The sequence below is a fragment of the Lygodium microphyllum genome, chromosome 13, assembly GCF_053477565.2.
Source record: "Lygodium microphyllum isolate KBCC chromosome 13, Lygodium_microphyllum_v1.1.10, whole genome shotgun sequence".
Taxonomy (NCBI): domain Eukaryota; kingdom Viridiplantae; phylum Streptophyta; class Polypodiopsida; order Schizaeales; family Lygodiaceae; genus Lygodium; species Lygodium microphyllum.
Genome location: NC_141147.1, coordinates 81,177,470 through 81,249,558, shown reverse-complemented (window position 1 = coordinate 81,249,558; position 72,089 = coordinate 81,177,470). Strand labels below are relative to the sequence as shown.

At 42.1% G+C, this 72,089-nt stretch overlaps 1 protein-coding gene and 1 pseudogene across 5 annotated transcripts; one reads left to right on the top strand and one right to left on the bottom strand.

Annotated features, from left to right (window-relative positions):
* Positions 1–33,927: 33,927 nt before the first annotated feature.
* Positions 33,928–69,293, bottom strand: LOC148026833 (uncharacterized). Of its 5 annotated transcripts, none has more exons than XM_087691366.1 (7): positions 68,803–69,292; positions 36,817–36,921; positions 36,507–36,665; positions 35,236–35,403; positions 35,039–35,155; positions 34,844–34,940; positions 33,928–34,557 (listed from the first exon to the last, which is right to left on the bottom strand). In XM_087691366.1, the coding sequence occupies exons 1-7, from the start codon at positions 69,187–69,189 to the stop codon at positions 34,553–34,555; spliced, it is 1,038 nt and encodes a 345-aa protein (XP_087547492.1). In that variant the 5' UTR covers positions 69,190–69,292; the 3' UTR covers positions 33,928–34,552. The 5 variants fall into 5 exon arrangements, with proteins under 5 accessions (XP_087547492.1, XP_087547494.1, XP_087547495.1 ...); XM_087691368.1 differs by having other exon boundaries at positions 34,844–34,959; positions 68,803–69,290; XM_087691369.1 differs by having other exon boundaries at positions 33,928–34,940; positions 68,803–68,946; positions 69,060–69,198.
* On the top strand, positions 48,822–58,725 carry LOC148026834 (uncharacterized; annotated as a pseudogene).
* Positions 69,294–72,089: the final 2,796 nt, after the last annotated feature.

The window sequence follows — 72,089 nt, the reverse complement described above, 5'->3', positions numbered from 1 at the left end:
ATTATGCAAGAGTGGGGACTTGACTTTAGCTAGACAATGTAAATCATCTAGGTCTTCCTACATTGTGTCTAAGAAGCTAGGTTTGAATGAGGTAATAAATTTTCCTTTGAGAGATTGTTCTCTTATTACTTGCATAACTATCAATTCCTATACAATGCTAGGATTCTTGGTGAAGATGAACTTAAAATCCTCCTATGGACATGGAAGTGATCTAATAGCTACAACTATGCCATCATCTAGAAGGCCTAGATCTAAGCATTCATAGCTTTGAGAATATGGAGTGAAAGCATTACGAAGGTGTTTGATGCTAGTGATGATGCTCTCACGTGCATCAATAGCCATGTTTGCAAATAATGCTAAGATTTAGGGTCTTTTATAATATGAATGAAATCTTAGAGGTGGGTCTAGTTTAGTACTACATACCTAGTGGTTACAATTACCAAACCTTGGAAGAGGTTTTTCTTGTAATTCAACTTTCAATTCCTCCAAGGTGGATGTGATATTTGTCTGCTTAGATTGTTGTTGTTCATGGTTAGTCCTAGTGGGGGAAGTGGTAGACTTTGGCAGTTGCAACTTTGGTGGAATCTAGCTTCAAAAAGGTGTAGTCATTGGAAATTGAGGAAGAGTAAAGGGAAGTAGCAGTCATTATTGATCCCTCATGACTCTTTGCTTGGTAATATTTTGATACAGTAACACATTTTGCATTATACTACATGAACTTAATACAAAAAGGTGTACACTAGAAGTGAGACTGATTACCACCTATACACTAGGAAGGCTCAAGATTGTAGTCTTATGATCTTGATTCTTTATGTGGATGACATATAATATTTGGAAAGTCAATCATGGATGTGGATACATTAAAGAAAAGGTTGCATGAAATCTTTCACATGAAGGACTTGGGAAATGTTAGTCACATTCTTGGTATGTGCATTATGCAAGATGTGGATACCTTTAGAGAAAAGGTTGTATGGAACCTTTGACATAAAGGACTTGGGGAATGCTTGTCTATATCCTGGGAGTAGTTAGCACTACATATATCGTGGGAGTAGTTAGCACTGTCTATATACATCTAGACATTGTCTATATTGTGGGAGTAGTTAGCACTGTATATGGAAAACCTTGGGAAAAGGCATTGGGAGGCAGTAAAGAGTATCATGCATAATTGAATGGCACTCCATCTTTGTGTATATTCTTTAAAAGGAAGGATGCATTTGTTCTTAGATATGTAGATCTTGATTTTGCATGTAGTGTGGACTTTAGCGGGTTTACTACAAGTTTTTTCCTCACTTTCACATATGATATAGAGGTCTTACGATTTCAATTATGTATGATTTTATCTATTACTAAGGTAAACTACATTGCAACCACTAAGTCCTACAAGGAAACTATATGTCTTACTCATCTAGTAGGAGACTTGGGCATTGTAGCCTACATTGTATGTGATAGTCCATTTAGGTGGCATAGAACCTTGTCTTTCATGCAAAGGCAAAGCACATTGAGGTGAAGCATTACTTCAAAGAGGTTCTTAAGGACAAGAATATTGAGCTTATCAAGATCCATATGGATGATAACCTTGTAAATCTTCTTAATGAGAGTTTACCTTCTAAGTGCTTTTTTACATACTACAAAGTGCTAATGGGCATTGAATAATGTCTTCACTTTCTTCCTATACTCCCATAAAGGTATATTTGCCTTTATGTAGGTTATTGTTGGGATAAAGACCAATGGCCTATAATCAGGCGAGCACCCTTTGTATAAGTGCATATTGTATAGTCATATATAAGTGAATGTAACAAAGAATAAGGATATTATCATTCATTTTGTACCCACTAAAATCTCTTGTGTTCTTCTTTCTCAACCCTCTTGCACTCCATAGCTTCTATCTTGCATTCCACCATTGCTTTCCTCTCACTCACTCTACCTACTAAATATCCAATTTGGATGTCATGATCAAAGCATATTGACCCACCTACCCATAGGATACAACTCTGGTTCCCCTAAAATGGCATTGATCGGGCTCTAATGATAATATGATAAGATAGCCAACATTCAACCCTTCCTATGGACTTGCCTAATCTAACATTTGAATTGTGATGGAAGCCTCTCAATAGTGAACCAAGACCATATCACATGAATCAAAACATTTGTAGTCAAGGGGTAGAAGATACTGCAAATGAGAAAGCATTTTCATTCCTTTTAAGGACATGTCTCCAAGGTGACAATGCTATAAATATACATGTGGCATATCAGCCACAACCAAAACATGATCAATAGATCTAGATATAAGCAAGGAATAGAGGTTGCCAACCTTGGCACCTTAAGTAAAGACAAGATTCCCACATGTAATCTTCCACACAAAATCACCAAAAGATACATGATATCCTACATCATCCAACAATCATGCTTTTAGTCAAAGCCAGAACATGGCATACATCATGCAAAACAAAAGTGCTACATGGAGCAACTATTGTCTAATATCATCAATGCCAAGTCATTTCCTAGGCTCACAAAACTTGTCATGCTATGATAGGAATGAAACCAATCCTAATGCAAGGTAACATGAAAAGAAGCCCCCAAATCAAGTAGCCAATACTAAGAAAAAGTGGATGAGGGACCAATCAACTGATTAGCATCAAGAGGAGAAGCTGCCAAGATGTAATCATCATCACACTCAAGCTCCAAGGCATTGATCTCCTTTATTTTCATGTTGAACTTATTACAAGGAACAATGCTACGATCATTAAAATTGTCTTGCCCTTTTCCCTTGCCTTTCTCCTTGCGCTTATCATTGCATATCTTATGGCACTGTGGCCTAATATGACCCTACTTCCCACAATAATGATATGTAAGAGAGGCCTTATGACCACAGGACTTACTATGAGATTGCTCGTGAGACTGAGACTGAGACCTTTGTGATGCTCTACCATGGTCGCCATTACTATTCTTACCATCATGTATGCCCCTAACAATAAATGCATGAGAAGTATGGGCTGCATCTACATTCTTTTTATTTATCTTCTCTGTGAGTAAGGCACCCTTAACATCTTGGAGTTTCAAACCATCTGTAGGCATATTGGGAGGGAGATTATCCTTGAACTCAATGCTTTGCAAAGTCAACTAGTTGAAAATCCACTAAAACTCATTAAATGCAAGATAGACTAGTCCCTTCCTTCATGCAAAGGTCCATGAGTTGTTTCAATTAATACATATGTGAAGTAGGACTTTGCTTATTGTCATAAAGATTACACATCTTTTCCCATAACTATTAAGCATTATCCTCAGGTACCACAACATTAAAATAAACTTGTTTAGATAATAGCAATATAAGAGTGGATTTATATAGCTCATCCAACTCATCCCAAGTATCCTAATCAATGCCTTCACACTTGACACTCTTGGTTTTCAAAGGCCTAATCTACTTCTTTGGAACCAATACCTACCATATTTGCATCTTCCAATAGGTAAAGTTTATGCCATCAAGCTTTTCAATATTAAAAATAACACTATCATTCAAAGAACTAGCCATAATGATAGAATACCAATATAAAATCCAATAGAATGGGCTACTATGATAAATGACTGCAAATTATCCCCCAAAACTCAGCCAAAACAAAGGCAAAACATGAGATTACAATGTCTACTCTCTAAACAATACTAAAAACTATAATTACAACAATGCTAAAATAAAGATAACAATATATACCAATCCAGCTATGGGAAAATAGCCAAGAAAGCAAGCTCCCATTGCTAGGGATATCCGAGTAGCAACCCAGATACAAAGAATGCAACTAGCAGTGACTAAGCATAGACCATCGGTGCCAAAGATACATGAACTCAAATTGTCAGTAAGCCATACATCCCATAAGCATATATATCATTGAAAAACTATTAACAAAGGTAATTTTTGATGTCCAAAGCATATAAAATCAAATCAACCCACAAGTAGAGGTAATTGCATCCAATAATCTACAAGAGAGCATATATATAGAGCAAGAGTTGCACTATCTCAAAGAACCAAGCTATGCTAAGTAAGTACAAGTGTCTTCCACTAGAAGCAAGACTGGAATGCAAAGTGAGAAAGCAAAGCTCAAGACATATACATCAAAGCATCCAGGAAGTCCAAGCGCATCACAAATATATTTGGAAGCATAAGTGTCAAATGAAGCTTTAATATATGTAAGTAAGTAAGCATAAAAGCTCAAACAACTGACCAAACCCCAAGTACATTAAATGTAATTCAAATTCAAATGCCCAAACCATTTCATAACCATATCTGAGCTCATACATCAATGGTAGACATCATCATAGACACATAGCATGCCTAAAATACTATGTAGGCACAATAGACATTCAAAGCATGAAATTCATTGTTGTATGCTTGCTATCGAAACTTTATGATAGTGATAAATCTCTATTAAATTGAGCTAATCTATCTCTAAAAAATCCAAATAGCATCCCAAAAGCATAGGCATACCATTCGTGTACCAAAATAGCATCCCTGAAGCATCAAACATGGATTATGGAATTTATTGTTTGTTATCCAAACTAGAACTACTTTGTTCTGTGTAAAACAAAGAAAAAAAACTACACATAATCAACTCTGTGAGTGATAGGTGTGTGCCACTTACAATGTACAGGTGTGTGGTCATGGTGTGTAAAGTAAATAAAGGGTGATGTAGCCATAGGCATCTTTACCCCTAACAATGATATACTTTATCTTCACATGGCTATTGTTGGGCTTTTATGGAAGCCTATAATGCTAAGATTTTGGCTGCCCATCTTTATGATGAAATCTCTAGTTGATATATAGATGAACTTCATTGACCTAATATGTGGTAATTTCAAAGAAATACCTCCCCCCCATCATGTTATCCTTATAGGGATCAATTTCTTCCTATGAGAACCATGTCTTATAAAACAAAGCTAAGTAGTTTTTCTCAAACCATAATGATATTAAATTCCTCAATTCTTTTTACACTACTAAGCTACAAGTCATAAGGTTAGCTACTTCTATTTAGTCCCTTTGAGCAATATCTCCACCATGCTATCTTATACTTAACAAACCTTGTACAAACAGCCCTAAGTGACCTACCTGGACTTTCTAGTTACCCTAACTAGACTCCTTGTACCCCTATTGTTGATAATTCTTATCTCTTCATCTCTATTTAAGGGTAACCTTCTCATCTTGCTATAATGTATTTTCATTTCAACTTTCTCTAAACTATTGGTGTGTGCATCACTTGCCTTGGTCATAGCTATGGAATCAAGTGAGGTAACATTTGCTATAATGTATTTTCATTTCAATTTTCTCTAAACTATTGGTGTGTGCATCACTTGCCTTGGTCATAGCTATGGAATCAAGTGAGGTAACATTTGCTTGTGACGGTGACCAAGATGGAAATATGACATTTTTGATGACATGTACAATTATGACATGTACAATGTAGATTGCATCTCTTAGTTCTTACTAATGATCTACCTCTTCAATTTTTCATGCATCATATGGTGCCCTTCCCATCCAAGAATTGTGTTGTTTTGCTTTGTATACATAGGTATAAAATCTTATAGCAATGTTATTGTTTAATTTGTAACTTGGAAATTTTATGAGAAAACTCCTTTAATTTTTATATTTTTAAATTAAATAATTCACCAACTTTTTAAATCCTTGTTGCAACACTTCCTACATAGATATCACTATTAGGACTAATACAAAGTTCATCAGGATACTATATGTACTAACACACATCTACTCAAGTGCTCATGTAGACATCTTCTTTTGTCTTACTGTAATGTGTCCAAGCACGTTTTAGTAGTCCATCGAGAAACGAATCTAAGCGTCACTGCCCGACACTCCCATGGAATATTCCGGTGTCGCAGGGGTTTTTGTCGAAAGGTTGAACCACCAGGGATCAGAGGTAGAAGGAAGTAGAGATAGGAGATGGAAGAGAAGAAAGAGAATAGACAAGAGGTAAACACGACACAGACAAAGCACAATGAATTGAATCAATATGTATTGAAAGAACCTAGAATCTTTGCACTACTCAGAAGCAATCTCCAGGCATTAGATCTCCTGGAACTTCTTCGTAGAACAAAACGTGCATCAAAATTATAGCTCCTTCTTTGCTTCTCGGAACCCAAATCTGATGGCTCTGTTGGCTTCGAAAGGGGGGTAAAACCCCAGCACGCCTAGTCACAGATCTCCCAGATCACTTCTTCTTCTTCTTTTCGTTCAAAGTGCAGTTTTCATCCTGTTTACAACGATTGTGACGTGCAAAAATTTGTCCATCTGTCCTTCTTATGAAAATCCCATAATTGACTGAAAAAGCAACTAGCTTTTTGCATGCCATCCTAATCTAGAAGCTTTTCTAAAATTTTCATATTTTTACAATAAATAATATAAAAAATAGGCTAAAATTATCCAAAAATCTAGTATTTTTGGATAATCCATGCAACTCACACTAGTACTAATGACTCAGATCACATTGATTCTCTAGATCAATAAAGAAGTCGGATAATGATGCATTCCATGCTTTTTCACATGGCGTCTACATAGCGTCACGACATCCACCCCCTCTGAACCTGCACATCCTTTGGTATGTGCCACCAATGCACCACCCGGATCAAACACCCATAACATCAACTTGTTGCTTATCATGCATATGAGAAAGCATCCCCCTGGATCATAGATCAAAATACTCGGTATTTGTACAAATCTTGAGCCATACCTAGTTTCCCCTCTAGGGTCATAAGGCCTTGGGTGCATATCATACACTACATGCGTTGAACATGGCACTCACCGTCGTAGGTAGCAGGCTGTAGCATGCACCGAAGACGTGGGTGACAGGGACTCTTGCGGTTTTCGTGGAGGAGCGTTGGTGGTGGTGTGAAAGCAAGTCCTGGGGGCCTGTTGGTGGCTGGTGGAAGGTTGTTGGAGGTGGTGGTAGGGCTATTCTGTGTTGGGGATTGCGTTGATGGCCAGCACAAGTGTTGGTTTGTTAGGGATTCTGCACGTGACGAGTCTTGGCAGGCTTACAGGGTGATAAGGATAGGAATTGAAAGTTGAGTGTTGATGAAGAGCGAGCAACACTGTCGTGTGAGTCTTCAATACCTGCAATTGGAAAACCTCTCATGTGGTCTCTCCCTAAGGGTAGTGCTAGTCTTCTCTATTGTGCACAAGACATAGTGGATTAGTTTGGGAGACATGTCGAACTCTAAGTAAGCTGAGAGTATTGTCCTGCACTTGAGGACCCAAACTGTGTATATATTTCGGTGCAGATAAGTGCTCGTGCATACTTAGATATTATGTAGTTAGAAGACCGTGGGCTAGTTTCTCATAACAATGTGTGGATGAAGCAAAGTTGTCCATGTTGAGGAGAAGTACACGTGAAGGTATAGGAGACATCCTTTGCATTGTGACTGCACGATGGAGCAGAATTGAATACAGGGACACCGCACTTTCGGTAGCTGGAAGCTATTTGACTTGCTTGATGAGGACGGTGTACATTTCATGGCCAATCATGTGGTGCATACCAGAATGGATTGCAATGGTATTAAGGCAAAGTGCAAGAGGAAATTGTGCAAGTGGGTCAGGGTGACAGGTCTAACCATAGGCAAGACAAGCCCCCTAGGTATGTCCTGCCCTTGATGTGCCCTGAACAGTTATGGGTGATGCTAAAGGGCTAGGGGACTAGGGACAACACCGGTCGATCAAGGTCACCGGACGTGCCTAATTTGAGGGCCCCTAGGTGCTGTGTTGTGATCGTGGGTCTTCTTATCTTTTTTTTTTGTGGACTTGCCTGAGTACAACCATTACAATATGTTGAGGCTATCAGCCTTTCAATGGGTTGGAAAATGTCAAGTTTCGAAGGCTCAGAAAATTGATATTATAGTGATGAGTGTGTCAGCCTCGTTGTTAGAGAAGCAGTTGACGAAATGGGGAGATACACTTGAGATATTGCAAACCTCCTTGCGACACATGCGATGTTGGTACAATTGAGGTAACGACTGCCGTGAGCCCACTATAGAGCTTGACCCAAAAAGAGAGCATAGCCCATGAATATGCTTTGGGCTATGCGATGTGGGCGGTCGGCAGCGTGGCTTTGTCGCGGCTCTCTGTGGGGTCGATGGTTTTGCGGTGATAGGGCATTGAACACTTTTGCCCAAATACCTGTCTCCTCCTGTACCCACTTGTCGCTTCATGAGAGTACATGCATGGTACATGCCGCAACTTTAATAAACCAGTGCAATGCAAGGAGACATCACTTATCTGAATTCTATGGTGTTGACTTAGATATTTATCACCTGCGCTTGATTAGCTTTTTCTTTTGCTAAAGACGTGAAATATGTTAAACACAGATATGAAAAGTTCGTACAATTCGGGAACATGTCAACACTTAACCATCTGAAGACAAAAAGTCATGGCCAGGTAGTATTGCTAAGCCCTTTATACAACATGGACCTACTCTATTTGTATGAGGCAGGGCGAGTCTGGGTGGCCGGGTGATTGGGGCTTTGCTGGTGTGGGGCTCTCGTGGGGTTTAGTAGGGAACATGTCGGCCGGGACATGAATGGTGTAGTCCCGGGCCGCTACCGTTTCCAGAATGTCCTTAAACAATTCATTAAATTCTGCCCTATCCCTGGCCGCCTTTTCTGTTCTTGAGCATCTGGTGCCCGAGTGTAAGTTGGGGGTTTGTGCCACTAGTGTTGCCACCTGTTGCGCATTTTGAGTCTAGACTTTCTTGACGCAAGGATTCTTCGGCCTTCGTCCGGGATGGTGTCGCTTAGGGCCTCGCTTCTTGGCATACCTTTTGAGGGTGGGCACATAGCGCTTCGATGGAGGGGCGCGTGCCACATGCTCCCGTCGTCTGTGAAGAGCATCTTTGCATGCCAGATGTCCATGGTTCTCCATGTGTTCCGTCAAAAAAGGAAGCCTGCAAGATGCAATCCAAGGGTTAGACCTGGATATAGGATACAACTGTTTGCAGGGAAGGGATTTAGTATGGTTCATTAAGCGCACATGACACGAAGGGGCAGGGTGAGGCACACAATGTTTGTTGTATAGGGACGGCCCCCATGATGATGTTCGCCTTGTCTCTAGTCATTAGCAGATATTGGCTTATGCTAATTTGTGTGGACTGGTTGTCATGGAGTGGGACAGGGCACATCCTCGGAAGGATAGACCAAAAAAAGGGAAGAAGGTGTATAGAAAGGGACTACACCCTGTCTACACCATCAGAGTTGTTGGTCAAGGCTCCCTATGGCGGTAATGTGGGTTGCATGCCCTTCACTTGGAGGTGGGGATGGTCACACGGCTTTTAAATGCGTGATGAGATGAGGACTTAAGGAGCTTAGTTTGTCAGACCCAACTCTTCTCCCTGCGCTTGACTATCATTGCTTGTGTGTGTTGACATTGTTTATATAAAAATCAATGTTTATTTATATACATATTTATGAATCCATGTCACTTCACGAGGATAAGAACCAAGTGTAGAACTCGGGTTGTACCGGAGCGTGGCACACGCATCTAGTATTCGTGGCTGCTTACTTAATACTGATAGATATTTTGCCACATCGAGTAGCATGGAACCTTGTCCGAGTCTACTGGCTATATGTAACTCCTCCTCAGTGAGAACCTTATCAAACAGAGCGTTCTCTTGGCTAGTTCCAGCTAAGTCCATACCCCAAATGGCAGTCAGCACTCGAAGGGAAGTTGGTGCCACATAGGTTGGGTCTCTTTGAGACTGCCATTTGGCCAATCACTCCTCTGAGACTGTCATGATCTGAGCCCCTAATTTGGCCATTACAACGCGGCTTTCGCACCAACGCTGCTCAAATTGACTCTGGCCTGCTGACAGTCGCTTCAGTTGCTCTATGTCTACGAGATTCGGTCGGCAAAGCACTTCATTGAATGTGATGGTTAAGCGCAGTTCGTCAGCCTCCTCGTCAGAGATGAGTCGCATGTATTCATGCAGGAGCCTGTCATAGTGCTCGTTAAGATGTTCTTGCTCTTCCCAGGATAGAGGAAAGGGCAAGTAATCTCCAAGCTGCTCCTTGGGGATTGTGCCCATGTCCGCAAGGATGTAGACACGTGCGACCACTTTGAGCTTAGCATCCATCTTAGTTAAGCATTCTGTGACACTTCTATGTTCAATGAGGGCTTGCTCGGTTGCTATCTCATGCAAAGTTCTAGGAGTTTGCCTAGGCTTTAGCATAGCTGGGGGTTCGGGCCTAAATGAGCAAGATTGGTCAACGCTAGGATTTCTTATGCTCTTGGGGTTCTCACGTTTCTCCTTAGGTTTTGCTGCTATTTTGTCATGGTTCTTCTCGGATGTGACTGGTATAGATTTGTCACCCTGTTGTGACGACGTTGTATCCACTCTTGATTGGTCGATGTGAGTACTATTGTTGGTGGATTGAGTGTTGAAAGCAACTATTGATGGCAACGACTGCTTTGATTTTTCAAAGCACACGGATGTGACTGAGGTTTCACCGCTATTAGGAGAGACATCAATGGGTTCATTGGTGGATGGACTTGATGCTTTATTCTCCAGCTCTCCCTCACTCTTGGTCTCAATGCTCTTGGGGTCCACAACCACCTGTAGTAGCTGCTATTGTTTTCGATGTTTTCTCCTATTTTTCTTGGTCAATGAAGGTGTATCTCTCAACGACTCAGGACCCTGGACTAGGTTGACTGCTGATGTGCTTGGTTGGGCCTCAGCATTTTCCTTCTCTAGTGTATCCTTATGGGACATGGCCGTGGCCTGCTGAATAGCCTTGCTAGGTTGTGAGAGCACAACTGCCTCCCTTTTCGGAGAGTCTAGCTCTTTAGCCAACTCCCTTGTGTGCAACTCCTCCAGCCTAGGCTTTAGGCACTTTGAAAGTGCTGGAGTTGTCGAGGGATTTGGTTGCGACACCTCCTCCACAGGTAAACTACTAAGGACACGTTCCACAAGGGGCATTGTCACAGCCAAGGGTTATGACTGCTGTGATCCCTGATTGGAAGTAGTAGCAGCTAGTTTAGTGGGCTGGCTACCCTTAGTGGATTGCGGTGTCAAGTCCCTAGGGCGGTCGGAAGTGGCCGTGTCTTTTGTTGCCCTTTGAGCACTCATCTGTATAGATCGAGCATGAGTTGATCTAATCACATTAGGTTGCTCATGCATATCCTTGGGCCGAGAGCTACAGATGGCATAATGTCCCACCTCTTGGACATTTGGAAGCTTAGATGGAGATAGAGATTGGGATTGAGCAGTTTCCCTTGACAACCCCGCTGTTGTGCTTCCTGTGTCCGTTTGGAAAAAGAGGATGTAGGAGATCTAGGACTCTTAGGTGGACTTGGCACTGGCTGAATGATTTGCTCGAGGCTATTAGACGATTGTGCCATTTGCTTTGTTGAGCGATCAGCCTTGCCTTGAGCAATGTTGTGCCTGTGGTGCTCATTATCCTTTTGGGCAATCAAAGGCTCCTTGAGCACTAGTGGTCCTTGTGCACGCTCGACAGTTACCTCTGATATCTGCTTGCTAAGCATGCTAGGTTGAGGCTCTTTCTTTCGAACACTCATGTTTGCTTTCTTGCCTCGAGACCTAGAGTTTCTCTTAGATTTCCTCCTGTGCTTCATTGCTTTTGATGCACTCTGGCCTTCAACTGATAGAGGTGGTGTAGCAGGGGATTTTGGTAGCCAAATCCATCGGTTACTTGCGTAGTACCCTTGAGCACGTAGCAACGCTTTGGATATCCATCGCGGCGTTGTGCTGACCCTCCATCGATGCCTGCATCTATAAGGCTTGGGCTACTTTTGGGGTCTTCTACGATATTTGTAAGTCCAAAGCCCATCCTTGGCATTATCTCTTGACCTTCTTTTTTCAATCCTGGCCTCACTCACTGGTTCTCGTTGTTCGACCTGTGCTTGTATTAGTTTTTCTAACAAGTCCTTGCTCTCGTTAGTAGGCTTGATTGTTATGTCAGCACCTTCCTTGCCTTTCCCTCGAGGTTCGATGAGGTCACCTTTGCTAAAGGTTGTGACTATCCTCACACCCAGTAGTGTCAGGTGTATCCGCTGTGCTACATAGTCAGCCTCACATTTGGTCGCCCTTTTGAAGGGTCTTCCTAGGAGGGTTTCTTTCCCGCAGCAAGCACTATTTGGAGGAACATGAAATAGGATAGGCAAGCTTTCCGTTTCAATTATTGCAAGGATTTTGTACTTCCCTATGAGTGCTTGTGGGTGTCCCCCATAAGGGCTGAGAGTTGCACTAGTCGGTGTGAACTCTGGTTGGCCTAGTAGGGTCCATGATTCATAAGTCAAGATGTTAAAATCTGCTCCTTCATCAATCAGAGCATCAATAGTATGCTCTCTTTTCGCGGTGAGTTTGACCCTAAGATAAGCAGGTGGTACTGTGTCTTCATCTTCCGGGTCTTGGCTTGTAAATTTAAGCCTTCTGATAGATGCCCTTGAGTCTCCACATGCATGACTAGACATGGATTCTCCACCAATGTCTTGGGTCGTCTGTGCAGTGTTGCTCAAGGTATATCTCTCATCAAGAGTGTCATGTCTAGTCATCTTGGCATTTGTAGCTTGCTGATGTTGCATTTCGCTTTGACTAGACATGGTATGAACACAATGTCTTTGTGTTCTCGTGGTGTGGCCTTTTTGCCCTTGATAGCTAGATTGGCCCATTGAGGTTCTAGGGTCTCTGTTTGTCTCTATTTGGGCACGGGCTTTTGATTGCCCTTTTGCAAGGGAGAATCCATGCTTGTGTAGAGCCATTGCCACACTAGGGTCCAATTTGGAGGACCTGTCACGGCGCGCGTTTTCCCTCCAACCTACTTGGGGGAGGTGCGGAGGGGGCAGAGCCCCCTCTGCGGGGGTCCGGGGGGGGGGGGGGGGGGCAGTCCCCCTCGCCCCGCAGGGCCGTTACGGTAAAAGCCATGCACAATTTGGAGGACCATTTATAGCCAAATTTTGAACTACTTGCTCTAAGTTTCAGCCCAGTGATCGATCTATGATATGGTTTCGGCTCTGTATGGTTTCTCGGTCTATTTCACTATCTTCAGGTTAAAATTTGAGAAAATCTAAATTCGGCCCAACAGGTCCGAATTGTAGGGTCCGAGTGGGTCACTCGAACGGGCCGAGGCGCATGGGTCGAGGGCCGAATTCGTGACTCGGACAGGCCGAATGGTCAATTCAGACGAGGTCACTCGGACAGGCCGAGGCACTTGGTTCGAGGGCCGAAAATGACACGTGGCCGAGGGCCGAATCCTATGGCTCGGACAGGCCGAGGGCCGAATTAGTCGATGGTCCGAATGGTCTACTCGGACGGGCCGAGTAGGTCTGAGCCGAGTGGTAGTGGTCCGAGGGCCGATTCTGGGACTCGGCCCAGAATCGCCGTCACTCGGACACGTCGAGTGCAGCGCATTTTTTTTCCTGCGCAATGATAAATCGCCCGAATCACACGATTCAGGTCACAGCCTGTCATACACACCTCCAGATCAAAGCTATGGATGGAGGGGAAGAGTTGCATATACCTGGAATAGCCAATAAACTCAAAAATGCAAATCGGCAAACGAATCAAACCCTCATGCCCTGTTATGACAACAGAAACCCTGATGCTTGTTTTTCTTCTTTTTCTTTGTTTTTTCCTACCCTAATGCATCCAAATCACAAAGTAAATATCTAAAATACTCCATCTCACAACATAAATCTCAAAAAAGCAAACACCTACTTGCCAAGGAGATCGAATACCATCTTCAATCCCCTCACTTCCTACTTATCTACCTCAAGCACCGGTTCGGGGGGAAAACCCTTACTTCGATGTTCGATTCGAAGCGCGCAAGCGCTCAAGGCTTGAATCCGTTGGTCCCGGCAACGGAACCAAAATGTGGGAGCTTTCGCTCATCCGCCAAGACCCTCGGACTGCTTATTGTTTCAAGCGTTCCAAGCCGAGCACTAATGGCTACCTCTCACATAACCGACGCGCCATCCATATCTATGGGTGTAGTGAGCTTACCTCCGTGCCGTTCGAGTTACCTCCTCTCCCGCGCACTCCGGTAGCTCCACGATCCAAGTGCAAGCTTCAAGCAAGCTCCATCCTCAAGCTCCACGCTCCAAGCTCCATTGCCGCGAGCAAGAGAAGAGAAGAGAAGAAGAGAGGAGAAGATGGAGAGCTTCTCCTCCTCGGTCCCTCACCCTCACATACTCACTCCCTCACACTCTCACACTCCCTCTCTCAAGCACAAGCTCAAGCAAGCAAGAACAAGAAGAAGAAGAAGAAGAGGAGAGCTACTTTTGGCCACACACAAGAATGAGCTTCTCATTCACTTTTCAACTTTATATACAAAACCCTAAATCCCTTTTGGGCGGTCATCCCCTTTTCCATTTTTTACATGGCCGGCCATAGTCTAGGCCCTTTTTCCCATTGTCCTTCTATCTTCCTAGCTTCCTTTCCATCGCCCATCTATATTTACAAATTGCACGGGTGAGAGCCCGGCACTCTTTTACAAGATTTCAGGGTGCGTCTTTTTATTTTAAAATGCACCTTTTCCCTTTTGTATTTGCCTTGGACTTTTAAGGTTTCCCTTGCGCTTTTGGCCTTTTCTCCTACTCTTTATTCAGGCGGGCTACCTTTTTTCCGCCTTTGCCCTGCATCTTTTTTATTTCCTTTTGCTTTCTTCATGTTGGGGTTAACATCCATATTTTGCCCTTTTTCCAAATATGCATCCACTAAATATGCATCTATCATTGATTTTCACAACCAGTTATGTCACGAATATCTTGCCCTGCATGAGACATTTCACTATTAGTAACCTTTCTCTTTTTAGCTACATATAAAGCATGTGTCCATATTTCATCCTTTAGTCCAACCATCACTTGGCCATGCATTCTTTCCAATTGTAGACCAAAAGTAGAAGCATGTACTATTGCATAAGCATTTCGAACAGCCAAGTCTTCCAACAACTTATGCATACCTCCCTTTCCAAAATTTGAAGCAAGAGGCAATCTCGTTTCTTGTGTATGGATCTTGCCATCTTTCCAAAAGATGAGATGTCGTGCCAAGGCCTCTTGATAGGTAGCACAATCCTTTCTCTCATCGCGCAAACTATCACACCACATACATCTTTTTCCTGGCTTAGGGGCTGCTGCCTGTCCCCTTTCCTCTTGTCTTTTTTCATCCAATTTTGCAACCTTCAATTAAAGATTCCGCATGCCTTTGACCGATTCATCTAAGACATCTTTCCTAATAGAGGGAACAATAGCAGGTACAGCCATAGGGTTAGCCATAGAAGTAGGTGGCTTACTGGATACATCAACTGTCTTGCTTGTAACAGTGGGCAAGCTAGAGACATGCAGTCTTTCTCTTCTTCTATGCTTCTTCACAAGTGCAGTAATAGCTTCCTTGATATGTCTCCACTCTTTTTTCAAACTTGTCTCTGTAGTTTGATCCTCCAGTAAATCATCAAGCTTCTCTTGAAGCTCAGGATCAGCTGCCTGTATAAACAATTCAATTTTCTAGCTTACAAGAGCTTGTTGTTCTACAAGATCCAACTGCTCAAATCGGTTTTCAAATTCTCTTAACAATTCTGTAGTAGCCACAAGACCCTTATTAGATTGTAAAACCCACTCCTGAAAAGTTTTGCATGTAATCAAACTAGTATCTTCAATGTAAAATTCTTCCCTTAGTGTCTTCTTGAAAGCTATCCAGTCAGCATCCTGCAAGTATAATTCATTAATCCGTGCTTTCAGTTCATGTATAGTAACACATACAAAATACCGGCTCCATGCAAGCTGAGCCACCCCAAACAATTCCATCTTTTGAGCATAGGTATGTACATATGTAGATACATTCCTGCCATTGAATAACTTCACCTCACGCTCAACTGCTTGCAAAGCATTCATCACAAAACTTTCTGTTTGAGCAGAAGCTTGCATCACCTGTTGTTGTTGTTGTACCTGCATAAGCATATTCATATTTTGCACCAACTGTTGCAAAACATAACTGGAAATTGTGTTCGAAGGTTCTTCCATCTTGCCTTTCCTTCTTCAGACGACCTTTCACGTCGGGTTCACCAATGTCGGAGGGGTTTTTATCGAAAGGTCGAATCCATCAGGGATCGGAGGTAGAAGGAAGTAGAGATAGGAGATGGAAGAGAAGAAAGAGAATAGACAAGGGGTAAACACGACAAAGACAAAGAACAATGAATTGAATCAATATGTATTGAAAGAACCTGGAATCTTTGCACTACTCAGAAGCAATCTCCAGGTATTTGATCTCCTAGAGCTTCTTCATAGAACAAAACATGCATCAAAATTATAGCTCCTTCTATGCTGCTCGAAACCCAAATTTGATGGCTCCATTAGCTCTAAAAGAAGGGGTACAACCCAGGACACTTGATCATGGATCTCCAAGATCACTCCTTCTTTTTTCCGTTCAAAGCGCAGTTTTTAGCCTATTTACAATGATTGCGACGCGCGCGATTTCGTCCATCTGTTCTTCTTATGAAAATCCCATAATTGACTGAAAAAGCAACTAGCTTTTTGCATGCCATTCTAATCTAGAAGCTTTTTTAACCTTTTCACATTTTTACAATAAATAATATAAAAATATGCTAAAATTATCCAAAAATATAGTATTTTTGGATAATCCATGCAACTCACACTAGTACTAATGACTCAGATCACATTGACTCTCTAGATCAATAAAGAAGTCAGATGATGATGCATTCCATGCTTTTTCATACGATGTCCGCAGGACCACCTTGCTGTAGGATGACAGACCCGTTGGGGGTTCCACCTACCTGCTTCCCTCAATAGCTTTAGTTTTCTAATTAGGTCCTATCACATTTATGAGTGACATTTAAAATCATCTTCCTTAATTAAGCCTTTTAAGAAACATGGTTCGTTCGCGTAACTTATAGCACTGACACGAAGATAGAGCAAACAACGAGTGTTGCAAACAATTGTCCACCATAATGATGCTCTGTCTACTAGATGGTTAGTGACACATTTAAGTTAATCTTTTTCAGCATATTGCTCATCATGAAAATATTCATCAAACTAACTAATGAGAGCAAGAACAATTTTTCCATCATGTTGCCCATTAAAAGTGAGGAATTTAAAATTTCTTTTACTTATCCTGGTCTCTTTTCTAAGAGCCCGTGCATCGAGCGTTGCATAAATAGTGCGTCGAATGACATCTTTAGGTTGCGCTCCATCTTGATCAACACCACGAACTTGCTTTGTTTATTAGTATGCCTTTGCTTTTACGATCTTGCTTTTCTCGGCTACGGAAATTGAAAACGGTCTTCTTCTAAGCAAAATAGCCTTCTACATAGACTACGCGTGATAGCTTACTTACTGTAAATCCGTTTAGCTAAGTTGCAGGTGGAAATAAGAGCTTACTGAAGCTTCAAAACTGGTTCGAGAGTACCACAGTATGAACACCTGCTATGCCAAATAATTGGTGGTTAAGCTTTAAGCTTAGTTAACCTTAATAACTTGAAGCTTTTTAATAAAAGCTTAAGCAATTCATTGATTCAGCGCAAACGGTGGCATAGGTTTGATCAATTTGACACCTATGAGTACATGCCGCATTACTTGTTGGAGGAATTAGAGCTTAAGCTCTCTCTAAGATTAACCAATAAGCTTAACATTGCATTAACATTACTTTCTCCACCTCTTATTTGAAAATCAATGACTTGTAGAAGGGACTTATTGAGTGGTCCTCTGCTGTGAGAGGTCCTTCGCGATCAAAGGGTACATCAGGGGTTCTTCACCGCCAGGAACACACCTGTGTTGTCAGTTCATCACGAGACAACATGTAGAGCCCGTTCGTTCCAGGAGCTTTACCTTCGCGTGAGATAGCAAACGATTGGAAGCTCTTGATCTCAGCTTCACTCTGTTACCATTGGTACATAGATCGAATTATGTATGCGTGCGTGTAGTGAATGCTGGAAGGTCCCCAAGAACAAAGAACTCTATAAACCTTCATAATTTCAAGAACAAAGCAAAAAGGAATTTGCACGACATTAGACAAAAAGATCAATTGGGTGCAATCTCCCCTCATGCCCTATGTGAGCGCTTCACAAGGCATGTATTTATAGATTTATTTATCTTCAAGCCCAAAAATAGCCCACTTTACAAATAGCATGCTTTCGCTTTTGCATTTGCATTTGCCCAAATATAGAGCAAGGTGTTTGGGCATCCAAAAGTCGGGTTGTGCCCAAATACAAATATCAAATAATGAAATATTTAATCGAGCGCCTTCATGCATACAAGATAATAAATATTTTATCAAGTGCTTTAATAAATAAGCGTGCTTAAATAAATATTGGTGTCACACCTATAGTGATAACGCGTGCAGCCATAAAAAATAGTAATTCTTCTAGGCATTTGGATTCACGTCATCGTCCGCCACGCTGCTACCCAACGCCATCGTCGCCTGCTCTACACATCAATTGAAGCATTCAGAATTGTTAGAAAATAATTAGATAAAACCCAACAAAAGTGAATACCTAGCAATCTTCAGCTACAAAATAATTAAATAGGTTGAAACTCTGTTGTCCCGACCTTAATTTAATTCGAGTGTGCACTCTAAACTAATAAACGTCCATTAATTTAATATGTATTTTATGGAATCACCCACACGCACATTAAATTAATTCGAGGCCTGAAAAGGACAACAGGCATTCTCGTCAACTTCTCGCACAAGGAATTCACTTGTGTATGATCCTCGATAAATAAATATGGTCATAGAATCCACCGTGAAATATGCCTCCTGGCATCAATTATAGCCTCAAATCATGCATGCTTTTGATTAATTTATCCACAATATCACTTTTAAGATCCGAACCAACAGGTATAACTGGTTGTTCCGCCATAGCTACAGACGCCATAGCTACAAGTGTCTTAGCTGCAATTTCAGCCCCCTTCTGAGCACTAGCAGGTGTGGTGCTTATACCCCATCTTAATTTCATCCGCTTTCTCTTTACCAACATATGCACTGCCTCAGTTACATTAGCCCAATATAACTTTAGTCTTGTCTCAGAAGAGGCATCTTCTAAATGATCAGATAGCTTCTTCTGCAAAGTAGAATCTATAGCCTTCAGACAAATCAATTTTCTGACTCTCCAGTGATTTTGCTCATCGCCATCCAACTGTGCATACCGAATTTCAAATTCACGGAGCAAAGCTGTAGCAACCAACCCTTTATTGGGCTTTTCAATCCAATCTATTAATGTCTTTCTAGCTACCAATCTTGCATCTTCCAAGAAAAACTCTTCTCTCAAAGCTTTCTTGAAAGTTACCCAATCAACATCTCTTCTATATAACTCATCAATCCAATCATGCAAAGCACGCATGGCCAAACATGAGAAATACCAACTCCATGCATACTGCGGTACTCCATGAAACAACATCTTTTCTTCATACAACCGGATGAAGGGCAAAACATTTTGACCCTTAATTTGCTTCAATTCTTGTCCCACTGCCTGCAATGCATTTACAGCTAAGAAATCAATTCTTTCTGCTTCCTGTCGAGTTTACATATGTTGTTGTAACAACAACTATTGTTGTTGTTGTTGTTGCAACAAAACAATCATCTGTTGTAAAGTATCACCACCACTTAAACTTGCAGAATCCTCCATCTTTACACACATGTTGCCGACTTTCACGTTAGGTTCACTACTATCGAAGCATTTGGGGTCGAAAGTCTACCATGGGGGTAAGAGAAAGCAGGGTGAAGGGAGATTCAAGGAGAGGAGTAGACGGAAGAGAATGGGTTTGAAGAAATAGAAGACGTAGAAGAATACTCATAGAAAGAAATAGAAGATGTAGAAGAATACTCATAGAGGTGAAGCTTGTCAATTTATTTCTGCATTATGAGAAGATAAATTTCTTGTAGACAAAAACGTACATAAAACAATACCTTCCTCTATGCTGCTCAGATCACCAATCTAATGCTTCCATTGGCTCCAAAAGGGGGGTAAAATACCACTTACTGTAAATTAGAATCGCCATAAGTCTCTTCTTCTACTTTTGACTCAAAACATTTATCTTATTAAGAGCATCAGCTTACGCCTTGATGTTAGAAGCATCGTTCTAAGAGAGGAAGGACTGTATTTAGCTTCTTTCTTATCTCCTTTTTTTGGGAATTCATGAGAAAAATGACCATTCTCACATACAACAAGCATTAGGGAAAGGATAGAATTTAACAATATAGATTATCTAATATTATTGCTATCAATGTGTTTCTAATTATGCAATCCAATTATATACATTCATTGTGATTTCCTCTAGGGTTTTTTGTTGGGGATCTTGGGATGAGGGGGTTTAGGGAGTGACGTACAAGACTTTGCTTGAGGAAGCAATAATCACCTTAACCTCCATCTCAGCATTGTGTGCAAATTGAAAATGAATCCAGATATGACACTTTGACATGAGGACATCTTCCAAGGAGGATCTTATAGACCAAGGATACAATCTCTCTTAGATTTACCAAAAGTTGAAAGATTACCTTTCAAGTAAATTTATGTTGCATAAGGTTACACCTTAATTGAAACATAGATGAGAAATAGTGAGGAAAATTTTCCTTTGAAGGCAAGTTGCCCATGAGAAACATGAATATGTAGGTCTTAGAATAATTAAAGATCCTATCAAGCAAGAAGAGAAAGATGGGTGTGTGGGAACTCCAACAATCACAATGTGTAACATGCCTCCTCTTATTCTATATCACTAAAATAATAAAGAATAAAGTGATAGTGATGGGCACTTGCCACCCACAATGTATAGGTGTGTGAGTCTATATACAAGTAAATATATGTGGCTAGACACAGGTAGTCTTTAACCCCCAATAATCTCCCACTTAAAGGTAAATGTGCCTCAGCAAGGAGTAAAATAAAAAAGAGAAAAATACAATATGTACATAGAGTACAACAAGATGAGAAAATATGACATCTCACCCTACATTCATCAATCTAAGGAAGGCATATTGTTCCATTGGGAGACTTTTAGTAAGTAGATTTGTAGGATTCATATCCATAGAGATCTTGACAAGCTCAATGGACTTGTTCTCTATCACCTCTCTAATGAAGTGATATCGCACCTCAATGTGCTTTGTCTTTGCATGGAAGATTAGATTACAGGAAAATTGAATGGCACCAAGGTCTGCAACCAAACAACCATAACCATATGGTCTCTTTGCAAGCCTCAATAACTACAATGTACTCACCCTTAGCAGTAAATAATGTTGTACTCCAATATAAGTAAAGACATACCTAGAGGTGATGAGCTTCCTACTATCTACATATCATGCATAATCTAAGTCAATGTAACCCATAACTCTTATATCCTAGCTACCATAGTAAATGCGCATATATGTAATGCCTTTAAGGTATCTTATGATACCCTTCAGATCATTCAAATGTTTCATTCCATTATAGCCATATAACATACCATAACTCCCACAACACTACTATGTTAGGATAAGTGGCTATCATGACATACATCAAATTTTCCGTTTTGGATGCATAGGGAACCTTGGCCATCTTGGCCCTCTCATCATTTAACTACAAACAATTGGCCTAACTAACCTTCACATCATGAGAAGGTAAAGAGCATCCAATAGACTTACCATCTTGCATATGAGATCGCTCAAACACTCTATGTATATACTCCTTTTGGAACAAGTAGAGAAGTCCCTTAGGGGACTGCACATTATGTGAATACCAAGTATGTGTGAGGCATGTCCCATGTCTATCTCAAAGCTCTTTTTGACATGAATCTTTGAGGCATCCATCTCAACATAAGCACTCCTAGCTACGTGCTTGCTTAAGCCCGTAAAGACTCTTCTTCAATTTGCAGACTGTGTGTTCTCTACCTCTTTTCTCAAAGCCCTTAGACTACTGCATATAGACATCCTCATGCAAGTCCCCATGTAAGAAAGTTGTCTTGACATCCATCTGATAGAGATCCAAATCCAATTGAGCAACCAAGGCCAAGACCAAGCATAGGGTTGTCATCTTGACCACAAGAGAGAAGGTCCCATCCAAATCCAACTAAGCAACCAAGGCCAAGACCAAGCATAGGGTTGTCATCTTGACCACAAGAGAGAAGGTCCCATCCAAATCCAACTAAGCAACCAAGGCCAAGACCAAGCATAGGGTTGTCATATTGACCACAAGAGAGAATATCTCATCAAAATCAACTCCCTTTTCCTACTTAAAGCCCTTTGCAACCAATCTGGCCTTATATGCTAGCTTTGGGTGACCAGGGGTGTCCTTCAACTTGTACAAGCACTTGCATGGCAATGTATATTTTCCATCAAGCAAGGAAACTTAGTCACATGTATAGTTCTTCTATAGCTAATCAAACTCATATTGCATAGCCCTCTCCCAAGAATGAGAATTACCTATGCGCATATCCTCCTCATAAGTAAGTGGCTCGACAGAGTTTGTCACCATGACATAATCCATAGAGGGATCATTGTGATCAAGAAAACATGAAGCTCTAGTAGAGTATCTCAAAGCTAGCTATGGGGCCTATACGACCCCTCCTCTCTATCCAACATCATGATCTTGCATAATAGCCATGGGTCTTGGGCCACTACATCATCAACAACTGCATCAAGCTATCTCACCAGGGCTAGCTAAACTATAAAAAGAGACTTCTCCTAAAATATTACCCTGCATACTTCAATTGATTTATTTGGTCTCATATGCATCTTATCCTCACGGAAGATAACATCATGATTGCAGATAATCTTCTAAGCCTGTGGATCCCAAAGATGATAGCCCATCTCACATGCATCCCCATAGCCAAGAAAGATGCATTTAACAAACTTTAGATCCAACTTATTGCACTTGTCTTTGGAAGTATGGCAGAAATCCTCACATTGAAAGACTCACAAGTGTGCGTACAAGGGAGGTTTCCCAAACTATATCTCCTCTACAACTCTACCACCAAGAGCAATACATGGAGATGTATTAATGAGATATATGGTAGTAGTAACTACATCAGCCCAAAAGTGCTACTGTAAGCTTGCCTAACTAAGCATACTACAAACTCTTTCTTGAATGGTCTTATTCATACATTTTGCAATACCATTCTAGGGTAGGTATATGGGATGGTCAATTGACACTTAATACCCCTCTCATCACATAGATGTTCAAATATATCTTCACCCCCATTTTTACACCATAATGGGATAGGTTCAAATCTTATGCAAAAAATTATCTATGAACGTAATGAAATACTTCATGCCACCCAAGGACTAATAGGGCATAGAGCTATAAGTATCTGAATGCACAAGAGCCAAAGGCTCACCACACGTGTAGAGCTAGACTTCTTATGTGAATACAATTCTACTTGCCATAAAGACAATGATCACATGAACTAAAACAAGAATAATCCAAGGGTGGGAGATACTGCAAATGGGTCAATACTTTCATTCCTTTCAAAGACATGTGCCCAAGGTGACAATGCCATAAAACTACATGCAAAAGATCGATCATAGCCAATACATGGTTAACATATCCAAAAACAAGCAAAGGGTAGAGGCTGCCAAAATTAACACCTCTAATAAAAACAAGACTATTACGAGTGATTTTCCATGAAGAATCACCAAAGGATACATGGTACCTGTCATCATCCAATTATCGAGCTAAAATAAGGATTTTCATCAAAGCTGGGACATGACATATATCATGACGCACAAATAGACCACCAATACCAAATTGTAGTCTAACATCACCTATACCAATGATATTCAATGCAATGTCATCTCCTAATCTAACTAAACCCGTAACAATACGGTACCTACGAAACCAATGGCAATGCAAGATAATGTGAAAGGAAGTTCCTGAATCAAGAAGCCAACACTAAGAGTAAGCGAATGGTGTATCGGTCAACCAAGTAGCATCAAGAGATGAAGTTGCAAGAATGTAGTCATCAGAACTTTACTCCAATGCATTTATCTTCCTTGTTTTCATACTATAGTTAGGTACAATCTCAGTGGACTTTGAATTTTCCTATGCTTTCTCCTTACCTTTCTCATTGCACATTTTATGGCATTGCAACTTAATGTGACCCTATTATCCACAATAATGACATGTCAAAGAGCACTTATGACCATGGGACTTACTAGGAGACTGCCCACAAGACTGAGACTTGCCCCTCTTGGATTGTGAGCTCTACCATGGTTATTATTACCATTTCTACCTTTAAAAGTCAATGCGTGAGAAGTTCAGCCTACATTAATATTCTTCATGTTACTTTTTCTATTAGTAGAGCACTCTTTATATCATTGTAAGTAAAACCACCCTTAGGGGGTTTACCACTCATAGCAATACAAAAAGTATCCCATGACTCAAGCAATGTGACAAGCAAGAACAAAGACTTTATATTATTCTCAAACTTGATGTTCTATGAAACAAGTTAGTTAGTTGAAAATAAAGTGGAACTCATGAAAATGAGTAGACATAGGGGTGTTCTCCTTCATGTGAAGATCTATAAGCTTCTTGAACCAATACAACTAAGAGAGGTGACTCTACTTGCCATAAAGATCAATGATTTTTTTTCATAACTCATATGCACCACCATTGATAGAGATTTGTTGAGCATACTTGTCTTGGGCCTTACTTTTTCTTTTGTGGCCTATCATTATGGTGTAGTCTTGTAGAACCCCTTGTCAGTAAATTGGCTATAACTTGATCTAGGAAACCATGATTTCCAAAGTTTTTAGTTCAAATCAAAGCCTATGATCTCCTCTTTAAGATAAGTACCTTTGTGTTATAACAAACTCAAAATGAAAAATCCCACAATCCAATCTCTGACTCTAAACAATCCAATCTACACCCTATTTTAACTTGTAAGTGCCCTATTTTCAATTGTTTGACCCTTATTATAAGTGCTCTTTAAAGCTACCAAACCCTACGGGAGCTAAGTAGGACCTATGGGAAACCTATATCACTTATAGTTCACCTCCAACGATGAAGGGTGTACCTACAATAACTTATGTAAACCTTGTAGTATCCTATAGAATGCCCTGTTTTTCCTAGTTTAATCTTTGACCCCTGCATGCCTTGATCGAATGGTAGTGAAACTTGGAATATCCTATGGGAATTGAGGTATGGCTAATTCTTCAACAAGGTACTTCGTATTCAATACTCCACATTGATGTGCTTATGTGAGAGAAGGGATATAATGGGCTCCCTACATGGGCCCGAGACTTGAGAAGTGTGCAAATTTCCTCCTCAAGATGGGTTGTGCACCCCTTAGAGATCATCGATGTGAGGGAGGTTCACCTCTCTTTTGTCTCACATCTCATGTGATATCTACTTTTCCTCATTAGGATCATAGACATGGCATCTCAATGCTACTCTAAGCAACCAACATGATGTGCAAATACTTGAAGGAAACTTTCAACTCATTTTATATGATGCAATAGAATGGAAATTGAATCAAAAAAATGGATGGGAAGAGGGATTTACCATGTAGTGACTCACTACTTGACTTGCCCTTTACAATGGATTATATATATACATTCTATGCACAATAACCCATAAGTAAGATATTGGGTTAGATTAGTAAATACATCAATACAAGACTCTTGAGAAAAATTAAATTGATGCAATGCCACAATATTGATTGATTTCTAAAATGACAAGTGATGTATGATTCGTATAAGAAATGAGGGTTTGATCCAATATATCATAAATTCTTAAATACCTCCACTAGTAAGTGGCAAATAGCTCAACCCCTAGGGTGAGATTAAGAGAGACCAAGAATTAAGTACCTTTTTTGTACCAATAAGGCTTAATTTTAGTCATAAGCAACTCCCATTTGCTCCCATATGCTCCATAGCTTCAACGCTTTGCCTGTTGGTGATTTAGAATCAGTTGATTCACTATATTAATCCTAAAGATAGATGAATCCTTCAACTTGAAGTATATCCAAGCCTCTTTAAGCGTCAATGAGATTGGAAATTGAAGGTTGTTGAAGAATCCCTAAATCCAAGCTCATTGGACGCTCTTTGTGTTAGATATGCTCAATATCCCACCCTCATAAGGTGCCACCAATGATCCATGGTGCTCAAAGTGGTAAGGCCCCCATTATGAGGAGAAGCCAAATGTGAGCCCGGACATTGGTTGAGACCTGACTTGTATATCAGATGAGATCTATGTGATCGGATGGCAAAAAGGTGACCATTGTGGGTCTAATCTTTGGGTTGGACTGAGTAGTTAAGCTGATAGCAACTCAAGGCACATTGCATCGAGTTGCAGGGTACGGGAGTTAAAAGGGGCCCCTATTTTGCGGTCTGGGGGCCGTTGAAGCGGCCCCTGGTTGGGGGGTCCTAGTGGGGCCAACGGCCCCCTTGGCGGGGGTTCGGGGGCAGCGCCCCCGGCCCAACGGTTGACTAGTGGAGGCTCATATGGTAGGTCAGTCATGACAACCTAACCGCCTTCACGAGCTATAAAAGCTAAGACCCTTCACAGCCACTATCTTTCACTCAGTCATAGTTGTTCCAGCTAGCCTTAAGCTCTTCACCTATCTTCTGTCTAGATTGCCATCTAAGCTTCACTGTGGAAGCGCACGGGTAGACAAATCCATCTCTGTATTAGTTGTTTGGAGCTAAAGAAATTTTCTAATTCTCCTCTTATCTGTTGTGTACTCTCTATATCTATCTCTTTCTCAGATTCTGTTTGATGCGCCGTGTATTTTTTACACTTTGTACTAATCTTTGTAAGATTCACAAATAACCTTGCCGTAAATGAGATCTTTGACTCAAAGAAGTGAAAACCCTCAATCTTGAAGCATTATTGAAGAAATTTTAGTGTTCATTACTATTGATGCTTCATAATAGAGAGATGAGCTCAAGAAAAGGAAAAATTGGCCAAATCTTGGCTTGAATGGATAAAAGAGAGGTTGTAGATGATTCCTATGAGCATTTAGAATGAAGTGAAGTCTTGAGTCTCTGACATTTGAGTCAAATAATTTTTTTGTCCACAGTCCTCCATAGCTAGGATTTTCCAATATTCAAGAAAGTAAGAAATATGCCTTCAAGATGAATAATGGCTTCCATACGTTGTTGCAATGGCATAGAATGGCCTTGAGCAAGGAATAGACATAATCTATTGTTCCGAAACTTAGAAAGATGAAGAACTTCCTCTTGTCCATGGGCTATCAATGCCTTTGAAGGAGATTAATCTTTAAGTTTGTGTAATGAGGAGTAGTAAAGCTTCTCACTTGTGTGCTTTAGCTTCCTTAAAAGAGCCATAAAAATGTGACCCCTACCAAGCCATGACCTCCACTCTTGAAGGCCCTCCTGCAAAAGGACCTTCCATGTCTGTCTACCCACCTGGTGCAAGCCCATGAACCACCAACTTGCCTAGGAGGGATAGACTCTAGTACTCTAGGTTAATAATCCCCAGTGCCCCCGTCCCCTCAGAGTGATATTGGATGATAGTCGCCCAAACCACATTAGCACATGAGTCCCTAGACCCATTTGAACCAGCCCAAAGAAAATTTTTCATGAGGTGAAAAAGTTGAGCCACATAGGACAAGGAAAAACACTAGTAGGAAGCAATGTACGAGGCCGTCACTAAGAGAACTTCATTGATGACTAGGGCCCTACTCACTAGGGAGAGACGAGTCATGCTCTAGGAGTTCAACTTCCTTCTAATGGAGTCAATTACTAGAAGAAATTGTTGGGCTGGGATAATGTGCTGGGATAATGTGGAGTCCCACCTGGAAGCCAATATACGAACGGTCTGGTCACCCTTCTAAAACCCAAGTGGATGCCCCACTCAATGCTAGACTTTAGATCTGTGAGAAAACCAACCAACCTTTTCCTGTTGATTCTTGCACCCACAACTATGCATAATACCTCCAATGCAAGTCTCACCCTCTCTAGCAACACCTCATCATCCTCCACACAGAGGGCTGCATTATCTGCATACCCAAACTCCCTCAACTCTATCTCCTCTCTCACTAGGAGTCTGAGGACTCCCAAGCCACTCACTCTCGAGCGGAGAAAGTAGAACATTGCCTTCACAGAGAATAGGAAGAGGGAGGGGGCTAGAGGGCAACCTTGTTGGACCAACCTCTCTAAACGAAACTCCTCCCCCCTCCTACCTCCTATAAGTACCCTACTGGTGGCTAACCTATATAGTGCAAATACCCATCTAGTCCACTCTTTAGGGAATCCCAATCATGTCATAGTATCTTCCAAGAAGTCCCACTTGACCCTATCATAGTCCTTCTCAAATTCCAATAGAAGCACAGCCATCTATTGGCCACTATGTTGAGCCCCCTCAGTGGCCGTAAAGAAGGTCAAGACATCCAAGATACTCCTATCCTAGATGAAACATGTTTGTGTGTCATGGGTGATGTCTAGGAGAATGTGGCGAAGCCTGTTGCCAAACATCTTGGTGAAAGTCTTATACTGACAAGGTGATTAGCCACCACTAGAACAACTCTAAGCGATCTCCCCCTTTGGGAAGGATATTGACAAGTCCTACTGCTAGCAAGCTACTTGCCATCCTACCTAAGTTGAAAATCTCCTGTAAAGCATGGATTAGGGGATCCTTCACCACCCCCTAATATGTGGAAAAGTCGGCTCTAGACAACCCATCCTCTCCATGGCATTTCTACCCATCTTGTGTGTGGAATGCCTCAACTAGTTAGTTCTCTGTGAATGGCTCAAGGAGTATCTATCCCATCACCTCAATCACAAGGGGTGAGATGCACTACCACACTTGTTGTCTACATCGGAGCACCTATTTGATATTGCCTTCTACTAGAAAATTTGTATATAGAATATCGTAGCAAGCTCCATAACCTCTACCGAGCAAGAGAGGACCCTCCCATGTTTGTCACGGAGACTCTGGATCTGGTCTCCCAAGATACATGGCTAGTGCTCCTAAAAGAACTCTCTATACATCATGTCCCCCTTTCGTGCCCAAAATGTTGCTGAGGTGTAGAAGAACTCACCTGTCCTCTAGGCCCATAAGGGCCACCCACACTTGAAGCTCCTACATGTGCAAAGTGGGATCTCCAAGTGCCTCTTGGAGCAATCTATGGATGGCTGCTAGGTCTCTTCAAAGTGCCCTCTCCTCTTCCCAACAGGCTACCTGTTGGCAACTCCTGCTCAACTCCCATAAAACCACTAGCACCTCCTCTACTATCAAGGCACCCCTCACCCAATACATGATCTAGAGCCACTTGATTTTCCTCCTCAACTCCTCCCGTACATAGGTCGAACCTAGAATGCAGCAAGAGTAAATGTCCAATGATGAAGCATGTGCATCTATTGTGAAGAGTACTGGACAATTATCAGAGAGGTTGCGGTCCCAACCAACTATCCCACATGGGAGTACCCCCACTCCCCAATATGAAACTTGTCCAACTGCTCCAAGAGGGTACCACCCAACCGCTTGTAACCCCAAGAGAAATCCAATGAACTATCTCACCTATGGAATGTGGGGTCCCTCAAAACATCTCATGCACCCATTGCAAGAAGAATAACCTCCCATACTTTCTACTATTGCTCCATCATGCCCTAGAAATCTCTACCATGACCTTGCTCACCCTCTAAGGTCTCTAGATTGTTGAAGTCACCTCCAACAACCCAAAATTCAACCATGGGGAGATCTACTACAACCTCCACCCAAAAGCTGGTGTATACGTGAACCTCCATAAGAGCACAAAGTTGATAACCCAAGACAAGAGTGTCCCAAGTTAAGTCTGGCCCATAGGACCCTTCCTACCATAATCATCCCATGGTCTCGCATAGAAGAAAACAAAAACTCGGACCAATAGAAGTGCAAACTCCTCCACTCGTGCCATGGGCACTAATTGAGTGCTCCCAATAGGTGTGTGATCTACCTGCTAGGAGTACCTTCCCCGCCCTATTACTCTGGGCAGGGGAAAGGTTGTGCTCTTGAAGAAGTAAGATGTCCATCTAGCAAATTGGTGGCTGCAACTCTTGCTTGACTTTCACTTCTTGGGACCACATGCCCCACTATAGTGGAGGTTGTTCACGTTTCATGATGTAAGGTGTAAACTCATGGATAGGGCTTGTTGAACATGCACCTATTCGACATAAAAGAAGCTAAGGAAGAGGAGGAACTATGGGGCTTGCGCATTCACTTTTTGCCACATTCCCAGAGAGCGAACTCCATTCCCCCATGGTAGACCTGTGGTGTACAAGGGGGGTAATAAACACTCCTAGTTGCACAACAAGGGCATCCATGAGCCAAGCTTAGATACAAGCCTTTGTCATCTAGTAGAATCAAGCAACCTGAGCAACTGGCCACTCGATCACATCTATCAGTAGGATCCATTGAGTAGGGGCTCAAAAGATGACATTGACGTGTGGGATCCTTGCCTCGTGCCACCACTTGATGTCCATTTGACACTCCAAGCATCGGTGTCCAATGACCAGGTAGTAGACCAGGTAGTAGACCACGTAGTCCTAGTCCTACCTCTCCCACAACCATTGAGAGACGTGGTCTACTACCCCATCCCCCTCGACCTCTTCCACCAGAGCTATTGACCAAGCCCTAAAGTGAGGCGGCTAAAGGAAGAAGGCATAGTTTGGCCCATCTAGTGGTGCAAGCAGATGGGTTTTTCCACCTCTTGATTTATAGATCACAAAGATGCCCACCTCTAGGGGAATCAAAAATTTTGCATGTCCCACCACTCTCATATATGACCACAGGCCATAGTAGAAAAACTCATAAGTTGTGCATATGACAAGGAAAAGTGCAAAGAGGTGGCATTGCTAGCCGCAGAACTAGTGGCAGTGTGGGGAAGGGGGACTCAACTATAGATGAGGAGAGCTAGTAGAGGTGTGGAGGTTGTTTCCCTCCATAAAAGACTATTGCAGTGGCTAAGGGGAGTGAGAATGGTGAAGAAGCAAAAGGGGGCACCCCGTGTGTGTGTGTAGGTGGTTTTTTTTTTTTTTGGGGGGGGGGGGGGGGGGGGGGGGGGGGCGGGGGTGTACAACCAAGAGGGGGCTCTCTGGCCAAGACGTTTTTCCTAACTCCTAGCCCTCTTTTGGTGGGCTTGGGGCTGCAAGACTACAGCCCATCATGTCACCTCCCCCTCTGGCGTTGTTGGACCTTCATGAAACCCTCATCATCCACATATGCAACAACCTACTATGTGGCCTTCACACTAAAGCAGGCACACTCCACGACTTGGTGCTCAAATCCATGGCATCACAAGCATTAACCAAGCTACCCTGTCACAATGATCTCTTCTCTAAAGGGGTGCCTCTCAAGGTGTGCTTGCTAATCTTGATCTCTAAAAACTTGTATATTTTCTTAGTATCTTCCATTGCCACCCCTACTTTCACAACCCCTATAACCATCACTACATCAACAAAGGAAGGGAAAAGGACCATACCAAAGAGGCATCCAAAATCTTCAACTAACTATTGGTACTCAATTGCCAGTCCAAGAAAAAGCAAAGTGACCAAATAACGAGGAATTCTATTGTGGAGCTCAAAGCTCTTGATAATGAAGCCACTATACCACAAAATCATGTAGATGACACCTTTTATGAAGGCTATGGGGAAGCTACCAACAAGCTCCAAGGTTACCTCCGTTGAGGTGAAACAAACCATAAAGATACCTTGACCCATTAGTATCACCTCTACAATCTGCGTGGTACCAACGTGCATGATAAAAAGAAGCCAATCAAGGATTGTGCCCAATCATCTTACTAAAAATTGTGGTCTCCTCTAGTTTCCTTTCCCTCACACAAACAGATAGGAGCCGCTCCTTAGTGAAAGTGATGCACAAGGTGTGTGACTAGGGAGCACTTCAAGAGTGCTTTGATGTCAGACCAAGGGTTTCCATTGTGGGTCTTCACTGGGAACCTTTTTAGAATGCTACTAGTGACCGGGGGAAGACCTAGCTCAAAATGCAAACATGGTTTAGCCAACCTAGGGGCGAGGGGGAGAGCACTATAGAGAACAAAGGTCACTCATGAGAATGTGTTACGTTGTCCTATGAGAAGGCAACGACGACTTGTACCTGAAGCACAAAGCAACACGAGGGAAGCGACTAGATTGGCATGCGTGAGGGGACAATTGGGGCAACAACGTATAGACTATGTGATACGCCAAGTGCAGTGCTAGACAGGGGCAAATATGGAAAGGAACAGGTGGTTGGGCATGTGTTCCAACTACAAGCGAGCAACAACAAACAACTAAATGATAGTTAAAACTTATACATCATAGTATACTTAAGCTAAAGAATTTGGAGCATTTTCGTCTCTTTGTACATTATCTGAGAATCAAATACAGTCTTTTTGAAATATTTTCATCTCTTTATCAAAGAGATATAAATATAAATGAACAATTCACAAAAGATTGACCATGAAGAGGCAATATAATGACACTCAAGGATGCATTCTTTGAGGTTTTGTTACAAGACATGATCAAACAAAAAGATAAGATGAGCTATGGGAAAAAGAAAAATTAGAGAATCATGATAACATGAAAGAGTCATGATTGATTTTGATAAGTGAAGAAAGTACATTGTTTTATAGCCTTTCAACTATGCCACTCTTCCTTCTCTTTGCCTATGGAATACAATATTTGTGCCTATAGCACTTGTAACCTTTGAACCATGCATTGTTTGTGCCTCTAGCACCATACTTTAAATACCCCCCCCCCCCCCTCTTTTGTAGTAGCTTACCCTCTAGAGAAATGCACCTAAGGATGTATGTTCCCCCTTTGAATGCCTACAAGGCCTTTAGCTTATGCAATTTCAACTGAGTGTAAGCAATTCAACTCAAATGTTTGAATGCTTTTAGTCCCCTTGGCTACATCATTTGTGCCAATGGTGGACATTACCATCTTAATTTTTAAATTTAGTGCTTGTACATTCTGACTCCTTGGCCTTGGTTGTTTCCTATTTTGATCTCCTCCTTGGTTTTAGCTCCGATCTTGATCTTTTGGCTTTCTTCATGGAGTCCTTGCTCTTGTTGACCTCCTTAGTTTCCTTTGTCTTCTTCATTTGCTGTCTCCTTGGACTTTTCTTCATTGCCTTTATATTTGCTTGATTGAGGATTTTTTATCCCTCAATATCTTCTAGACTCCACATGCTTCTTGATCAGAGCCTCCAATGCTTTATTTTCTTCAAGCTTACATAGCTATGGATGCCTCTCTACCTCATAACCTCAAGGACAAAGATTCCAACACTATGTAGTTGAGCAATAAGAGAAGATGAGCTATGGGAAAAAGAAGCAGAATAAGTAGAGAATTGGTGACATGAGAGTCTTAATTGATTTGATAGTGGAGCAAGTACATTGTTTTCTAGTCTTTCAACTATGCCACTCTTCCTTCTCTTTGCCTATGGGATACAGTCTTTGTGCCTATGGCACTTGTCACCTTTGAACCATACATTGTTTGTGCTTCTAGCACTACCTCTAGCACCATACTTTTAACAGGTTTTACAAAAACCAAAATATTATTAAAATCAAATGGCTTGACTTCCATAAAATTATATTCAATGCTTAAGAATTTGAACCATAGCTGCAAATAGATAAAAATTATGCATTTTTTGAATGGTTCAACTGCATAAAAACATGAGCAGCGTTGAAACAAATCCAACTATCTGTTTGTGCAAGCGAAGCTTAGATTCACTGCAGACTTCTCTTTCTTTCTCCTCTCAGCTTTGTGAACCTAAATTTCTCTTTATTAGCAGCTTTGTTGTGCCATCCAGTAGAACCAGAAATCGCAAGTTGGGCAGTGGAAATTTGCAATTATCACAAAAATTCCAGATAGAGCAACGAATGATAAGTACAAATTGTTCGGAACAAAGTCTATAGGACCAAGCATCTGCTCTGATACCAATTGCTGGCAAAAGTGGGATTTGCAAAGAGAAATTAGAGGACAATTATTAATAAACAGAAATAAGAAATAAATGTGAAAGAGAATAAACATAAGCACCTAGAGTAGAGAGCAATCAATAACAAGAGGCTGCATGGGTCCTTTTATAGGAGAGAGTCCACCTTTACAAAGGTGTGCTTGTATTGCCACTGCACATGCCACACCACAGAAGGTGATCCCAAGTGTACTTAAAAAGGGTGACACTTTTTACAAATACCCCATAAAAGTTGTTCCCACTTACAGAGTATTTGTGCTTTCACCTGTAAATTTTGTAAAGCTAACATTACAAGAACCCCTGAACTGTGGGCAAGAGATTAATCAAAGAAGGCTGGTGAATACTTTCTCGTAAAATGGCAGGTACCCAGCTGTGCTGGCCCCTCAAACAGGCGTGTTGATATTGCTTATTCAGACCTATCAAGCTCAGTTTTGAAGAGCTTCTCTTCGAGCTTCACTCATCAGTGACATGGTTCACATTTGGCCTGGTCAAATCTTCCAAGGCAGTCTTTTGGTTCTTATTTCTCTGCTCGTGAAAATGATTGAACCATGTGCAAGTCCATTTGCTTGAACCAACTAGCATTTGGCGGCATCGAACTTTCTGGCAAGTATTTACGGAAAATAAGGGACATGACTTTGCTCTAAGGGCATGTGAGGTCGTTCCCCTGCTAGGCTGCAGCAGACATCTCAATAAAGTCATCCATGATTTGAGGTTTGTGAGTGCTAGCATTCTGCAAGTCAGATAAGTTTTCCTACAGAAAACCTTTCTAATGTTCACAATTTGTTAATGGCAGTATCATCAATAGAACTGCTCAGAGCCAATTCACAATCCATTACAACATCACACATGGAGACTGAAACTGTGAAGGAAAATCCAGTTCAGTTGATTTGTGTGGAGTTAGATTTCCAAGTTTCTGGCTTATCCCGTATTAACTTCAAACACTACTTCAGCTACTTGCCTTGGCACATATCTTGCAACACTTGCAGAATGCCCCGTAGTTCAATGTTTATAGCAAGAAAAAGCATTTGCAGGCTCCTTTCCATGATCGGTACCTCCTGCAGACATGATACAATCCTGCACGATGATCACTAATAAGTCCATTTAGCGAGTGTTATTCAAATACACAGATGACATGATGTATGAGAGATGGTACCACTCCAGAGTGCCCAAGTTCACCGCAGTTGTAGCATGAGTTCTCCCTTTCAGAGCCCAAAATAACATCAACACAGCATAAATGACCATAATCTTTGCAGACATAACATTGAATCACCTGAAGAAAAAGGGAATGCAAAGGCAATGTGAATTGCATGTTAAACTACTTTCTCATGAACCAAATACAGTGTGCCCTACCTTTAGATCTTCGGGATCATAATCACAACAACAATCCATTAATATATGTCCAGCACTACCGCAGCGCATGCAGGCTTCTTGAACCTCTTGAGCTTCATCCATTTTAATGCATTTATCAAGACGCAACTGGGCAGAAGGCCCCTCATCTTCATAGATAACTATCGATCCCTGCAAGGGAATAAGATGTGTAGGCTATACCTAATCAGATTCTTTGTTTCTCCAGAACATTAAGGTTTACAATTTTAAATCTGATAGCAGGTGAGTGTACGCTTCAAGTTCCAATGAAAAAGAAACCATTTTTTCAAGGCCACTGCAATACCAGTACATTTGTTACAGATTAGCAAACGGTTGGTACAATTTGAAACATTGAAAATGAACGTCCCATTGATCTAATCAGCAATTAAACAAATATATAACAAACAGCATCAACGTGTCACTATCAAGTCTTAAAGACCATATCCACCAGCACGTACTTGCTGAAGACTACTAGCAGGTCATCAAGCCTGACCCCGGCAACTTGACCGGTCCACCTTATCAGCACAGTACGTTGACAGGAAACCTGAGTGAGTAGGAGAATGTCGACTATGAATGACAACATTTTTGTCCTTAGATCAAAATAGGTAATTAACCATGCAATCAAAGAGTCAGTTTTGCATTTTATTTTTGGAACGTGAAGAAAAAAGGATTGGAGAGTTACTTGAAGAGGAAAAAAATATCTGTCTGAACCAACTTTTCTGAAGCAAATGGAAGAGTTTATATCAGTCAAATAGGACAACATTAGTTCCAAATAAGGAAATAATCACAAGGAGGGCAGTTGAAACCCCTCTGAGATAAAACTTTGAAGGTACAGCGAACCATTATTAGGCGCATGTGCCTCTTCCAAGATAATCATCCCTTCCCAGCCATTTGTATCATTGCTTGTCCTTATATTATGGAGATTATCTATTCCACTGCCAAGGTTATACTTGCAGCCTTTGGGTGTAGGGTGTATACATTGTTGCAGGTCCACCTCTCTGCCTCACAAAGTAACGTATTCACATTCTTCTTTAGTCTTTTGTAACAGCAGTAAGCCCATGGTCCTATAAACTCCTGTGTGTTGTTATGAGTTGACAGCAAGTACTGACAATTTTGAAGTTAAAATCTGTTTGCAGCTTCATTGGAGTTGCTCTCCACTATTTGTCCTAAACTATTACATGCTTAGACTTTGGACAGAAGAACTCTTGCTTCGCTGTAATCTCAAACATTCTAAGGGTGATTTTTGGTTCACAAACCTGTAAGCAATCATCAGAGGTATGATCAAGACTTCCACAAAGATAGCAGCATGTTTTGTGCTTAGAAGCACCCTTTCCACAATCTATTGAAGCATGTCCAGCTAGTCCACAACAAAAACAAACCAACTCTTCTGGTGGGTTGAAATATCGTGGTCTCCGCTGTATTGAAAAATGCACATATACATCAAACACCATAAAAGCTGAGGGCAATGTGAATTGCAGAGACAAAGATTTTGCTATAGACAAATAACTTTCCACTACAAAGTACGTTAAGCAGCCATTTGTAGCCTAAGCTGACAATCCCCCTTACCAAAAGCTTTCGCAGTTCAAGATTGCCATCGTCGTTATCCTCAACCACCCTAAAACAAGGTTCCACTGCTCTTTCAGGTTGACAGCAAGTGGCAACTTCTTCCATCTGCACCCCCAAGGAATCAAGACATTTGTCAGCCTTATTAATCAGTTTCCACAGATATCATCGAAAGTGGCCTGCGAGTGTTTGAAAGAATTTAAGCATTCAAAAGACAGGACCCCAAGGACAAGCTACATATAAATCAAATTCAACAATTCTGAGATAAGGAACTTCACACTTTTCAAATAAGGAAGAATAGCATGACAACTCCATGCTAAGATCCTTTGCAATCATGTTGCATATGTAAAAATAAATAACTTGAAAAATGTTTTATTCAAAAATTCCAGTTGTCACATTCCATGATGCATTTGGAGTATAAACAACAGCAAGAATAGGACACCACTCTGCTGGATGATGTGTAAACATGTAATGATGCTAGGTTATAATACAAGGGATTTTCTCCTTTGCTTCTATGTCTGATGGAATAAATTCATGGTCATGGTTGTGGCAGCGGTGCAAACTTTTCTTCACCCCAAGCATACTCCCAACATACAAACAACTCTCCACTCTAGGAACTTAAGTTCGTACATAGAAGAATGGAAGATGACTAACATGAAAAGGTCCAACAAAGACAGAAAAGAACATGCAGATTGCGAAAGAATAATAGACATGAAACAAAGACGGATGCCCATGAATCAATCATCTATAAACTGAATGACTATGAGATGACTACAATATATCAAAATGCACATATCCTAGAAAAGGGCAGATGCCCTAGAAACTAAAATGGCCCAACCCAAAAAAGGCAGTAAACAGTATGCACACCAGAGGAGGTAGACACAACGGAGCTGACTTTTGGAGCCTCCCTCTCCAGCTGCAAAATGCAGATGAAACAATATCTCAAAAAGAGACTGCAAGGAATTAGAGAGTTCAGAGAGTCAACAGGCCTCCCAAAAACCTGCAGACCTAAATAGATGCAAATCCCAACTTCTTTGGTAAAGCTTGTGACTGAGCTGGGAATGCCATCGAGAAAAGAAGCCATAACTAGTAGGAGCATGAAACCTAAGATAGGTGGGAATTATGGTTCCACAAAGTTTCAGAAACAGCAAAACATGGAGTTTCGGAGTATTTGCCAATTTTGGTGTCACCAAGTGGTGATACTTTTTGCAGTTGCTTTCCTTATTTACTTATATAAATATTTTATTTTTCTTTTCTTTAGTTGTTGTTGCTCTTTACCCCCAGAGTTCTCTTGGATTAAGCCGAGATCTTTGCATGGCCAGAAGAGGCAGCCATTGGGACAAATTAGACTAATGGTTTGTCTGAGCCTTGGGACACATTCCATATTGAATGGGCACTGAAGAATAGAATGCCAATGGTTTGGGACTCTGTGCTTAGCCACTAGAGATGGCGCAAGACAATGAGTCTGGCCAAGACAGAAGATGCTACATGTGAGAATGCTCACGGAATAAAAGTCACCGTAACAGAGCCACATTACACTTTTTGATGTGGTTGCAATGATAAAAGTTGCTCAGAACAACTTGAGAAATGCAAGGATCACCATCCTTAAAATTTACGCAATTATTATTTTTGGACCCCAAAATCTGTTCACATTGTCAAGCTTTTTGTGAAAACTGTAGTTAGGTTTGATTTCTACTAGTTTAGTTGTTTGCGTGACAGTTTGTTTTGTTGTTTCGTAGTTGGATTTCTTGTGTTTGTCTAGCTTAGGATTTGTTTTTGACATTTTGTTTGATTTGTTGAGTATGAAACTTGATAGCCTTGGTCGAGCTTGGTATTTTTTTGGATAGGTTAATGCTAGAGTTTGCTATTAGCTACTGAACATTGTGGAGCAAGGTTTGTTTTCTTGTTGAGACTCTTGCACATCACGGGGACTATGGGTTCACGAGCACTTCATGTTGCACTTGTTGATGCACTACACTCAAGGGTCGTCTCCTGTTCTTATTAAATACTTCCGTGCCATGGGTTGGGATTATGCACGTTTTACACCATCGTTGAGCACTAGCACGGTATGAGGTCCGCTACAGCTATATGCAGTAAATTCTAGTTGTATGCGCGCATGAGAGAGCACCTGTCATTGTGTCAGAGTGCAGCGGTGCGGAAGCGTAGGACTGAGAGAGAGAGAACGCAGAGAGAGAAGGGAGAGAAAGAGACAGTGGACAATGAAGATCTGCTGTATAAAGAATGCTGAATACAAAGATATACACGGGCGCAGTGCGCTGGACTGCGTGTCTCCACCTCGACGATGCGACCTGCTGTCCACCTCGAAGTCTGCTGCAGTCTGCACTGTCTGCTGTCTGAAATCTGTGAACAGAGACAGAAATCTGCACGGCACCGGTCTGTAATCTGCGACAGAGAAGAGTGGCCAGACTGCTGGAAACGTCGACTATAAAAAGTCGAAAACTGCCACGAACTGGGGCGCCAGAAAATAGGGCGCAGCCTGAATAAGTCGGCTGCAGACAGTCGGACTGCCACGTGGCAGTCCGACTGCACAGTCCGACTGCTGCTGGTCCGACTGCTGCTGCTGGTCCGACTGTACAGCTGCCTGCCCTCCAAACAGGCTATGATCTCTAACACCCCCTCTCAGAGCCTGGACAGGACAGAAGCCTGAGGGATCTGGAATGTTGCCGAAGGAGAGCCTGAGGAAGCGCCTTCGTAAACAAATCCGCAAGATTGTCCTCCGTCTTGCAATACTCCACAGTGATGGTCTCATCCAGAAGCTTTTCTCGGATGAAGTGATACTGAATCTCAATGTGCTTCGTCCGGGCATGAAAAACAGGGTTCCTCGCCAAGGCAATGCAACTCTCATTGTCACATCGCAGCAATGTAGGACGAGTCTGGGGGCAACCAAGCTCCTCCAACAATCTCCGAAGCCACAAAACCTCGCATGTGGTGGAAGACGCGGCCCGATACTCCGCCTCAGTAGACGAAAGGGCTACCGTGGGCTGCTTCTTGCTACTCCATGAAATAACACCTACACCCAAAGTAAAGCAGTAACCTGTTGTAGACCGCCTGTGGTCCACGTCACCGGCCCAATCCGAGTCGCTCCAACCTGCAAGTACAAGATCTGACCCATCTGTCCCTGCGGGGTAATGAATCCCCAAATCAAACGTCCCCCTCACATACCGAAGCATCCTCTGAGCAGCCTGCCAATGCACCGTCTTAGGTTCACTCATGAACCCTGCCAAGAGCCCAACAACAAAACATAGATCAACCCTCGCGTTGAGAAGCCAAATCAAGGACCCTATCAACTGTCGATAGCGGGACGCATCCGCCAAAGGAGAAGCTGAATGGGAAGTGGCCTTCCAGTTCGGATCCATAGGAGTAGAGAGGGCCCGACAATCTTCCATCTCAAAAGACATCAAGAGCTCCTGTACATATCTCTGTTGGGAGAGAAAGATCCCCCTCTAAGACTGATAAATCTCATGGCCTAAAAAAAAATGAAGTAGCCCCAAATCCGTCATCTCGAACGTCCGATGTAAAGCTGACTTTGTCTCCTGGACCTGCTGTGCATCATCACCTGTGACAATCAAATCATCAACATATAATACAAACAGCACACAACCATCCTCGGAAGTGTGAACATACAGCTGCGGATCGGCCTTGGACCGCCGATATCCCAACTTAGACTAGAGGAACGAATCAATCTTCTCGTTCCAAGCTCGCGGGGCCTGCTTGAGGCCATACAGGGCCTTCTTCAACCTGTAGACTTTCCCATCTGAAGAACCAAAGCCAGGAGGCTGCTCAACGTAGATCTCCTCCTTCAAATCACCATTCAGGAAGGCCGACTTCACATCCAACTGATAAACAGGCCATCTCCTATGGCCATCCAAAGCAAGAACAGCTCTAATGGTTGCCATACGAGCTGTAAGGGCAAAGGTGTCATGACAGTCAATCCCTGGGCGCTGGGCAAAACCCTTAGCAACAAGGCGAGCCTTGTGCTTATCCAAAGTACCATCACTGAGATATTTGGTCTTGAAGACCCACTTTTGAAGACTCAAGGATCAAAGAAAAAGGTCGTAAGTTTACATCGTCAACAAGTATTTCTGGAAGAAAAAGAGAACATGTGTGCTGAAAGTATGTGCAATTACAAGAACAATAGACCAAGGAAGGAAATAAGTCGTCCAAGATAAAAGATGGAGAAAAATTATGCGATTTAAGAAAATCGATATTTTTACCCATTTTTTATGGATTTTCACAATTCTACCCGCGTTGGCTTGTCGATCAGATGCGTTCCGATCGTTTTGAATATCCGAACGACTATATTCAGAGTTCAAAAGACAAAGTTATGATCCAAACAAGTTGCAAACAGGCATAGGGCAGAAAAAACGAAAATAATAAAAAGCAGTAGAAAAGCAAAAGCCAAAAGCTGAAAGCAAAAAGCCTAATGTATGTGAATGTGGATAGAAAACTATATAAGGAGATGAGAATGGAAAGTTAAGGGCCTGCCCCCTTGATTGCAATTGTATTTTGGTGAGAGAGAAGTGTGGAGGGTTGCATGCTAGAGTGAGCTCTTGTCATGCCAATTTAAAAGTTGAAGAATTTGGATTTGAAGCACCAAGCGTCGGCTCAAGGATTGTTAAGGTACGAGAATATATTTCACTTGGTTTATTTTCGATTTGTTAGAATTTTTATTGTGTTGTGGTTGTGTGATGCTCTACCCGAATTTGGGTTTTAATTGTCTTGAGCTACAAGAGGCGTTGTTTATTGTTTTGTTTTTTGTATGTGGTTCGTGTGGTGTCTGTCAAAACATTTAAATTTTTGTGTTGTGTTGTGTATCCGACAAAGTCAATTATTCTCAACCGGCACTCCTTAACGTCTCGTTATCGGGTTGTGAGTGAGGCTTTCTCTCGATCACTGCTCGCGTAACAGCGTCATTATGTTCGTTTTTGCACGAGGATTAATTCTCTGATCTGTGCCAAGGTCAAATTTTGCACCGATCATGGAGAATTTCATACTAGAAGGTTTAAACAGGAAAATTGTTACATGTATGCCATGTGTCACAAATTGGGCACAAATTCTCAAAAGAGAGAGAGAGCATTTAAAAAAAACATAGTAGGCAAGAGGGGCAGATCTGTGCGCAAAGTTTTCAAGGGCTGAGGAAAGATTCTTGCAAGTATATCAGCTATGGAGAGTACTTCTTCGTCTCTAACTCATGTACGGAGGTAGAGCTTGCTTCCTCTGGTCAACTCTCTCTCTATTCTCAGAGAAAATGCTCTGCATGATAGGCTAATTCAATCGAATCTTCAATTCTGTGTTTTCTTTGCTCTTTTGCTGAGGCAAGAGCCTCACTGTCCAGGTTCAGGAGTAGCTGATTGCTTCTCCAATGCAAGAACTAAAGAAAGTGATGACCATGCCACACAAGAACAATGTTTTCATCTCTGATTTAGTGCTATTTGTGGTACTGTTTTACTATTGGAATGCTGACAGGGTCAAAGGGTTTGTAGTCCAACTGGTATGGAACAAATCTGGAATGGAATAAGGCTGAGAACAGGTCAAGAAACATGTGAAAAACAGTAAATACAAAGTTCTGCAGATTGAAATTCTGCACTTAAATTATTGAGTTATGGTCACAGAAAGTGTTCTCCTACTTGGGATGTTGTTCTGGATATGCTGGACAGTAGAAACAGTAAATACAAAGTTCTAGAGATTGAAATTCTGCACTTGAATTATTGAGTTATGGTCACAAAAAGTGTTTTCCTACTTGGGATGTTGTTTTGGATATGATGTACAGTCCTTATGCAGCTGAAATCTTCTCAGAAAATATGAAAGCCAACTGTTCATAAGTTTTGAACATTTCATTTTTGTAACTTTCCATCTTTTAATTGATAAAGAAATACCGAGAGGGGCGCCAGACTTCGGAGTCAATCTGGTGTTGAGCGAGGGAGTGAGATCTCTATTTGTGTGTGTATGTGAAAAGACCAAGTATTAATTGAAGGAACTATCACTTTATGTGAGTCATAGACCGGTTTCATGGTTCCATCCCCGAGATTTGAATTCTTTCCTTTAAGAATTTAAGCTCGGACAGTTTTGGGTGAAAAGGCCATACACACAGGTTTTACAGAGATTACAAGTGTGAAAGACTACGATATTTTTCTTGGATACAGTATTTGCTGGATATAGGACAAGAGAGATGGCAGACATGGACAAAGGCAAAGGAAAACTTGTTGAGATATCGAGCTCCACTCGTGATACGCTAGGGTGACCGTTGTGTATTTATGTCACCGACTTGTCAGTTGCAGATGCGGTTGGTACACCGTCCATGAATAATAGCTACATGACAACTATCCTTATCTACTCTAGTTCGTGGCTCAGTTAGTATGCCACCTTAGTTAGTTGAGTTTGGTTTGAGACCCATATATAGGGTTTTTCTAGTTCTTTGTATGAGAGTTCTTTTTGGCTTACACAACTAAGAAGAGGAAAACTGTTTTCAGCCTCCATCTCTGTGTGTATTCCCCCATTGTGCAAGCAAGAAAGCTTCAAGTGAGACTCCTTCCTTCTCTCCCACAATCTTGACATGGTATCAGAGCCTTGTTCATGGTAAGGAGCTCAAAAAAGCAAGCCAAGCTCGCGGTGTTCTGGTAAGAGGAGCAGTGTTGCTTTCATTTTCTGTTTTGGGAGCAGATCTCTGCAGGTAGCACAGCCGGAAATTGCAAGAGTGCATTGTCTCAGGTTGAGACGCCCTCGCGGTGAAGCAAGAGGGCAGTATATGCTGCGGGAAAGGGCTTTAGCCCTTGGCGACCCTGTTTTTTTTATTTGAGGCCATTTCGAGGCCTGTTTTGGAAGCGGAAGTTTTCTGCACGCACTCAGAAAAAAGCCCTGTTTTATGTTGTGCGACCACTGTTCTACAGGTCGGTGAAAAGTTATTGTAGAAATTGCATCGTATACTTGTGTGCAGAGACATTAGGAGTTACAAAATCATCCTTGTTGTCTGTTGATGCAAAATCGTCACTAGGAAGTGACTGTGTGGTCAAATACCACTTTCGTCAGTTTTGCAGATTAGCCCTTGTGAGGCTAAAGCTGTGTTCTTTGCAGTGACAGAACTTTTTGCAATGTGCTGTAATGACGTCTGATTCTCTCTCACAGATTGTCAACGAAAAGCTTGACAAGAACAACTTCCAAGCATGGAAGTTTAGAATGACGAATTTCCTTACGGGAAAAGAATATTGGAAATTTGTTGCAGGAAATGAAGAAGAACCAGTTCTTCCTGATGTTCCCAATCAACAGCAAATGCAAGCATTCAAAGCATGGCATGAGAGAGCCAGGAAAGTTATCTACTGGCTGTCTATCAGTATTTCAGACTCTATGATTGTGCATATTCAGAATGCAAGTACGCCAAAGGAGGCATGGGATACTTTGTCAAAAATGTATAGCACAAATACGCAAGCCAGGAAAATGCAGCTCAAGCAAAAGTTACACAATGTGCAAAGAGAAAATATGAGCATCAACGACTACCACATGAAGGTGAAGAAGATTGCAGATGCACTTGCTTCCATTGGGTCGCCAGTGGAAGATGATGATTTAGTTTCTGTGACCTTGAATGGTCTAGGAAAGGATTATGCACAGTTTCGAACATCCATTTCCGTCCGTGAAAGATTTCCTGATTTTGAGGAGTTGATTGCTCTTCTAATTTCTGAGGAGCAGAGAAATGGTGGTGCATCTTCTTCAGGAGGAACTTCAAAAGAAGCTGTCTTCTACTCAAATGCTGGAAGAGGTAGAGGCAGAGGTAGAGGAGGCCGATCTGGAGGCCGTGATAGAAATCAGAATACGCAGCAAACTCAAGAAAACCAGTCCTATGGAGGAGGACGTGGTAACTCTAGAGGCAGGGGGAGCCAAAGAGGTCGTGGTGGATGGCAAAGAGGCCAAAATGCAAACAGCAATGTTGAATGCTACTACTGTGGTAAAATGGGTCATATGGCTAAAGACTGCTATAAAAAGCAAAATGACATCATGAATGGAAAACTACAACAAGGGAACTATGCATCTTCTAGTAGACAGGGTGATGACAGAAATGAGCATTTGTTTATGGTGCAGCATATGAACAATTCTGTGACAAGTACAGAAGAAAGCAATCATCTATGGGATGTTGACTCAGCTGCATCAAACCACATGACAGGTTATGCAAAATGGATGGAGGATGCAAGGAAAATGGAAAAACCAGGATTTGTGGAGACTGGTGATGATACTGCACATCCTATTGTGCAAATTGGAAAAATTCCTTTGTCTATACAGGATGGGAAAAAGAAATACATGTCCGATGTATTTCATGTCCCGAATATCACCAAGAATCTGGTTTCTGTTGGTCAAATGGTTGAGCAGGGCTTGCAGGTCAGATTTAATCCTCATGGATGCTTTGTTGAGGATATGAAAAATAAAGGTCGCTTAATAGCAAAAGGAAATAAGAAGGGCAGAATGTTTACGTTGGATGCAGACATGCCTGAATTGAGTGCAACAATGTTTGCACATGGGACCGGTGTAGTTGCAGATATTGATATCTGACATAAACGCATTGGTCATGTTAATGTACAGCGACTTAAATTAATGCAGGCCCAAAATATTGTTGCAGGATTGCCTAAATTCAAGGTTGCAGAAATGCATAAGGTATGTGAAGCCTGTCAGTTTGGAAAACAAGCAAGGAAACCATTTCCTAGACATGTTCAAGAGAGTAAGAAGCCATTGGAATTAATCCACTCTGATGTGTGGACTACTAAAGCTGCATCTCTTGGAGGCTGTCATTATTTTGTTACTTTTATTGATGACTATAACAGAAAAGTTTGGGTGTATTTTATGAAAAAGAAAAGTGAAGTTTTTGGGCATTTCAAAACTCTTAAAGCTATGGTTGAAAAAGAAACATGCCTGCAAATAAAATGCCTAAGATCAGATGGAGGAGGAGAGTACCTCTCAAATGAATTTGCAAGGTTCCTACAGGAGCATGGCATAAAGCAACAATATTCATGCAGTCATACCCCACAACAAAATGGAATTGCAGAAAGGAAAAACATGCATATTGGAGAGGTATCTCGTGCCATGCTCAACGAAAAAAACTTGCCAGATTTTTAATGGGCTGAAGCAGTTGCTACAGCAGTCTATATAATGAACAGGACTCCCACTACAGCAATACATGGGATGACACCAGAGGAGAGGTATACTGGTACGAAACCAGATATTTCTCATTTGAAAATTTTTTGTTGCATTGCCTATGTACATGTGCCAGATGAGTTGAGATCCAAGTTGGATCCAAAAGCTGAGAAGTGCATCTTTATTGATTACTCTCTGCAGCAAAAAGAGTATAGATGTTGTTTTTTATGAGATGAGTAGCTGGTATAAACCAGTAAATGTGATTGATGATGTAGATGCACAAAATGATAATGCTGCACAGAATTCACAGCAGCAGTCACAAAATATTAGTGGACGTGGAGCGTCCTCTAGCAGTGGTTCACATTCTTCGCCATGGACAGGCAGATTGAGATCAGGAGAATCTTCTCAAAGCAATGCAGAGAGTGTGGTATGCAGGTATCACGAAAAGGAAAAGAGAAGGTTGATCAGCCCATGTTTGATGTGAATGCGGGTCACTCTTATATGGATGGTGAATCCAGTGGCTCAGAACAGAGCATTGATGATGAGTTGGGTATCCCCTCTATTGTTACACCTGGAGTAAGGAAGACCACGGATGTTTTGAGAGCACCTGGAAGTGAGCCTACTTTGCGTAGGTCTACCAGAGCTAGGTATCCTGTGGATAGGCTGAAATATAATGGATTTACAGCCATCCACTATGCATATATGGTCAAAGTGATACAGGAACCACAACCCACTTCTTTTGAGCATGCCATGGGAAAAGAAAAATGGGAGAAAGCCATGGATGAAGAAATGGATGCCTTGGAAGCAAATGCTACATGGGAGTTGGTACCTTTGCCTAAAGGTAAAAATGCAATTGGCTGTAAGTGGGTTTATAAGGTGAAGCACAATGCAGATGGTTCTGTGAACAGATACAAGGCAAGATTAGTAGTCAAGGGGTATGCACAAACATATGGCATTGATTATGAAGAAACATTCAGTCCAGTTGCAAGGATGGCAACCGTAAGAGCAGTCATTGCTATGGCTACATCAAAGGGATGGTCTTTACATCAGATGGATGTAAAGAATGCCTTCTTGCATGGTGATTTGCAAAAAAAGGTCTATATGGAGCAACCACCAGGTTATGTGCATGCTGTTCATCCTGAGTTTGTTTGCAGGTTGAAGAAAGCATTGTATGACTTGAAGCAAGCACCTAGAGCATGGTCTTACAAGATAGGACAATATCTTGTCACTATTGGCTTTCAGATTTCCAAGGCAGACTTCTCACTTTATGTGAGAAAAACAGAGAGGTATTATGCTACTTATCATTTATGTTGATGATTTGATTATGACAGGTGACAGTGATAAAGATATCATTCATGTGAAAATGCTATTGAAGCAGAAGTTTGAGATGAAGGATTTGGGAGAGCTGCGTTATTTCTTGGACATTGAGGTGATTAGATCACCAAGTGGGATACAACTCTTGCAGAGGCAGTATGGATTGGACATACTGTCCAAATATGGGATGACAAGCTGTAAGCCTATTTCAGTTCCTTTGGAGCAGAATGTGAAGCTGAGCGCAGATGCAAGTGAGCTTCTAAAAGACCCTACTATGTACAGACGCATAGTAGGAAGCTTGATTTATATGACTATTACCAGGCCAGATTTGAGCTATACTGTTGGACTGGTAAGTCAGTTTATGCAGGCTCCAAGGAAACCGCATTTGGATGCGGCTAGACGCATACTCAGGTATGTAAAATCCACATTGCAGTATGAACTATTTTATGAGACTGGGGTTCAAATACAGTTGCATGGATATACTGATGCTGATTGGGCTGGTAGCATTTCTGATAGACGATCTACCAGTGGATATGTGTTCTCTTTTGGGAGTGCTGCAGTCACTTGGAGCAGCAAGAAACAGCCTACAGTTGCCTTGTCGAGCACAGAGGCTGAGTACAGGAGTGCAGCAATGGTTGCATGTAAGGTAGCTTGGTTGCATAAGCTACTTTATGATATGCATCAGTCTACAGATGAGCCAGTTGTCATTTATTGTGACAACATGAGTAGTATACACTTGGCAAATAACCCAGTCTATCATGCTAGAACAAAGCACATTGAGGTGCATTATCACTATGTGCGGGAGAGGGTTTTACTAGGTCTTATTGATCTAGTTTATGTCAGCACAGAGGATCAGGTAGCTGACATATTTACGAAGGCATTGGGCGCAGAGAAGCTGCGCAAGTTCAAAGACCTGCTTGGTGTGCAGAAATTGGGATTGAGCTCGAGGGGGAGTGTTGAGATATCGAGCTCCACTCGTGATACGCCAAGGTGACCGTTGTGTATTTATGTCACCGACTTATCAATTGCAGATGCAGTTGGTACACCGTCCATGAATAATAGCTACATGACAGCTATCCTTATCTACTCTAGTTCGTGGCTCAGTTAGTATGCCACCTTAGTTAGTTGAGTTTGGTTTGAGACCCATATATAGGGTTCTTCTATTTCTTTGTATGAGAGTTCTTTTTGGCTTACACAACTAAGAAGAGGAAAACTGTTTTCAACCTCCATCTCTGTGTGTATTCCCCCATTGTGCAAGCAAGAAAGCTTCAAGTGAGACTCCTTCCTTCTCTCCCACAATCTTGACAAAACTCCCTCATGAAGAAGAGAGTTCTTCTTCTGCTCATAGACACCGAAGAGAGAGTATTGGTGCACAAGTGTCAGCACCTTCTAGAACCGAGATTGAACCACACGATGAGGAGCAAGAACAGGAGGACTTGTTTATGGCACAATTCCTCAATATGATTGGCTCTTTCCAACAGCTTGTAAAGAAACCTCGAATACAAAACATTTTGAAGTCACATAATGAGGATTCTCAAGCTGAGTCATCACATCATACCATGGAGCACTCAAAAAGGCAAACCTCTAATGTGCGTGAGCATGTGAAAAAGACACCAAATATGGAGACAAGTCCGGTGCAACAAGAAGCACAAGCACAGGACCAAGGAGTGAATGGTCAAGGCAGTAATGCACAAGTGGCACAGCAGACTATTCCTTCTCAGTTTGCTACCTATCCTAGTTACTTTGGTGGTGGGTCAGTTTTTCAAGCAATGGCTAGATTACCCACTGGTTATCAGGGATACTTGCCCAGAGGGCTACCAATAATGATGCCTATTGAGACAGTGAACCCACTTTATGCTAATATTGGTCTACAGCCTGGTTATCAGACTTTGTAGAGTCCTTATTTGATGCCTAGAGTACAAAATGCAGTGGCTGGTTTTTCTCAGCCTAGTGGGTATATGGCAGCTAAGATTGGCAGCTAAGACAGCTGAAATTAATGCTCATAATGCGCCTAAGGGACTCCCCTTTTTACAGCCACCTGTCTATGACAACCTAACACCAAAAAGTACAAAGCCTAAAGACTATAAAGAGGGTGGTCAAGCATTAAAGTTTGAAACCTTCAATGGTATGCAAGATAAGCTGGAAGCTTTGACATTTATGCAGCAGTTTGATGCAGCTTACACTGGAGGGAATTTTACTAAGACTTCTAAGGTGCGGAAGGCTGCAACTTTTTTGAAAGGTAATGCTTTGCAATGGTGAAACATATTGTTGATGCAAGGACATGCACTTGCCACCTGGGTCCATTTTAAACAGGTGTTTGCAGCTTCATGGTTAACTAACACGTTTGAAGTAGATGTCATGACTGCATGGCATAAATTGGACGCGACAAATTGTGTGGATTTAGAATAGTACAATAAGAAATTTTGGGAAGCACTTTTGCCCGTGAGTTCTTACAAGACAGTACCCCTGTCAAAACAAATTGAAAAGTATTGTTGCGGTTTGCCCAAAGCCATCAAGGATTATTGTACCAAGACCAGAGTTACAAATATGGTACAGCTAATTGAAAATGTTGGTGTGGCAAATGCATTGTTGAAAGGAAAAGCTGACAGCTTTAAAGTCACTGAAAGGAAGGATTCTCAGTTTAAGCAGGATCCTGGCAAGAAGAAGAAGCAATTTCCAGAAAAGACCAACTTGACAAAGAAGTCTTTTTGGAAGAAAAGTTTTCAGCAGCAACTTCAGACTTCTTTTAAACAGGGCAAAGGACAGAAGAGGCCACTTTTTGGCAAATCGTTTGAAGAAAAAAAGGCTTTAATGATGGCTGGGAAATGCTTTATATGTGAACAGAAAGACCATATTGCTTCTAAGTGCCCACAGTAATCTTCTAAAGATACAGAGGATAAAGATGCGCCAAGTAAAAAGAAGCCCAGCATTGGCTTAGTGCCTGATATGGTGGGAGATCAATCAGCTGATGATGCTACAAAATTATGCAGAGCTTGGGGAAAGATCTGAGATTCCACAGTGCTTATTTTCTTTGATCTTGGAGCTCGTGCAAACTTTCTCTCACCGGCATTGGCAGCTAAGCTAGGTATACGTCCCGAGAAAATGGGACCAGTTGGACAGACTGATTTGGTATGCCCAGGACATATTGAACCTGTCACCCCCATTCTTGGCAAACTCCGTATGCACATTCAAAGCTATGTGGACACAGAGGAGTTCCATATTATGCCTTTAGAGGGCTGTGATGTTCTGTTGGGAATTCCATGGTCCCACAGGAAGCATGCTATCTTGGATACTTGCAAAAGAACGATTACTCTTGTACATAGGAGCAAGACTCATGTGTTAGATGTGAAGCTTAAAGAAGAGTTTGTCCCAGTTGTTTCTGCTTTTGCAATTACTTCTATAATGAAAAATCATATTTCTATGTACTTGGTTTTTGCAAAGCAAGTTAATGAAGTTGACAGTAATGTGTCTGTACTAGATGAAAGTTGAAGGGCTTTCTTAGATAAACTCAGCGACTGTTTCTCAGATTCGATACCAGGAGAGTTACCTCTTGAGAGGCCTGAAGATCGTACCATGGACCTTATTCCAGGGACTAGTCCGCCCAATAGGCCACTCTACAGGTTCAGTGCAACGCAACAAAAAGAGATTATAACACAGGTTAATGAGCTTTTAGAGCGGGGACTAATTCAGCCAAGTAGTTCTCCGTTTTGTTCACCTATATTGCTAGTTTAGAAAAAGGACAGCTCTTAGCGAATGTGTATTGACTACAAAGCCTTGAATAAAAACACGATCAAGAACAGTTTTCTGATTCCAAGGATAGATGACATTCTTGATCGATTACAAGGAGCATGAATGTTTAGCAGGATAGATTTGAAAAGTGGGTACCATTAGATCAAAATCAGGCCGCCAAAGGATATCCATAAGACTGCTTTTAGAACGACATTTGGTCTCTATGAATTTTTAGTCATGCCATTTGGATTGACCAATGCTCCTGCCACGTTTAACAAGATGATGGATAGAATTTTCCACCCTTATCGAAGTTTTGTTGGCACATTCTTTGATGATATGATTATCTTTTCAAAGAATGAAGAGGAGCATAGAAAACACTTAGTTACAGTCTTTAATGAGCTTAAGCGTAACAGATTGCTTATTAATGGCAAGAAGAGTGAATTCTTTTTGGAAGAGATTCACTTCCTTGGGCACATAGTTTCTAAAGATGGTGTGAAGATGGATCCTGCAAAGATAGAAACAATTGTTTTTCATGATGTCCGCAGTTTCCTTGGCCTATGCTCTTACTACAGAAGATTTGTAAGACACTTTGCAGCGATTGTTTCTCCTTTACATGCACTTGAAAAGAATGATATCTAATGGCAATGGACTGACAAAGAGAAATCAACATTTAGATGTTTGAAGGGAAAAATGACTACAAATCCAATACTTATTTTGCTAGATCTGTCTAAGCCATTCGTAGTGCAGTGTGATGCATGTGAAAACAGCATTGGTACTATTTAATGCAAAATGGCCGAGTTGTGGCATACGAGAGTAGAGTACTCTCTGTCGTTGAAAGGACTTACTAAACTTATGAGAAAGAGTTATTGGTTGTGATCTATTTGCTAGGTGATGATTTTGTAGTGCAAACGGATCATCAAACACTAAGGTACTTTCTCACACAGGCTAAATTGTCAGAGAAACACATGTGTTGAGCAAATTTCCTATCTATGTTTCATTTTTAGATAGTGCATGTGGAAGGCAAGAAGAATGTAGTTGCAGATGCTCTATCTCGCAAACCACAAGTGTCAGCTGTTTCAATTTCTTAACACCATGAATTGGATGATATAAAAGAGCAGTATGTTGATGACGAAGATTTCTCTGAAATCTGTGAATAGTATATTGATGACGAAGATTTCTCTGAAATCTGTAAACAGTTGATCAATGGCCAACATCATGATCATTATGTGTTCAAAGAAGGCTTTATCATGATGCATGGAAGACTATGCGTTACAAAACAGCTAAGACCAAAAGTTTTATTAGAAAGTCATGCTTCACCGTATGCAGGACATCGTGGTATAGATGCTACAGTCAAAGCGGTAGAGACTTTCTTCTATTGGCCAGCCTTGAGATCTAATGTTGATGCATATGTCAGATCTTGCCTTGTATGCCAAAAGGTCAAATTTGATAGAACAAAGACACCAGGGTTATTGCAACCACTGCCTATTCCAGAAAGGCCATGGAAAAGTATTGCTATGGATTTCATTTTTTATCTTCCAAGAACTACTTCAAGGAATGATGGAATCTGGACTATCATTTGCAGATTTAGCAAACATGCACATTTCTTTCCTATAAGGAAAAAGGTTAAATCAGAACACATGGTAAAGATATTTATGCATAATATCTTCAAGTACCATGGAATGCCACGGTCAATTGTCAGTGATAGAGACCCAAGAATGACTAGCTTGTCTTGGAAAGCATTGTTTGAAAACATGGGCACTACATTGAAATTTTTTTCTTTCCATCCACAAACTGATGGACAATTTGAAGAAGCAAATTTGATTGTTTTAGATCTACTGAAGTGTTATAACTTATGTTTCAGATCATGAGACTTCTTGGGAACACTACTTGCCATCGATTGAGTATGCATACAATAATACAATGCACTCATCTACTGGCAAAGCACCTTTTGAGATTATGGAAGATGGAAAGAAATTGCCTCCCACATGTTGTGACACTAATAGTCCGGGGATATGTGCTATCGCCCTGTGTTGCGTCCAGAAACATGTATATTAGGAAGGCTCTTAGTAACCATAGTTGGATACAGAATGTGATCCTCCACTTATGTGAGACTTGACCTTGCAAAGGCACAAATGGTAGTGAGGAAACTCCTACCATCGCCCTGTGTCATTTGTTAGCAAGTGATACATGCAATGGCACTAATAACATGGAGAATCTTGTTATCGTCCTGTGTCATCCGTTAGCATGTGTGGCACGCAATCAAGATCACTTGCTTCTTTCAAGAGGGGGAAATGTCACCAGGTGGTGATACTTTTTGTTGCTTTCCTCATTTACTTACATAAATATTTTATTTTTCTTTTTTTTAGTTGTTGCTCTTTACCCCCAGAGTTCTCTTGAATTAAACCGAGATCTTTGCATGGCTAGAACAGGCAGCCATTGGGACAAATTGAACTAATGGTTTGTCTGAGCCTTGGAACCGGTTCCATATTGAATGCGCACTGAAGAATAGAAAGCCAATGGTTTGGGACTGTGTGCTTAGCTACTAGAGATGGTGCAGGACAATTAGCTTGGCCAAGACAGAAGATGCACATGTGAGAATGCTCACAGAATAAAAGTCACCGTATCTAAGCCACATTACAATTTTTGATGTGGTTGCAATGATAAAAGTTGCTTAGAACAACTTGAGAAATGCAAGGGTCACCATCCCTAAAACTTACGGAGTTACTATTTTTGGACCCCAAAATCTGTTCACGTCATTATCTTCGTTTTTGCACGAAAACTAATTCCTTGGTCTGTGCCGAGGTCAAATTTTACACCGATCATGGAGAATTTTAAACCGGAAGATTTAAACGGGAAAACTGTTACATGTATACCATGTGTCACAAATTGGGCACAAATTCCCAAAAGAGAGAGAGAGAGAGAGAGAGAGAGAGCATTTTAAAAAAACGTAACAGACAAGAGGGGCAAATCTGAGCGTAAAGTTTTCAAGTGCTAAGGGTAGATTGCAGCAAGTACATCAGCTATGGAGAGTACTTCTTCGTCTCTGACTCATGTACGAGGTAGAGCTTGCTCCCTCTAGTCAACTCTCTCTCTATTCTTAGAGGAAATGCTCTGCATGATGAGCTGATTCAATCAAATGTTCAGTTCTGTGTTTTCTTTGCTCTTCTGCTGAGGCAAGAGCCTCACTGTTCAGGTTCAAGAGCAGCTGATTGCTTCTCCAATGTGAGAACTAAAATTGATGACCACGCCACAGAGTGTTTTCAGCTCTGATTAAGTGCTGTTTGTGGTACTATTTTACTGCTAGAATGATGCTAGGGTCAAAGGATTTGTAGTCCAACTGGTATGAAACACATCTGGAATGGAATAAGGCTGAGAACAGGTCAAGAAACATGTGAAAAACAGTAAATACAAAGTTCTGCAGATTGAAATTCTGCACTTGAATTATTGAGTTGTGGTCACAGAAAGTGTTCTCCTACTTGGGATGTTGTTCTGGATATGCTGGACAGTAGAAACAGTAAACATAGAGTTCTGCAGATTGAAATTCTGCACTTGAATTATTGAGTTATGGTCATAGAAAGTGTTTTCCTACTTGGGATGTTATTCTGGATATGCTATACTGTCCTTATGCAGCTGAAATCTGCTCAAAAAAGATGAAAGCCAACTGTTCACAGGTTTTGTACTTTGGAACATTTCATTTTTGTAACTTTCCATCTTTTAATTGATAAAGAAATACCGAGAGGGACGCCGAACTTCGGGGCCAATCTGGTGTTGAGTGAGGGAGTGAGGTCTCTATTTGTGTGCGTATGTGAAAAGACCGAGTATTAATTTAAGGACCTACCACTTTATGTGAGTCATAGACCGGTTTCATTTGGAAATAGGGGGTGGAGTGTCGGAGTTTCCGTTAGTTTTGGAAACGAGGGATGGAGTTTTGAATTTTAGCATTAAATCCATATATAGGTACTTTAACATATCAATGCCCACAATACCATCCACTCAACTTTCGTTCGAAACTTCAAGCCTTCATGCCAGATGAAGTTTGAAAATGTTACAACTTACATCCTACATGATTAATTATCATTACAAGATTGAATACCATAAAACATTGAGTTACAAACAATGAGCATTGAGTGGGTAACAAGGCTGCAATCTACATAGATATTCAAAAACTTAGAAGTCCATGAGGAGTACATCATAGCTAATACCAAAATGATAGAACCCCACACCCGAATACATATTGTCAAGACTCAAAATAACTACATGATGCCGACTGGCAAGTCTAAGACACATGATAGTAGATACATGTAACATCATCTAATCAAAAACCCATGTGCATCCACCATCATAGAATGTAGATCTTAGAATAATATGGCAAATGGCACTATGGCACTGTGAGAGCACGCAATGGAAGAAGGAACTCAAACACAGAGGAAGAGAGAGAGACAATTTGCAAGAGAAGAAGAAAATAAACCTGCATTGAACAAGGTAACAAATGCTGAATACAGAAGGACTGATCAGTCCCTACATGCAGCCCACAATGTTAGTGAGGGCACCAAATCAGGCTGATGATGACAACAGCACCAGAGATGGAGGAATATGACAAAGTTGAAATGTGCACCTACCGGAGATGAAGAAAATTGAATGAGATCACTGATTGCCAAGTGGGAAATGGCAATAGCCAAATATCCCAAAAACTGGCCGACCTGAAATCTCAGGCCAAAATATGGCTGACCAACATTATTTACGTTGGTAAAAATGCTAGAAATGCTCAGAAAAATCTCGGAAAGGGTGGACAATATTTGACAAATAAGGTAGGCTAAAGAATGCAGAAACTACCCCTGGAAATGCACATAAAATCCCGATTGGAGGATAAAATGCACTAAAATGCAATAAACTCAGTGCTCTAGAATAAACTATCTTCTCCGTCAAAACAAGTGATTGATAGGTCAGAGCTCCTAAAGTCCTCATCTGACTCAGACTGAGGCTCACAAGCAGGAGATGACAAGGCATGACAAACATGACTACTAACTGTCAGAATGCAACGATGCAGAAGCGTAGGACAAAGGCTGAGAAAGAGTGAACACAGAGAGAAGAGAGAGAAAGAAAAGGAGACAGTGTAAACGCTGAAAATCTGCAATGTAGTATGCTGTATAAGAGTACAGAAATATACACGGGGGCACAGGAAATATCTGTGTATGTCTCCGACTTGATGACCTCGATCTCCGTCATGGCTGTTGACATCCGTACTGCTGACGTGGCACTCTGCCGTACTCTCCTATCCACCAACTGTCCAGGAAATGATTGTCTAACACCCCCTCTCAGATCTTGGACTGGTCAAAAGACTGAGGGATCTGGAATGTTGCCGAAGAAGAGCCTAGGGAAGCGCCTTCGTAAACAAATCTGCAAGATTATCCTCTGTCTTGTAGTACTCCACATCAATGGTCCCATCCAGAAGCTTCTCCCGAATGAAGTGATATTGGATCTCAATGTGCTTCATCCGGGCATGGAATACAGGATTCCGTATCAAGGCAATGCAACTCTCATTGTCACACCGCAGAAGAGTAGGACAAGTCTGGGGGCAGCCAAGCTTCTCCAACAATCTCCGAAGCCACACAACCTCACATGTGGTGGAAGACATAGCACGATACTCCGCCTCAGTAGAAGAAAGGGCTACCGTGGGCTGCTTCTTGCTACTCCAAGAGATAACACCTATACCCAAGGTAAAACAGTAGCCTGTAGTAGACCTTCGGTGGTCCACATCACCAGCCCAATCCGAGTCACTCCAACCTGCAAGAACCAGATCGGAAGCATCTGTACCTGCGGGATAAGAAATCCCTAAGTCAGAGGTCCCCCTCAAATACCGAAGAATCCTCAGGGCAACCTGCCAATGCACCTGTTTGGGTTCAGTCATGAACCCTGCCAAAAAACCCACAGCAAAACAAAGATCAACACGAGTGTTGAGAAGCCAAATCAAGGATCCAATCAACTGACAGTAGCGTGAAGCATCCATCACGAGAGAATCTGAGTGTGAAGTGGCCTTCCATTTCAAATCCATAGGAGTAGTAATGGGCCGACAAGTCTCCACCTCAAAAGTCACCAAGAGCTTCTGAATGTACCTCTACTGAGAGATGAAAATCCCCCTCTGAGACTGATAGATCTCGTGACCCAAGAAGAAATGAAGAAGCCCCAAATTTGTCATCTCGAATGTCTAATGTAAAGTTGTCTTGGTCTCTCGGACCTTCTGTACATGATTCCCTATCAGAATCAAATCATTAACATACAACACACGACAAACCTTGGAGGTGTGCACAGAAAGCTGCGGATCAGCCTTGGAGAGTCGATATCCCAACTTCAGCTAAAGAAACGAGTCAATATTCTCATTCCATGCACGCGGAGCCTGCTTGAGGCCATACAAGGCCTTCTTCAACTTGTAAACTTTCCCATCCGAGGATCCAAAGCCAGGAGGCTGCTCAACATAGATCTCCTCCTGTAAGTCACCATTCAGAAAGGCCGACTTCACATCCAACTGATAGACAAGCCATCTCCTATGGCCAGCCAAGGCAAGAATAGCTCGAATAGTCACCATACGAGCAGTGGGGGCAAAAGTATCATGAAAATCAATGCCAGGGTACTGAGCAAAACCTTTAGCAACAAGGCGAGCCTTGTGCTTGTCCAAAGAACCATCGCTAAGGTACTTGGTCTTAAAGACCCACGTGACACCAATCACCTTCTTGTGAGAGGGACAAGGCACAAGAGACCACGTGCCATTCCTCTCAATAGCCTCCAACTCGGCTACCATAGCCTTCCACCAATGATCAGACTGCAAAGCCTCCTTTACGGAAATGGGCTCACGATGTCGTACTGCTGCGCATCCGAGATGTGAAATCCACCAAAAAGTTGTGTGTGTGACATTTGTTACTTTGTACATACTTGGTCGTTGTGTTTGCATTTTTGTTCTGCGTGGGCAGTATAGGGATTCTCACATACACAGCAAATTCATTTCACCACTGCCAACTTCGTTTGCAAGTTTTTCAACTTCTCTTCATTCCCATTTTCCATCCATCATAGACACAAAGTTCCTTGCAAAGTTTGAGGGCAGTCTCCGGCCGTATTGGGCCCGAAAACACAAGTCATTGAGTGCACTGTACTCTGACTTGTGCCAAAAACCAGATCACAACATTGGATATGTAAGATATGGTAAAAAGGTCAATGAGCTCTCTCAAATAGTGCAGGTTGACATCATGCCTGGATTCAAGAGATATCAAGAAGCTGATTTTAGATTAGTTCACGAGGCTGGGTATGATGCATTTATGACTGGATCTGTATTTGCTCAAATCTGCCTTATGCTGCAAGTTGACTTGAAACAATTTCAAAATTCTCCCCTGGGAAAATCTGCAATAACTGATCACATCAACTGTATAAGTGCAGGAAGCATAACCTTAAACATCAGAACAGGGGATCAGTTGAATAGTGGTTCTCTGAATAGAGCTGGCTCTGAGATATCAAGTGTGGAGGAATACAAGTGTGCTGTGGGCTAAGAATGATGTGGGTGAAGCTTTCTATGCAGGAACTGCTTCGCTGACGAAGGCCATCCCAACAACTTTCTGTGGGTGACAGGAGACCACAAACAAAGCAGCAAGTCCTATCTGCAGCGCTATACATGTTACAAGTTTTGTAAGGAAGCCGTTATGTGGTGCAGAAATGTCAGTCAATTGTACGCATAGTTTTGGTGTTCTCTGGATGCTTTAGCTTATGTTGCCTCTGCAGATTTGAGCTCACTGCCATGTTTATATGGATGCTTTAGCTGCTTCTGCACCGGCAGATTTGATGGCTGCTGTGTTGATATAGAAAGAGCATTGTCAGTTGCATGGTGACCGACCTCAGATTTAGCCTCTTTTGTAAAGAGAGCTTGTAGCTTTTACAGAAAATTGGGCATGCAAGCAGCTTTACTACAATGTAGAAGCGGCATTCAACTAGAATCCATTTCTTTGACATGGGAGGACTGAGTTATGGAAAAGGCCACATTTCAGAGGGCTCCATAGAAACAGAAGATGGGCTAACACGTTCTTGTTTCACAGCAAAACCTGGGGGACTTTACTGTGGAGGGAGTGCTCAATTGGGAGAAGGCCGCTTTTCTGATCAAAAAGGGGGCCGCTTTTCTGGTAAAAAAGGGGGTTGTTGTAGGCCGCCTGGGGGGGAAGAAAAAGCAGGAAATGGAAAAACAGAGAGGGGAGCTGGGGGCTGATGCTTTGCGCTTGTATCTTATCAACTCCGCAGTTGTTCGAGCAGAACCTTGGTGGTTCAAGAAAGCAGGAGTCTTTGCACTGGTGAAAGATGTGTTCCTGCCTTGGTACAATGCCTATAGATTTTTGGTTCAGAATGCGATCCGAATCAAGATTGAATGTGGAACTCCTTTTATTCCTTTAAACTATAGAGGTCTGCTGGACTCCACCAATGTTCTTGACCAGTGCTGAAGACTCAGGAACATCCACCGGTGCAAGCTCCTCAGGGGGGACCGGTGGAAGTGAAGACTCGCAATCAGAAGAAGAATCTCCATCAAAAGACTCTGGCTCCAAAGGAACTGTCTCGAGAGCCCAACTCTCTTCTAGATCTCCGGATCTCCAAGAGCGGGGTGCTCCTCACCCCCCTTTGTGGCCGGAACTTCCACGAACTGCACATCTCGGCTCGTGTAGAAATCCCATTTGACGAGATCAAACAGACGATAACCTTGGGACTAGGAGTTGCAGCCAACAAAAACCTGTCGTCGAGAAGCCGCCTCGAACTTATCACGCTGCGTCTTCGGAATGTGCACATAAGCATCACACCCAAAGATCCTGAAATAAGAGACATCAGGCTTAGTCCCGAAGTAAGCCTCAAAAGGTGTCATCCTGTCAACGGCCGAAGTGGGAGATCGATTGAGGATGTGAACTGCGGTAGCCACTGCCTTGGCCCACAGAAACTGAGGTGTCTGTCGATGCTTCATCATGGTGCGCACCATCTCGATCACACTTCGGTTCTTCCGCTCCAAAATGTCATTCTCTTGGGGAGTGTTGGTATTAGCAAACTCCTGGTGAATGCTGTTGAGCTAAAATATGCATTACTTGCTGATTAGCCTCTTAAACAACCCCAAAACACACTAAAAATGCTCTTTTAGAGTAAAACCCTAAAACGGGGAGTGGTTCGAGAGAGTTTAGTGAAAACCCTAAAACGGGGAGCGGTTCGAGAAAGTTTAGTGGAAACCCTAATTTTTGGGGCGCCCTTCCACATCTATAAATAGACAGGCTGCCCCCATTCAGCCATTATCCTTGTTTGCAGGTTAAACCAGCCCACACGCCCTCTGCTGCTGTTGGCGCTCAGTTTCCAGCCTACAGCCCGCCTCCATCTGCTGTCCAGCCATCATCGACTGCAGCCACATCATCTTCAATATCCATTGCTGTAGGCGACAGCTCTCAGCTGCTGGCGACTGCTCCAAACTGTCCCAGACTGCTGTTCAGCCTGCTGTCCATCATCTCCAGGGTCAGCCAGCCTACGTTTTCAGCATTGCAGGTCCTGACACTCTCAGACACTGTTTCAGCCTACTGTTTATAGCAGACTGTGCACAGTTTCCAGCCCCCGATTGGTGGTACACTGCTGCATTTACCAGTTTCCAGCCTCCAGACTGCTGCGTTTTTTATGACCAGCCTGCTGCCATTCACTATTCAACACCCCTACACTCCGGCTGGTGGTCACAGACTTGGGATCCGTCTTCGGTGCACGTCACACTCCGACATTGCTCTGCCCTTGAGCACACTAGCACTCTTACATTCATTTACAGCATTCATTCACTTCAGAGTTGTGTTCTCTCTCTCCCTTCTTCTGTTTGTGTTTGAGTTTTGAGTTTTGCGTTTAGCGTTTGAGTTTTGAGTTTTGTGTTTAGGGTTTAAGTTTTGCCCTCTCTGTCTGTGTCTATGTCTCTGTGTTTCTGTCATGGTCGTACACTTTGTGTATCCTCAGTGCAAACCCTAGCAGTCTTTTTAACAAATGCCCCTATTTGCACAAAAACGAGCAAACTCATTAGACATAAATTCACCTCCCTTATCTGAACGCAAGGTCTTCAATCGCCAGCCAGAACGATTCTCCTCAAAGAGAAGCCAATCCTTGAAGTGAGAGAAAGCCTCACGACTTCAAAGTCAAGAAATAGGCCCAAGTCATCCTGCTGTAGTCATCTACGATCAACATGAAGTACAAGCTCCCCTTCAGGGACTCGGTCCTCATTGGGCCACAAAGATCCGTAGATACAAGCTCCATGGGTGAAGTAGAGCGCCTAGAAGCTTTGTTGGAAATCGCATCCCGATGCAGTTTCCCACGAATGCAGGAGACACATGGCTGATGGCTCACCACTATGTCCGGCAATCCTCGGATAAACAACCCTCGCGACACCTTCTGAAGGTACTCGTAGTTTAGGTGACCAAACCGAGCATGCCAAAGCTCGGACTGTGTCCGAGAAGTAAGAAGAAGAAAGGTAAGAGCTGGAAAAGACTTCAACTTGTAGATGCCATCCTCCTCATACCCTGCAGAGAGAGCCTTCCTCGATCCACGATCAAGGACGCGAACAGTATCACTGTCAAACTCCACCAAGAGACCAAGAGCACAAATCTTATGGACCGAAAACAAATGATACCCCAAGCTTGCCACATGCAACACTTCAGAAGTGTGGGTAACACCACATCCATCTGGAATAAGCTACATCTCACCCCGCGCAGCAATAGACACAGAAGAGCTGTCTCCAATGAGAATCTGCCCACGCGAAGGTCGCAAATGGACAGCACCATCGGAAGGAGTCATGTGCCGTGAGGCACCATTGTCCACAATTCACTCTCGAGCCTGGGGAGCTATCATCACAGCTTCAGAAGTCTTCGATGTAGAGTTCTCAATGACTACTAAGTGTAGAAAAGCAACTGATGAGGATGCAGCCACCACTCCAGAATCCTTCGTGTCCTTCTTCTTGGTGTCCTTCTTGTCTTTGTCGGGGCAGTCCTTCTTCCAGTTACCAATCTTACCACAAATATAGCAAGTCGATTCCTTCTCCTTGTCCTTGGATTTGTTGTCCTCCTTCTTCTTCATTTGGTCCTTCCCCTTCTTCTGAGAGGCTTGACCAACCAATGCCTCCGATTTGGAAGCATTCTGCCCCTTCAACTGTTCCTCTTGGTCCAAGACCATAGGAACCAACACTTCCCACCGAAGAGTCGACTCCCGCCCTGATGCAATAAGACGCGGAATAAAAAGTACCAAATCGTAGCGGCAACTAGGACAGTAAAGTGATTGCCATGTCTTCAGAGGAAATAGGCTTCCCCGCATTTTGAACCTGCATCTAAAGCTGCCGAAGCTTGTTGATGTGTTCCCGAAGCAAAGAAGACTTATTCATGAACAAGGTCTGCATCTACACCTCCAAAGAAACCCTCTTCATTAGGGTCATCCGGTTGTGCATCTGGTCGAGCTCTAGCCATATCTCTCGAGCCACCATCAAGTGCTCGATGTGAGCTATCACGGCTATAGTGTAAGACAGAAACAGAAAATATCGAATCCTAGCATTCAGTTTGTCCCAATGAGACTGGGCATTGGTCAACTCCGCACGAGCATTGGAAGAGAGTTTAGACTCATCCCTCACCAAGGGCCTATTAATCTCCTCCATCACCAGTTCCGCCAAATCATAAGACTCCAAAATGGCCAACATCATCACCTGCTAGATGCGGTAATTGTCACCATCAAGCTTTTGATCCGATGGAAGAGCCGGTAGGACAGGCACCTTCTTATCCATTATCGCCTGGAACTCCAAATCAATCTCTATAGACATGTTAACCTACAATATTTGCACAAACGCAAAATCAGTCCCCCTCTGACAATGTAAACGCAGCCTTCTAGGGCTGGTTCCTCCGCTGCCCAAACCTTCTTTACCCACCAGAGGCGATGAAAAAGTAAAATCTGCAATGGAAGGCTTCAAACGCAGCCTTCCTCCCCTTCAAACAGCAATAACCTGCAGCAAATTCACCGATTAGACTCCTTTCCCGCACGCCCACGCTCACTTCAGCCTTGATCCGATGCGCAGCCCTCCTGCTCGCCCTCGAATCCTGAAAACGCAACCTTGTGTCGCGCTGAAATCTCCTCTTCAGATAGGTTCAACCCTCAGTCGGTCCATCTTCACCGCTCTGACACCATGTCAGAGTGCAGCAATGCGGAAGCGTAGGACAAAGACTGAGAAAGAGTGAACACATAGAGAAGAGAGAGAGAGAAAAGGAGACAATGTAAACGCAGAAAATCTGCAATGTAGTATGCTGTATAAGAGTGCATAAATATACATGGGGGCAGAGGAAATATCTGCATATGTCTCCGACTTGATGACCTCGATCTCCAATTCGCTATACAAACGGCCTGCTCAATAAAGACAACCCGAGTACCAAGCCTTGTAAGTCCATAAATTGAGAGGAGTGGAAAGCCCAAATCCGAAACATAAAGGGCCTATAAAAGGAAGCTCGACGCACGATCAGGAAATAAAGACAAAGTGCCAACACCACAAGTAGGCACCGATACAATGTTACCAACAGTGATTGAACCCTCAAAAGGGCCTGCAACAAATCACCTCGTGGAGTCATATGACAAGAAGCTCCACTATCAACCAGCCAAGGCCTCACAGAAGATGAGGCAACCACTAAAGAAGGCTCCTCCAAGTCAACAATATGAAGGAACACTAACTCTTCTTCCAACATTTCTCCTATGGATGTGTCCTTGAGTTCCACTCTCAATTATAGCATTTTCTCCTCGCATCTGAGCATTGGAGTCATCTCATCAATCGCTATGTGGCTTGAGATCACACTCCATGTATCAATCTCCATTTTAAGCTTCAAGAGTTTTCCATTAAGAAAGGGAATGATTTGAAAGTCAAGTTGGCCCAATATTGGTGATTACTTGCCAAGTTTACTACTACTGGCTCCCCAAAATCAAACAACAATCAGGTCACATTCTTCTTGAAAAAGTTGCCTGGCAAATACTTCCATTTTATTAGCACATTATTTCACTACCTAGGTTCCCAACCTTCTACGAGTTTGAGTGCTAGTTCTTGCATTATGCGAGGCTGCACAATCAAGTCCACAAGAAGTCCTTCACACATCCATTCAAAGGGGCGAGGGTTGGTTGGCTCTTCTTCAGGAGGAAAAACCAACTGTGACAAGGACTCGTAAGATGCAAAGGCAAGCCAAAAAAAAAGGGTAACACCACTTTCTCCGACGGAACCAAAGAAACACAACCCTTTGGCAGCAAATTCCTAAGAAAAATAGGTTTTACACACTACCAAAGGTCGGGCTATGTGGACGAGAAGTATCATACCAAGGCCCAAGGTCTTCCTCCTAGAAAACCACCATAGACTACTGCAATTGCCTCCGCTTCAACTAGCAAGTCTAGAGGGACTACGCCTCCACCGTTGCTCCATTTGCCCCAACAGCTACTACTGGATATATGGCACGCGGACAATCTTGGCAGCCTATCTCCTTCACTACTCCCGAAGGATTGTCTAATTGGTCCACTAGTAGCTCGCCCGTTGCACTTTACACATCCATTCCTAGGGCATCCACTACACCTTCTAGGACACCTTCCCCACCTCACCGTACACGATGGTGGCCACATACTTAGTCGTTCCCTTTTTAGACTTTTATTGCATACTTCCATATTCATTGCATTGCACTTAGCTTTGCTTTCCTTTATTTTCAATTTTTTTTTTTTGGAGCATCTCACTACTCACCTCTACGCTTGCAGATTTTGATCTCTTTTACAAGGTTTTGTATTTCAATGTAGGGCTAATATACAAGCTTGCACCAGTCCTTCCATGAGCTGGAAACGGGAGATACACATCATTCCTTTTGTGGTTCCATCTACTTAGAGTTTTGCTATTCTACCAACATGATGGCTTTCCCTCCCACGGTGGATCGTGTAGCATCTCTCTTGATACTATCATGGCAATGTCTTCTATCCTCGCATTTCATCCACTTAGTTCTTGACACCACCACATGAAGCCTGACATCCTTAGGCTCCTCTTTCTTCTTTGGTATCAACATCCAAGTTGAGAGGGGATTCCTATCCTTCTTGGTATTCTCCAATTTTCGGTACTTGTCTTCGACATCGACCTTCATCCCTTGTTGTACCTTCCCCTATGCATCGCATGATTTCATCATCTTTGTACTAGGGAGCTTGGGCAAGTGAACAATTTCCCCACAAGGGACACTGTCCAAATGGCACCTCTTGCATGAGCATTCTTTAGCATGTAGCATACTATGCATCCCATTGTGCACAACACTACTAGACAAATCCTAAGCTATTTCCACCAACAGCTTACACCACCATCCTTCTTCACACGATACTTCTTCACCTTTCCCTCATCATCAACATCCTCAAGTGGTTGGGTAATCTTGTACTATTTTGTGATGTGTTGGGTGTATCATCCCTACTCCTATCTTCTGGGTCACTATTACTTAATTGACCACCACCCCTAAAATTAACTTTCCACCCAAAAAAAAAAAAAAAAACGAGTTCAATGTGGTTCCATCCGCCTTTTAGGGCTTGCTAGGCCACTGGGCAATCGACAAGCACACTTTGTCCGATGCCTTGTCCTCTCTAGGGTGCCTACTTGGACTCCCTTGGTAAGTAGCCATTGCCAACCATCAGACTGTCTCGTACTGCTTGTTTTTTATCTTGATCATCCATGCTACAGTTGGCCAGCACTGCTGCATTTGCAGCTTTCTAGTGTCGTCCACCTCATCAACCATCTCCTGCTGTCGTTGCCTCAGTCTCTCCTCACTCTAGTGATCAACGTTTGGTGTTACCTCGCCTTGTGTCACTTTGACTAGTGGTCACAACACTTGGGATCCATCTTTGGTAGACATCACCCTTTGACACTCCTTTGCTTTGCCCTTGGGCATTCTGTACACTCTTACATTCATTCACTTCAGAGTTTCTTCTCTCTATGTTTGAGTTTTGAGTTTTGTGTTTGCATTTTTGCGTTTAGGTTTTTTGAGTTTTGCTCGTCACTATCTAAGTCTTTGTGTTTTAGTCGTGGTTGTACATGTTGTGTTTCCTCAGTGCAAACCCTAGCATATCTTCACAACATCCACTTTTGATAGCAGTGCCACTCCAAGGAGGTTGAGAGGGGATCTTTCCTAAGGACATAGCACAATTTCTCCACCCCTTGGTACCTATGTTGATCAATGGTTGACCATTGATGCAATGTATCCTGGATCTCCCTCTCAGTTAGTGTCTCATGGCATCTCTGATTGGTTCGGTCATCATTTTCCACTAGGCTAGTGTCTTAGGAGTCCTAGGTCATCCTTAGGAACCCTAGGCTAGTTGTGTTTCCTTTAGGCTTAGCCGCACTTTCACTTTTCAAGTTTTCCTCTTCATACTCACTCTTCTCATTTACTTCTGTTGCATTCTACTTCTTTTGCACTTAGCACAATATCCAAAGCATGTCAGTATGAAACATCTGGTGTACAGGTTTCTTTTCTGATTCTGTCATGCTGGGTTCTGTATTTCATTTCAAGGCTAACATTACAAGTATTTACCGGTCAATAGAAGAGCTAGTTAATTTTTGTTGCGAGTGACGATTTGGCATTGAAACACCTAACTAGGCTGAAGGTTGTTTGATTCTTGCCTTGGTGATTATTACCTGCATCAGCACCGGGATGAAGATAGTATCTTCTCTTTGGGTATCCTTTCCCTTATCTTGATATTCATCCTTCTTTCCTTCCAATTGAGGTGTTTTTATCATTTAAACATCGTTTTCTAGATGACTAGTTTGTATAGAAGAGTCGGGCCTCTATGAATGACTCCTAGAAGAAAAGTTAACAGATGGAGTGTTGTCATTCAAATCAAGAACATAATACCTTAACAAAGCCTCCGGTGCAGGAGTAGCTTGAGAAAACATTAGAGGATCTGAAGATGGAGTGATTTGAGCCATTGTGAATCAGCACACCTAACATATAGTGTGATCAAGAACAAACCAAGCAATCCACAACAATTGCAAGATACCTTTTAGAAGAGCACTAGATCTGATGCCATGTAGAGATATGCTAGGACTTGCAAAAGAAAACACTGATAGTATGACCACAACTAAAACACAAAGAACTCAAACACATACAAAAACGCAAAACACAAACAGAGAAGAAAGAGATTTTTAAAGTGAATGAATGAATGTTGTAAATGAAGGAAAGAGTGTACAAGATGCTCAAAGGGAGACCTATCCAACAACACGATGACTCTCATGGGAGCAAGCTGAGGGAGTAGTCGGAGATTGATGTCCACCAAAGATGGATCCAAAGAGTTGTAACCACTAGTCAAAACTGAGATGAGGCTGAAAGTGGAAGGGCAGCAGGTTAGAAACCAAAATCACAGTAGTCCTGGGGCTGGAACTGGTAAACACAACAACGTAACCCCCCAAGGATGATGTCAACTGATCACCAACAGCAAGAGACTACAAGACAGCAGTAGAAGGTGAATCTGATGTAAGACTGAGCCTGCACTACAATAAATGCAAGTTGTATGATGCTCAGAAAGAGACTGGAGAGCAGGGCAGCCTGCTCTACCTGTAAACGCAGCTGTCGGGAGGTTCTAGATCAGGTCACCAACAACTGGAGGCAATAGGTGACAGCAGAGGACAAGGAGCCACAAGTTGGTGATGTTGTGGCAGCAATCGCTATGGGCTGGACAGCCACTAGAAGGAGATGGCTGAAATCTGCAAAACAGGGGATGAACTAAGTGGCCAAGCACCCTCCTACATAGATGTAGATCCTCCCAAAGTGTGTTGCCTATGGGACACAGAAACTTTGGTAAGCATTGAGTTTTGGGCATGTTTTAATGAGCTAATGAAGATTTTATGTGTAATGTATCTTTTTTGGCTTATCAATGTCAATGTACAGATATGAAGAGGAGAAGCAAACACCGAGAGGGGGGGAGAGAGAGGAAGAGACAGCAGAATGCTGAAGACTGCAGAGAATTAATGATGGATATTGAAGCGAATATGTACAACGGGCTGTGAGAAATATCCAGCCAGAGATCTCTCAGAATTTGCACAAAACACACAAGTGTGGCAACTGGGGGCAGGCCTGCCCTAAATAGGCAAGAAAAACAATAAAAATAACTAGGTCAGCCAGTCTAAAACTGGCCGAATGCTGCTAAACACAGCGACTGCATAAAACAGCTGCTATAAATGCCGTGCATACTGCTGGGTGCCACGTGGCATATCTGCCCATCCTGCCAACACTGTGCGACCTACCCTGATCACTGGCCAAAAACTACTGCCCAACTGCTCTTGTATATGGCAATGCTGGATAAACTGCCCTAATCTGCCCTACCCATGCTTGTGCCTGTCCTCGAGGTGACCAAATCCCCAACACATTCTCCCTTCTCTCTCACTCTCTCTTTTTGTTCAGTGACGATTGATGAATTCAAAACGTCGAAATGTGCAAAACTGGCCCACCAAAGAAAATGCAGCTAGGAAACAACACTTAGAAGCCTGGAGGCAACTATCAGAAAGAAGACACTTCATGAAGAAAGCAGAATCTCTCTCTCTCTCTCTCTCTCTCTCTCTCTCTCTCTCGTGAAGAAGGTTGAATTAATGAATTGAAATACTTACGAAGGGCCTTGTGGCCAAACAAGCGGACTCAAAGACGGGTAGAAAACAAAACATGGAGCCAACAGAGACTCTCTCTCTCTCTCTCTTTCTCTCTCTCTCTCTCTCTCTCTCTCTCTCTCTCTCTCTCTCTCTCTGTGTTGATGGTTGGGGGTTAGCTCTACCTCCCGATTACTCTGAACTTTGTTCCTCTTGCTCCTTCTCTTGCTCCTCCTATGCCTCCTGCTTCCAAGCTTGCAGCAGTTTCCCCCGACACCGGTGCTGTTGTTCCCCAATCCTTCATGCGTCCCGGGCGACGGAACCATGCTCTGTGGGCAGAATACGATCTGTAGGCTGTCATGCGAGCTGTCGAAACAAGATGGCAGGACGGGATAGACGCCCCAAGAGGCCGGAAGGTCGGCCCGATGGGGCAGAGCCATACCGGCACAGGGATCCCTGATCTTCTGATCCTCGTCGCAATCCAAGACTATGACTGCGGCCGGGGGAGGACCCCCGCTGAAGTTGACAGAATCGACGACGATCTCGCTGATGAGAAGGGCATCGGCCGCCATGGATGAGAGCTCCTCTTCATGCGACACTACTCCATCGACGTCGTCGTTTGTTTTTACACGTGCAGCGCTATGGTGATTTTCTTTCTCCTTGTTTTTACACGTTCAGCTACGTTGATTTTCCTCTCTTTTTTCCCTCGTTTTCTTGTCGATTTTCTTTCTCCTCTTTTTCCCCCTCGTTTTCTTGATTTTTCCTTTTATTTTTTTAAGAATGTACGGTGAAACAATGAAATGTTTTTCTTAAATCTACAAGATTTAAACAAAGAAACTAGCACTTTGTCTCGCGCATAAAATGCTAAGCCATTTCATAATAGCTTCATATTCACAACAAGCGAAGTGGCTCTATAATCAATTGCTTCTCTTTCTCTCTCTCTCCTTCAATTCTCTTTATAAATTATCTTTCTCTCTCTCCATTTTTTGTTTTATTTTATTTTCTCATTTCCTTGTTCCTCTCTCTCTCTCTCTCTCTCTCTCTCTCTCTCTCTCTCTCTCATAGATCATTCTTTCACCATAGCTACCCCTTTCCTAACATGGGGAAGGAGAACCATTGTATATTCGAAAATGTCTCATGGGTCATAATTTGGCCTTTCGTGGACGATAATAAACTACTCTCTCTCTCTCTCTCTCTCTCTCTCTCTCTCTCTCTCTCATTATAAAAGTTATAAATTTGTAATAGAGAATGTCAAATATACACATAATATCATCTACACGATATTGTAAACATATACTTACTTTACGTAATATTTAGAAATTTCTCTCTCTCTCTCTCTCTCTCTCTCTCTCTCTCTCTCTCTCTCTCTCTCTCCCCCCCAGGATAGTATATCTCCCTGCATCTGTTACATATACACATCGCACCACTTTATCACAGCCGACAGTTATTCCCCTATCACAGTCGACATTTGTTCACCTTTTGTAGCCATTATCTGGAGTACCAGAGCTACATACGCACATACACATACACGACACTTATCACACTCACAGCACCGTATTTTCAGTTTCCAGTTTTTAGCTTTTCATTCAGCACTTTTATTTTGGATAGCTGGACCTCATCAGTTGTATCACAGTTTGTCTCATAGGCCAGTTTTGGTCTTTAGAAGACGTTAATATAACTTTCTTTCTTTCTTTCTTTCTCTCTCATCAAACTTAAAACTAAAAGTAATTTATAAAATTTGTAACACGGAATGGCAGATATGCAAACAACCTCTTTTATGCTCCAAACTTATAAGCTTTCATCTATAGACAACCATAAGAAAACACATCATTGCATGGTATTATATTTAGAAACAACAATGTTATACTGAAATGGATCAAAGACCAAGCATTACAAAAAGACTTTCTCTATAAGATCTAGTCAAAATGAAGTTCTCCTTTTTTGAGAAATCGTTTTTATCTCCAAGTAGAACATGCACATGTGAAGTAACCCCTCCGACAGCAACATATTTGGCCTCTTTCTAGTGTTCATGCCATGAATGGAAGATGTAAGACATCCAACTTTCAATAGCATAAAGGCCAAGCTTAAAATATCTTTACTTTTTATCTACGCATGCCCAATTGTTTTTCAAGTGTTTAAAAAATGGCTCAATATAAACAAAAAAATAGCAATGTCTCTAAGGAACCTAACAAAAATAGAGCTTCCTCTTCTTTGAGGAATCTTTAGCAAAATCTTCATCCTCAAGTAAAACATGCGAAGGTGAAGCAGGGGCTAATCTCACACTTCTTGCTTGTAATGGCATAGGAGATACAATCGTCTTACCTCTCTTTTTGGCACCTGCATTTGAATAAAATCACAATATAAGTGCGTACAACAACTAATAAATGCCATTTCATTCCTTAAATAGCAATACCTAGTCGGACATTTGTAAATCATCCAATAGGTTTTGCTATATATTGATGCAATGTCACAAAACAACCCAAATCCTTGAATCTATACTTAAAGCAATGCCTCAGTATCTTATTAGTATGAGAGCGTTGAAAGCATTGGGCATATCTGCAATGTACAACTTTGATAAAAATTAGTAGCTTTGGAAACACACCCTTATATACAATGTTTTTTATCATATCCCCATCATTTTTATCCAACAAGACTTTCACACCATGCTGTTGTGCCACTATGCACACCATGTGAAAAACTCTAGAGTGTAACTTTCTCATTGATCTAGAGAGCCAATGCCATTTTAGACATTAGTGTTAGTGTCCATGGTTCAAAAATATTAGATTTTTGGACAAGTTTAGCCATTTTTTTATATTTTAGATATTATCTCTTGTAAAAATCCAAGATGTAGACAACGTCTAGATTAGGATGATATGTAAAAGAAAGTAGGTAGCTTTCAGTCATTTTGAGAGGATTTTATGTAAAAAGAGGGATTGACGAAATCGCGCGACGCGCGATCGCTATTTCAAGTAGTGAACAATACTTTGAAGTGGGAGATGAAGGAGTAATCTGGTAGAATTCTGACCAAATGATTTGGTATTTTACCCCCCTTTCGGAGCCAATTAGAAGCATCAGATTGGCAATCTGAGCAACATAGAGGAAGATATCATTTTATGCACTTTTTTGTCTACAAGAGATTTATCTTCTCATAATGTAGAAATAAATTAACAGGCTTCGAACCCCTTCTCTTCCGTCTATTCCTCTCCCTGAATCTCCCTTCACCCTGCTGTATCTTACCCCCGCGGTAGATTTTCGACCCCAAACGCTCTGACAATGCAAAGATTTCATCCTTGAAAATGTAACATACAATTGACCATGTGTAAATATGGACACTTTTAAATCAAACCTAACAACGCATAAAGTCTATCATTGTGACTTGTTGATCATCATAGTAGTGAATGCCAATCGAATTGAAAATTTCATATGTTTCATAGTAAATGGCTGCTGCATAGCATTGGAAATAAAAGTAATC

Coding starts and splice junctions, on each gene's coding strand:
- LOC148026833 (XM_087691364.1), bottom strand. CDS start 69,189: ATGGCGGCCGATGCCCTTCTCATCAGCGAGATCGTCGTCGATTCTGTC. Junction 36,922..68,802: donor AAGTTCAGAGTAATCGGGAG/GTAGAGCTAACC, acceptor TTGGGGGTGCAG/ATGGAAGAAGTTGCCACTTG. Junction 35,404..36,506: donor CCTCTGATGATTGCTTACAG/GTTTGTGAACCA, acceptor ATTCCCTTGCAG/GGATCGATAGTTATCTATGA.